At 39.5% G+C, this 69,949-nt stretch overlaps 1 protein-coding gene across 1 annotated transcript; it reads left to right on the top strand.

Annotated features, from left to right (window-relative positions):
- Positions 1 to 16,764: 16,764 nt before the first annotated feature.
- TTK (TTK protein kinase) lies at positions 16,765 to 45,516 on the top strand. Its single transcript, XM_050314259.1, has 22 exons — positions 16,765 to 16,813; positions 21,972 to 22,116; positions 22,362 to 22,587; positions 26,007 to 26,113; positions 29,742 to 29,885; positions 31,285 to 31,390; positions 31,510 to 31,585; positions 31,667 to 31,767; positions 32,198 to 32,297; positions 33,016 to 33,139; positions 34,015 to 34,196; positions 34,297 to 34,433; positions 35,977 to 36,103; positions 37,221 to 37,313; positions 39,062 to 39,219; positions 39,310 to 39,461; positions 40,684 to 40,808; positions 41,108 to 41,188; positions 43,105 to 43,281; positions 44,006 to 44,096; positions 44,286 to 44,383; positions 44,859 to 45,516. Exons 2-22 carry the CDS (start codon positions 21,972 to 21,974, stop codon positions 44,946 to 44,948), a joined length of 2,640 nt encoding a protein of 879 aa, XP_050170216.1. The 5' UTR covers positions 16,765 to 16,813; the 3' UTR covers positions 44,949 to 45,516.
- The last annotated feature ends 24,433 nt before the right edge of the window (positions 45,517 to 69,949 follow it).

The following is a 69,949-nucleotide window of genomic DNA, read 5'->3' as shown; positions in this document are numbered from 1 at the left end:
GACTCATCAGCACCACGTGAAAATAAAATCATGTCTGAGCTCCTATTCACTATAACCACCTGATCCAGCAAAGCATGTCCCTTCATTGGCTCTCTGACCAACTCTGCCAGGAAGTTGAAATCAGTGCACTCCAGAAACCTCCCGGATTGCTTTCTCCCTCTAGGAGGTGTTCTGGTTCAACAACAGAACAGCAAGTTCAACAACAGATGGCCAGCAGTAATCTAGAGATCTGAAGTTCCCATATGTCACCTACTCATCAGTACCTCCCCATGCGTCTATTCTCACCTTGTGGTAAAAGTGAGCTCACTAAGAAGTGATCTATTTACCATGTTCTTTGGAGGTTAAACCAGACAGTAATGCATGGTCACACGGGCAATTATGCTAAATTCAGACTCTACCTTATCCCACAGTAACTGGCTGATACATTCATCTCTTCAGTTTACCTTCGTGGTATTAATATCTGACCACACATGGTTTCTTATGGAAAGACATGTAAGATAAAGATTAGGGCAAACCCAAATCTGATGTTATTTGTTACCCTGCCAGTCTTCTGGCCAGCTAGTATAAGGCAATGTGGTATTTTTAGACATGGGAATTCAGATTCCAATGAAACAATCAACATGGAGTGCAGTGGTTTCATACGTGAGAAAATTTTGCTATGTCTATCTAACGTTAAGTGAGAACTAGGCATATTTTTTTAAAGGTGGTTTGTGGTTTTTTGGTGAAGAAATGCAATAAATCAGGAACTCAGATACCAGGCACTTTCCTTTGTATCACTCATTGATAGGTCAGATTAATTGCTAATTCCAACATATCCCAGTCATTTCCTCTGCACACTTTTCCTCTAGCTCAGTCCTAGATCTCTGCTGTTACCCTGCTGAACACTCAGGCCATCTTCAATGGGTTCAGTACTTTCTAAACATCCACTGGGATTAAAGATATTAATAGCCTAAAGTTTCCAACATAATTCTTCAAAGAGTGTTAAACTTGAAGGGTTCCTGATGGGATTCTCTATTTGGAAGCCCTTGCATTGCTTCTTGGCTTTATGAGATCTTCCTTTTGAAAATCAAGATATTTCATTTTGTCATAATTAAATTCCCTTTTCGCTACTGCAAGTAGGAACAAGCTTTTCAAACTAGTTTTTATGCAGGGTCTACATAAGCATACACTGGGGTACCACAGAGTTACAGCAGCATAAGGAACCTCTTCACCAAGAGCGAGGCTAAGTGTCAATGTCCTACCAAGTGATTACTGTAGTCAATAATCAAGCTTTCCTAGTATGTATGAAATACATACTAGGCATAGGCCCACACAGGTAGGGTCTAAATGTGACTGTACTCCAGCTTTGAAGGATTTAATATCAGCTGTGTTAAGACAATGGTCTTAAGGTCCTCTAAAGTGCCATAATCTTGAATTTCAGCTTCTCAGGGCATAAAGTAATAAACTGGACAACTGTTTCTCCACTAGACAGCATCAGACTTACAGTGCCATGATGATCCCCTTTCCATTACTCTTGTATTTTTCTCCCTGAGGACAAATCCTTTTGTGATGCACTCTAAGTATGGAATAACTGTTTATTCACATGTCTTTGCTTTTAAAAATAAGTTTTGTTTTGTCTTCTTACCTCTGGGTATCTCTTTCATGCACAATGAAAACAAGTGTTGCTGCAAGACTGCCACAAGTAGGTCAGCCCTTACACTGAGCCTGGGGTTACCTTGGCAAGTAAGCACAGGTAACCTCTGGGTAGCATAACCCACTGCCTCCACTGGCCTGGCCACATGTTCACCCACAAAAGGGATGGACAGCAGCAGCATTGGTAAGTACCGCTATGTGGGCTGTCCTCTGGCTAGATCAGTCAACCACAGCGCTGATAATCATAACATCAGCAGCAGTCAGGGTTATACAGTGAATACAAAACACTGGCCCACACTGTACTGCCATGTCTTGACTGCTATGTTACCTCTGCTTACTGGACTAAACCTAACTTGTGCACGCCTATTCATGCTGCTCACACACCCAACGGAAAGCAGGGTGGACAAAGCCTTGTAATAGTTTGTCGGGTTTTTTAATCGGTATTGTGTGTCTGAACATTTGCTAATTGCTAATTTCAAGTCTCATACCTTTGATTAAATCACTCTTGGTGGTTAGTTCCTTTGTGCCAGTAATCTATGGGTTACTTTCTGAGTAACCTCCTTCCTGGAGAAACCTTTGGAGGAGGTGTTGCTGCAGTGAGTTAACACAAGTACTGTTTGCTACTGAAACTATGGTTCCTTTCCTAATCTTCTGCTGCTTTCACATCCCATCAATTAGAGGAGTGTGCAGCTCAGCCTGCAGGATCTGATTCCCAGAAAAATAACCTGATTTTTCATTATCAACCACCTTTCAAACCTGTTGGGACAGAAAAGAGGAACTGGCTCTGTACAAAATTATCATCATCTCTTAAACTAGTCAGATTCTTATGGAGAAAGCAACACCTTCTATCAGGCAGTAGTCTGTACCATGCCATTTATGATAGGTATTCCTTAGAAAAATGCTGTTTGAGTACCAGAAGTGACAGCATGGAGAACCATGCAGGATAGTGCATGGCTTCTCAGCGCAACAGTTCTCAGTATGGAAGCCCGTGTTGTTCTCTGTTGCTGCCCTTGGACTGCTTTCAATAACCAGGTTAGCTCATTTAAGATGAGTTAAATTAAGAGCTCTAACAAGGATGTCCTGAGGTGGATCTTTTGGCACTCACGCTGGTATTTACAGCTGTGATAACAATCAGTTACATATTTATTTCTAGTAATAAGATCTTAAAATGTACCTCATGTTTGGCAGGCTTAGATCCGTTTTTTCTCTTCTAAATATCTCCTGAGGCTCCTTTCTGGGCAATCTGCCTAGTAACAGCTTTCATTCGCTTTGCTTTGCTGTGTCATCTTGAATCACATTTTCAGTGGGACAACATCACCCAGTATCACAATTTTAGCCCTTTTTAATAACTTAGTACGGGGGACTAGACTGTCAGTGCTGCTAAGTCCTTCAGACCATTCCTTTGGAAAGACACCTAGAGACTTGCATTCAGCAGTACATCCTGAGAACTGCATGTCAGACCACAGTCACGTTTTTTTGTCTGAAAGAGATAATTTAAACAATCAGTGACTGAGTAATATTCTGTGGTAAAACTGTGCTCATAGGAGGAAGCTGCATTGCAAATACCATAAATTGTTGCTTTTAACGACAGCAATTATAAGTAAATTTAATCAATTTCATCACTTCAAAGAAGGGACAGATTGAAGAAAGGGACTGAAATGGGCTTCTCCCAGAGCATCACGGAGAAGACTACCCATAGCCCTCTGAAGAAAGGACGATACCTTCATGTTCTTTTACTTAGCATTCAGTCTCTTCTCCCAATTAACAAGTGATAGGACAGTAGGAAACAGTCTCCAGTTGCTCCAGGGGAGGTTTGAACTGGATACTGAGGAAAATTTCTTCACCAAAAGGGTGGTCAGGCATTGCAACAGACTGCCAGGGAAGTGGTGGTGTCACCATCCCTGGAGGTATTTGAAAGGCATGTAGATATGGCACTTAGGGACATGGTTTAATGGGGGACGTAGTAGTGCTGGTAATGGTTGGACTCAATGACTTTAAAGGTCTTTTCCAACCTAAACAATCTATGATTCTATGACTTTTCCCTTCAGCTTCAATCTTGATTTCCTTCATGCTTTACAGAAAAAACATTTAAATCAATTTTGAGTATATTCTAAAACTTCAGTTTGCTTCTCTTTTGCTGAAGTTTAAAAATGTTTTTTAATTCCAGCAATGGAAACAATTCCTGATATTTCAAATCATACCATTCTTCACTGTTTTCATGGTCTCATGAAAACAAAAAAGCTCTTTACTTCTGTTTACTGGAAGGTATCCCAAAAATAGCCAAAGAAATATTCAGTTCCCTTAAATGCTTATCTTCAGTTGACCAAAGTTTTCTTTTTTCATTAAAAAACAAATATGCCTTAATTGAAAACCTACCACATTTTAAAAACTTGCAGAGCAAATATTAGTGATTTTCTTGAAACATTAAAAATCAAACCAGAAAATTCAGCTCAAGGGAATTACTGACTCTTTTGAAGGAAATAAATTGAGGGAAACAACTTCATAGCAGAGAAAATGAAACAAAACAGTCTCTACAGTGTGCATTTTGTGGAGAGTGTTGATGAGATTATTTACCTGTATTGGTAATTAAAAAACTAACTATGTAACTTCAGCTAAAGTAGTATCTACAAGCAGGTATTTTTCTAAGACTGCAACAGACAGTTTGTATCTCAGATTCTATCTTTCTCCCTGGCAAAGTCTGATTAATCCCTATTTCCTATATGATAGGAAAAAACAGGCTTCTCTTTCTCAACAGTACTGATGGATAGTAATTACAATGTACATCCAAACAGTGCTCAAGACAATTAACAACAGGATGCAACACAAAGCTGACCTATCTGTATCGTACTAGAATCTGTTGCTATTGCATGTAATTTTAAATACTGGTTCATCTGAATGTTATGATAAGATACATTCTTACTTCTTGTCTGGCTCCATAAATAAAATTAATTTAATTTTGTCCTTATGAAATTTTTTTACTAACTTCCTACCTTTTAAAATGTTTTTCTAAACTCTTTCCAGTTCATAAATAACTCTGTGATAACATCATAACTGTGATGAGGTGCTGATCAGGAGCTGCCATATGCTTTTGATGCAATCTATCCAGGGCTGCTAAGAAAAAGAAGATCAGAAAATCTGAATGTGATCGCTCTGCTTATTCTGGCAGCAAAGATATTTGAAATCATGTCCCTGCCATCCTGGCTGAAATGTCAGTCTTCTTCGTTAGAAGATCATTAATTTGTTGTATCGTTGTGGTTTGTGCACGCTCATAGTTCATCTACCACAGGAAACTCTCCTGTTGAAATAAGCAGATGAATGCTTTGTGTCCTTGGAGTCTTCCACTAGTGCTGTGTGAGACAAATGCCAAATGCTGCATGTTATTATAATCTGAATTGTTTTCTCATTATTATCAGCAAAAACAGTGAAAACTGTCAAGGTAGAAAATAATTTACCCATTTCCAGGGATAGGAGATGATTTTGAGAGTAACTGGCCTTGAATATTTTGATCATACTTCTGAGAAAAGGGGTGAACCAGTCTGAAATACTCCCTTCATCCCACTTTCCCTGTAGCAGAGTGCATCAAAAGGAACACGTATGTGAGCTGCACTACCTCAGTGGAGCATCCCGCTTTCACTGGGATTAAAGAAGTGCCACTGCATTTTTTATGAAAGTGATGACCACCAACAAAAGAGGGAGAAACCAGGTAAGGGGTGAAAAGCAAGATTCATGAGAACTCTGTCAAAGTTCAATTACTTAAAATGGCCATTGCTTTGGGGGGCAGTTATGACATACTTAGCTCGTTGTGTAACATCACCTATACTTCCCTTGCAGCCTTACTGATTGCCCACTTAGTAGTTCTTTTTGAATGCTTACAGGTTTGGTGGTGGGTTTTTTTTTTTATGTATAATTTTGGTTTCTGTTCTGGTTTTATTTTGTATTCTTCTAAGGTTGTTATACGTTACTTATATTCCAACTCCTCCCATTCACTTACCAATTTCACTAATATTTTATTTACTTCCGTCTTAAAGTCATTAATGAAGATGGGTCAGAAGTGCAATCTCTGTAGCATAATGATACATTGTTTGGATGCATTGATAATTCAGAGGGTGGAGTATTAATGATTGGCTACTTAAATAAATTTTGAACCCTACTTCTTCTAGTCATGAGGTGACACTTTGTTCCAGTACAAATATATTATTATTATATATGCAATAATAACAGTAACTGAATTTACATATTTATAATAGTATATTTCACATGAGGAACTGCAATGCTTACAAATCCATTATGATCATCACTTTTCATAGATAAAGAAGAAGAATAAAAAGAAAAGCTCTAAACCCTAGCTACATGTCAGTAAGACAGTGGAAGACTTACAAAGAAAACACAAGTCTTTTCCCTACTAGCTTTTTGTCAGGTCAGTTTTTATAAAATTGTTGAAAAGGAATGCTAAGAAAAGAAGCAGCTGGCAAGTAACAGGTGGCACAGAAATAGGGTCATAATTACACCCGAGGGGCAGAGCAAATGTTCCTATATGTTGGATTTATTGTCTGAAGGCCCTGTTTAAGCTTGTTGGACCTTCTCAGATGTAGTTATCCTCAAAGACTTTTCAGTTCTCTAATTCTCTAATTCTACTCTTTTCCCCAGTAGAGTATTTCTGAAAAATCAACCCTTCTGTTGGTTTTGTTTGTTTGTTTTAAAATTTTTTCCTGTTACTAAATATCACAGTTGCATTGGCTTATAGAAGCTCCATATGAAACTGGTATGTTAAGAAATTACTTCTTGGCTAAATATTTAGAAGTCACTTCATGGCCTTCTGGATAGTAGTATCATTTAGGTTACCCAAATTTAGATCTTAACATCACTTTTTCAAGACCAAATTCACAATTATATGAAGTATCTTTTCTTGCTTTCACTGGTTGTGGTAGCGTAGTTATCAAAGGAGACTTTTAATAGTTGCAGTGGTCTCAGGAGTTAACAAAGTCTGTGGAGCACCATGACCAACATTTTATACACCTCCCAGCCTTCTAAAGACTCCACACAGTCACACAGACTTAGGAATTAGCAGAAGCAAATCTTTACCCTATTTTCTCTGCAGGGTCATACAATCTGGCAATAAACAAAAGTGGCTTTGTATTAATTGGGTTTTTTTTAGATGCTGAAACAAGAAGTGTCTGATACCATACCATGTAGGTCATATTACAGCTATAATGTTGATTGCTGTTTAGGTGGCTATTACACCTCTTTTGAAAGGTACATGTTAAAATGACTGATACACATTATTGCGTTATGGCCACATGTTCACTGAAATACTCTAATAATGCAGTGAACAATGGTAATATGTTGTAATAATAACTTTAAGCCCTGATCTGGTATGGCAAACAAATGCATCTTTCACCCATGCACATACTTAAATTTACTACTTTGAGCTGCCCAAGTAAAACTACTTTTACTTGGTTCTTTCTGATAGTCTAAGCATTTTATACAAAACTTAACAATAGCAAAGCCTCAAGTCAGTCATTAATGAGGAAAGATGTTAAGAATAGATGTTGAACAAACTCAAGTCTCAGATTTCTTAAACTGGGTGGCATTCACAGATTATATCCCCCTGTCCACACCCCTTATTTTCATTAAATAGCAAATTGCAGGGCTTTCTAAGGGAGAGGCTTAAGGTACAAGTTTCTCTGGCCACGCTTAAACTAGTCACATAGAAAACACACTCAGGTTAAAGGGTGTGCAGAGGAACTCTGTGCACTTTCCAGGCAGGTGTCAGAGGACTCTCCCAGTACAACTGTGCCTTTTCTGAACTGGACTTCTTCCATGTTCAACTGCACCAGAATGTGGGCAGAAAAGATTGCAACTTGTGACTGTCTGATAATTGGCCTAAACTGATTGCTTTTGCCAAAGCTTTAATCACAGTAGTAGTAGTCAGCATTATTGACAGTTTTAGAAGTCAAAACTCAGATTTAAAATTTCACTAAGGAACTGAGTAAAAGCCAGTGTAACAAGCTTAAAAGATTTTATTAATAGTTAATACATACGATCTAACATTTTTAGAAATATTCAAGAATGCACTAATATAAAGTGTAGTGCAGTAGATATGGGAACTGTACTATACTTAATTGCATAAAATGGACTCTCAAAAGGAAATTTCTGACAGATATATATAAAAAATACGTTCTCTTCTGTTCTTTTTATGTGGACATCTAACAGAACCTACGGAGCCAGCATGACCCAAAGCAGTGAACCCGCACAAGTGCCTTTTTACAATTTCTCAACTATGTTCTTTTCTAGTTATCTCCAGCCCACATAAATTTGTAACTCAGTTTGGTCATATATGAAATAAGCTGCTGAACAACACCAGCTGGATCTGATGAAATCAATGTGTACAGCTGGGTATTATCCTCCTACTGGAGGTACCACAACTCACATCTCATCACGGATTTCCTGTGTGGCCTCATACATACATTGTACTGGCTAGATAACAGAAACAAAACACAGGGGAACTCCAGCTGAAAAGTCGTCCACGGCAGATTACTAATTATCCAGTATGCAGGTGAGCAATCATCTACTGTTTGTTGTACTCAGTGCCAATCTGTAGAAGCTGACACTATAATACGTCTACAATTATCACTGCTTGAAGTGGCTATATGTAATAATACACTTTTCCTCAAAGATTAGTGCAGCTATTGAGTGCCAAGGAAATCCTAAAATTAGAAAGTTCTTAGTGTGCTTGAATTGCTGTTGGGATCTCCGGGGTTGATCAAGAGGTGCGTTTTGGGCATCCTGTATGATGTAAGGTGTGCCACTTACTTTCCCATGCCTTAGTTTTCCAATAGAAGATGTGAATAATACTTCTCAGTCTTACATATGTGCCAAATACAAAATTCTCAGATCCTTTCAAGGCATTCTGATGAGATGGCAATGCACAGGAAAGCATCTGAAAATGAGAAGGCACTGATAGGATGAAAATGGTTATCTGGACTGTGTTAGCAATTCATCATTGAGAGGTACAGGCTGCCTTATTACTTCCAAGGGGCGTAAGTTAAAAACCTGGAAAGCAGGTGATCAGCTGAATTAAAGACATTTAGTTTTTAACTTAAAAATGAAATACAGATCCCCCAGTGAAAATGTGTATCCACGAAAGCAGGAATCTAGTAACAAATCTGGTTAGGAGATACAGCAGAGGACAGGATGAGGACAAATGATATTGCCTGTGGAATAAAGCAGTTTAGAAAGAATTCACTTTACCTTTTTTAATTGAGCGCAAGTTACACATTTAAACTAAGATGGCTATAGACATTCTCTTAACTGTCAGCTGAAAGGAAGAAATATACCTCCAGAGAATCCCTCATCTCATCTGAATTTTGAAAGGATGCAAGCTTAGACAATCTCCCCCGTGCTGGCTGCAAAGGGAACATGGATCACTAGCTTTGCCTGGTTATCCACCTTTCAGATAGCTCAGAGGTAAAATTAACCCTACCCTACATTTTTTTTCTTAAGTAACAGCTAGAAGCCTCATGCTAGCAGTTATGACTACCTTGGACATCCAAAGGGCAGACTTTGGCCTGTTTAGGAGCCTGGTTGACAGAGCCCCTTAGGAGCAATCCTGAGGGCAAAGGAGTCCAGGAAGGTTGGACATTCTTCAAGCGGGAACAAATAGGAGCAGGCCATCTCCATGTGCTGAGAGATGAGCCAGCAGAGAAGTCTGGCCTGGCTGAATAGAGAGCTTTGGCTGAAAATCAGTGTAAAAAAGAGACTGTAGCACCTTTGGAAGAAGGTGCAGGCAGTTTAGGAGGACTACAGAGATGTCATGAGGTTATGCAGGGAGAAAATTAGAAGGCCAAAGCCCAACTAGAACTTAATATCGTTACTGACATAAAAGACAATAAAAATGTTTCTATAAATACATCAACAAAAGAATCTCATAGAATCTCACAGAATGGGTAAGGCTGGAAGAGACCACAGTAGATCATCTGGTTCAGCCTCCCTGCCCAAGCAGGGTTGTCCTAGAGCACATTGCACAGGATTGCATCCAGACTGTTCCTGAGTATCTTCTCTGAAGGAGACTCCACAACCTCTCTAGGCAATCTGTTCCAGTGGTGGTCACCTGCGCAGTAATCAAGTTCTTCCTCATGTTCTCCATCCTTTCCTGGATGAGGCGGGAACATAGTGACAAGGGATAAAGAAAAGGCTGAGGTACTTAATGCCTCCTTTGCCTCAGTAAACCAGTTGTTCTCCAGGTACCCAGCCCCACAAGATGGAACATGGGGACTCGGAGCAGAATGAAGCCCCCATAATCCAGGGGGAAACAGCAACTGCTACAGCAATTAGACATGCACAAGTCTATGGGGCCAGCTGGGATCCACACAAGGATACTGAGGGAGCTGGCAGAGGTGCTCAACAAGCCACTTTCCATAATTTCAATTATTTATCATCATGTCTTCTGAAGCTTCGCCCTGTTCTAGTGCAGCCTGGATCAGTCCATGGCAAATGGTAGGGCTGTGTTTCCACTCCTGCGGCAGTCAATTCCAGGTGTACTGGATGTCCCTAAAGTGAAAATTAACTGTGTCCTGCCCTCTGCTGCCAGGGGACTGAGAAAAATGCATTAGCAAGGTCAGTTGGGACACCCCACTTGGCTGCCTTGTACTCCAGTTCACACTGAAGTTCCAGCACATCCAGTATAGCAGCACTCAGTGGTGGTATGACTTCATTCAGGCCACAATAGTCTATTGTCAGTCTCCATTCTCTCTTAGACTTTCACACTGGCCATATGGGGCTATTAAAGGGTGAGTCTTGCTGATCACTCCTTGGCTCTTCAGCTGACAAATCAGCTTACAGATGGGAATCAGGGAGTCTCAGTGAAATATTGCTGCAGATACACTGCAGTGGTAGTGATCAGCACCTGTTGTTCTTCAGCCTTCAGTAACACCACAACAGAAGGGTCCTCCAAGAGACCTGGCAAGGTAGACAGCTGCTTCCTTACCCTCGAACTCCAGACCACTGGACCCATTATCCCAGCATCGGAGCAGCCAGGTGACGATGTGCTCATGTGGATGACAGCTGAAATCTTTTCACTCATGCCACAGATCACTCAGGGATAGGGATCAAGTGGTTACCTCTCATTCTTCCTTTTCCTCCTGTTCTTGTGATAACTCTGCTTTGTCCTTCTTTACTAAGTGAGCTTTCATGTTCATTTCTTCTTGTGTACAGGGGCAGCTGATACCAGCACGAGTTGGTTCTCAGGTTGAGCTGCAGTGCCTGTCACGGGGATTGGATTGGCTGCAGTGTCTGTCATCGGGGTTGGGGTAACCATGGTGCCTGCTGTTTTGTTTTCTGATCCAGAGACTGTCTCTTCCCCTGAAGGGTATTGAACAGTGATGAACAGGGCTTGGTAGGCATGGGCCCTCCGTGAAAGATAAAAGGTTATAATTATTAATAGCTTCCAATAGATGGCTCCCAAAGTACAGTGATGACAGCAATGCTCAGAACAAATACCAGATTAGTTTCAGGACCAGCAATTCTATCATATCATAAGCCAGCATTACAAAGTACAGCAACATAATAACTTTAGCACAGTTCCTACAGGTGATACACTGCAAGTAAGGTACTACAAAATGCAACATTGAGAACAAGCACACCAACTCTGAGAGCAAATAAATCAGTATTGTGACAAGAGACTATTAAACTAACATAACAAAAGCTTATAATGAAATTATTCTCGTGCATTCTAGTCAGATTTGTCATTATCTCAAGACATCATGCCCCATGTTGGGAGCCAAAAAGAACTGTTAAGGACTGTTAGGGTTTAACCCCGATAGCAACTAAGCACCTCACAGCTATTGCTCATCACCACCTCCACCCCACCCCCAGTGGTATGAGTAGGAGAACTGGGGAAAAAATGATAGAACCCATGGGTTGGGACAAGAATAGTTAATTAATTGATATAAAATAAAATAATAATAATAATAGTAATGAAAAAAGGGAGTCAACAATAAAATAAAGAGAAATAAAACCTAAGAGAATGAATTGATGCAAAGTACAGTTGCTCACCACCTGCTGACTAATGCCTGTCTCATCCCTGAGCACCGATCCAGCCCTCCCATCCAACTCCTCCCACTTTATATACTGGGCATGATGCTCTCAGGTATGGAGGATCCCTTTGGCCAGTTCAGGTCAGCTGTCCTGGCCATGCTCCCTCCCAGCTTCTTGTGCACCTGCTCATTGGCAGAGCATTGGAAACTGCAAAGTCCTTGTCTTCAGGTAAACATTACTGAGCAACAACTGAAACATCAGTGTGTTATCAACATGACTCTCCTACTAAATCCAAAACACAGCAAACACATCCAGACCCACAGTACCAGCTACTAAGAAGAGAATTAACTCTATCCCAGCCAAAACCACTACAATGTGGCACTCAGGGACGTGGTTTAGTGGTGAACTTGGCAGTGCAGGGTTACTGGCTGGACTCGATCTTAAAGGTCTTTTCCAACCTAAATGATTCAAAGATCTCTCTTGTGCAACTGCTAGCTGTCTTTTGGCAATAGCAGAGGTTTACATCCAGATTAAGCAATTTGTTTGATAGATTTTGAACATTATTTGAGAGCAGTATTTCTTAAGCCGCAAAGAGAAAGAGAAGAACAAAGAACAGAAAATGTGAAAACAAGAAATAGAGTTATACAAGGGGTAAGAAGATCCTAAGAAGATTCTGATTCCCCAGGAAGAAGGTGTTGTGAAGAAACTTTGTGAGACCCATACATTTCAACTGATAAAGAAGACTGATCAATTCTTGAACACCAGAGATACATCTCTCGTGAGTGTCACGAATTCCAGAGTTCAAGGTAGAAACACACCAAAACCATCAAGCCCACCAAAAATGTGCATATGTAAGGAGTAAGGCAATGCTGAAAAAATATATCATGCAACCTCAGATGAAAGTAAGAATTACTCTAGGCTTAGTATAGAAACACATCGCATTGTATGGGATCCTCTATTACATTCTAAACTAGGTGTTTGGACTGAATTTCTCTGTTGAAATGTCTCTTTTTGTTGACTGTAGAGTGAGCTTATATCACTAGATTAGACAAGATACTTAAATCTAGATGAATAAAGAGGAATAAGATAAATTTTGGTTCAATACCAGTGTAGGTATCACACTATCAATACGTCGTATGTGGTGCCTGTGGAAAGCTAATGATAACAACCAATTGAATTAATAAAGCATAAACACACATTTCATTAGTTTTTATAATGTACTGTCAATCTTGAAAATATTATAAGCATAATCTTGAAAATATTATAAGCATAATCTTGAAAATACTGTAAGCATCAGAGGACCCATGTGAAGAACACAATAATTATTGCATACAGCCAAGAATTCAAACCAGAGAGGCCGAACTGTTCTACTTAGTGCGTTTGCATTACTATAATCCAAGAAGAACGGGACAGGTCAGAGAAGCAGCTCCGCTTTTAGCAGCCTTAGGCACACCGCAGATGGGGGATCGGCTTAGGAAGGATCCCTCGGAGGGAGAGGCGGAGACGTCACCTCAAGGAGCTGGTCAGGACACACAGCCCCGCTGTTCTGTTACACATAAACCAAGCTTCAAAATATAACCTGCCGTGGCTAACAGAGGAAAGCTTTCTCAGACACACAGTTTAATAAGTTCTCGCTAACCCCTTCCCGCGCGCTTTGCACCCACAGCCCGTTCGACCCCACCGCGCCTGCGCACGAACCTCTCCCGCTCGGACCCCACAAGGAGCCGGAGTTGGGGGGGGGGGCTGGCGCGCGGCCGCTCTCCTCCAATGGGCGGGCGTGTTTCCCTCCTGCGGCCAATCAGCGCTCGCTTCCCCCACCCTGACCAATGGGAAGGGCGCTCTCGGGGCGGCGGTCCCATTCGAACGGGGAGCGGCGCGCGCAGCCCCTCGGCCGCGGTGAGGGAGGGACGGGCTGGGCCGGGCCCGGGGGGGGAGAGCGGCCGAGCTGAACCGGGCAGGGCCGGGCAGCGCAGGGTAGAGGGAGGTAAGAGCGGCCGGGCAGGGTAGAGGGGGCGAAGAGCGGCCGGGCGGGGCCGGGCAGCGGGAGGGAGAGCGGCCGGGCGGGAGAGCGCAGCTCGGGGCTGAGGGCGGCCAGGCCGGAGGACAGGACGGTGCCGGTGTAGCGGTGAGGCTGCAGAGGCGCCGGGCCGGGCCGGGCTGGGCCGGGCTCCTCGGCCCTTCGGGGGCTGCGGCCCCGCGGGCAAGGAAACCTGGTGCAAACTCTGTTCTGCTCCCGCACCGCCTCTGCCCGCGGCCTTTGTTTGTACCGCGGGGCATCACTTGCGGCGCTGCTGCCAAGGCTCTCCCTGACAAGCCTGTTTTGCATCTTCGAGTTTTACGTTTTCCGTGTCCAACGTTAGAATTTACTGCTTTCTTATTTCTTTTCACAGGTAGTATTGCTAATTTTTTAAAATCGATGGTGGTTTTTCTTGGCGTTGGGCGGCTTTGTTTTTCTTTCAAGAAAATCCTGATTTAGGACTTGCAAAGAAAATCAAAGATAGACTATACACTTGTGTAGGGTTTTTTGTAAAGCCTGAGTAAATGCTTCAGAAACACCATGATTCTATATATTTTGGGAAATAGTTGCTGGATAAAGGAGAGGCTTCTTGTTGTGGTTGCAACAGAAGTGAGTTATCAACTCTGTCTAGGTAGGGAGCTAATTAATAATCTTTTAGAATCCAGTCTTGGGATCAGGGTGTCATATGTGGTATGAGGTAAGCTGAAGTTGGAGAGAATTTGGAGGGCTTTACCTCTCGTTTGAAGTCATGTTTTGATGACTGCTTATGGAAGAATTTAGCTTGTCTCTTTCTTATAACCAATTTTTTTAACATGTTTCTGAAGCAAGGAAAAGTTGAAGGATTTCTTTCATATGCTTACCATTGAAGTTTGCTCTTTAGAATTTAGCCTAAAAACTTGCATGGTTTAACAACGTCTTCAGCTTTTGTGACTTCCCGTGGGTTTTTAAAGAAACAGCAGTGTAAAAACTGTTATCTGCTCCTTCACGTCATTAAAAAGTACTGGCTTCTGATGTAATATCCACAGAACGCTAATTGATAATTGGATGGATGCCATGTGTTTCTGGAGATGGTTGTGTGTTGTTACAGCGTGTTCCCATTCTTGCTTTGAACCAAGGGGACAAGATCCTGGAGGCAGGAGCTTCTGAACACTGAAATGTCCATGTAATAGAGCCTGATGTTCAGGAAGGGTCCTTGGTAATACTGAAGTGTGTTTATGTGGCGTTGATGTAATTGCACTTGGAGATAGTTCTACTTCCTCTAACAGACAAGATTTCCTGTACTACATGCAAGAATATGTATCTTTCCTTAAGTGGTGAGCACTAGTAAATGATTACTGGAATATGCAAACAGAATAATGGAAATACTGTAAAAAAAGGTGGACACAGTGAGTTTTCTGCCCTTGTTTGTTTGTGATAGGAAGGGAAGGACAGTATGTGGGAGGGGGTGTCAGAAACATATGCATGGCTAAAGTTCTTGATTTTGAGGGATAGGTGTCATTTCACCTCTTCTACAGAGAGGACTTACTTGAAGTTCTTTATTGTGTAGTATCTTGACAGTAGTAGATGCCTTAATCAGGCCATAGGAAGCGAAACAAATACTTAAGGTAACAGGGTAGCTACAGTGGTGTGGACATATAAGGAAAATGGTCTTAAGCTCTGCCAGGGAAGGTTTAGGTCAGATATTAGGAAGAAATTCTTTACAGAGAGGGTAATCAGGCACTGGAATGGGCTTCCCAGGGAGGTGGTGGATTCTCTGTCCCTGGAGGTTTTTAAGATGAGGCTGGATGTGGCACTGAGTGCCATGATCTAGTACCACAGTGGTGTTTGATCAAGGGTTGGACTTGGTGATCTCAGAGGTCCTTTCCAACCTGGCTGATTCTATGAAAATGTAGGTAATAGGATAATGTTAATTTCCTTTACTGGGCTGATCAGTTCATTTGGAGGATAAAAGCCAGCTAAACTCTTGGGCACTTAGTTAAAATTCTTACTGCCCTCTGTACTTCCTTGGGTAGACAAATGCAAAATATCAGTAGATTCCAGGGGTGAGAACAGTGTACCTTTTTGTTCAGTAACTAAAAAGTGTTTTCATGGTTTCTTAAAATTTGCATTTGGGGAGAAACTGCATCTGGCTTCATTTGGAAACTGAGCAAATAGTGAAAGTATTTCAAGACTGGATGATATTACTTCTTTTTTATGAATAAATATCTTTGAGTGGATTACACATGAAATCATGTGGCTGACCTGTACTGCCACTTCATCCAGTTGCAATGTATACTGATTTTTAGTATGTCCTTTGGCTCCTTGTTTAGTGGGTCTGTGTGAGGGGTTGGAACTACTACACTGTATTTAGAGGTAGTGCTGTATTTTCCTGATCTTTACATGCATGTTCTCCGTTTCTTGGTTCCCTGTCCCTAACTTTGTCTCCTGCAGGGATTTCTAGATCTCCGTTGTGCTGCAGTGTAGTTGTTGCAGTTGGAAGCTCAGTTCCTGGTGTGTGTGTGTAACAGTGTGTGGCTGCTTTAGGTCTTTGCTGTCTTTCAGATTTTGAACACGTAGCCCAGTGAAATTGATGGCAAATGCTTTCTTTAAAGGTAATCATGCAGCAGATTAAGAAAAAAGGAAAGTCTGAATACTTGCTTATGGTTGAACTTTGGCATGAGTAGAAGGACTATTGGCAAATCATGACAATACATAGACAAATATGCCATTAGTGTATTTTTTTTTTTTTTTCAGTTTCCAAACGTCCTATCAAGCTGACTGGTTTGGAAGTGATTGCCTACATTCACAAAGTAATCTTCGAGCTATTTTGTCCTGTTTTTATTACTATATAGGAATAATTTTATTGATTTAATGAAAACTGTGTTTCTGGGATATCACAAGCATGAGGCAAGATTACAGGGTATGCTGATTCATTTACTTTTCAATGTCTAACCATTCAATTTCTGATACACAGGCACTTCTTCAGGACTGGAGAGCTGCATTTTTTTCCTTGGGGCTCATGGGATCATCTGAGGTAGTCTGACTGTCATCCACCTTCCCTTTTTGACAAGGCATATCCATTCTTCAGGAAAGATTTTCTCCACAGTAGTACACATTGAACCTTGAGCAGTTAAGCAGCACACCGGAAATGTAAGTTTGATGTGTACTGTTGAGACTTTAAATCAAATTTATGCAGAAATTTATTTTTCTTTTTGTCTATTGCATTTGGCAAGCTGTCACTGCAAGAAGAATAATGAACCTTTGATATTGGTGAGGAAAATATGAATACTATGTTTAAAAAAACCAAAATTCATCTGGGAATTGTTAGCAATTACAGTTGTAATGAGAGATTGAGATATTTCTGAACACGAGGTAACTTTCTTTTGGTTATCTTGGTGCTTCAGATTTTGGAGAATCTGACTTCACCTATACTTCAAGGGAATGGGTAGAGCTCAAGGACAGATCTCTAAGGATATTCTCACCCACAAAGAGGAGATTGGAGTATCTGATTCCCTGTAGTCCTTTCTACTGTGTTTTTAAAAGGCAAAACTGCAGTGTGTACCAAAATTTTCCTTATGAAATGAATAATTGTCATCTTTAGTCTTTGCTATAGTAATCACTTATGTAATCTTTAGCAACATGATCTCCAGAAGATGAGGCAGTTTATAGACCCACTCAGCCTAAACTGACTCTTAGGGAGAAAAATATATTAAAGGAAGTTCCAAACAAGCATTGAAAATTAAATTACTACTTAATTATTAATTATTCAATGTATCTTTTTGAAGATAAATGAGGAGGGTTCTTTTTTTTTTTTTTTGTCTTAGCTCAGGGGAATAAAAATTGTATTTCAGATACTACTAATTTAGCACATAGTCTCTAACTTTCATAATTATTTTTTTCTGTACAGGTCTTACTTCCAGGTATATTTGGGGGGATGCTTACTTCTACTTTACTTAGACCACTGAAAATATTTAATTTTGTGAAGGAAGGGACCATTTTCAGAACTTAGTGCATTTTTTGCTTTTCTGCAAAGATATTCAAGTTAGGTCTTAAATGTCTCTCCAGACTCTAAGGTGCTAAGACCTCTTCATAGTGGTAATGTAGATAGGGCTTGTGCCAGACTAAGTCTTGGAGTTTATACAGAGAAACTGTGCTTTGAACCTACAAAACTTCCATATAGGCAAGAGCAGGCTTAATATTCTTGGTGTGCTATTTCTAGTACAGGATGAACATGAAATATGGCTACTATTGCTTGATAAGCAAGCTCTGTAAGCGTAATAATCTTTCTGATTTATGGTCGCTGCTTGTGGAAAGCTGGTACTCTTAAAGTAATGCCAACCTGTAGTGACTAATGCTCTAGAAATTAATTATAAGACTTCCTGAGAGTGGTGCCTTGTTTATTTTTTAGATAGTGGGGTCAGAGGTGAATGAACTTAATTTATCCCATTCAATTCCTTCTCTATCAGTAATTCCTCTGAAAATAGATCTAATGTTTCTGAGCCTTCCAGCAACTTTGCACTGACCTCTTATACCTCAGTACCAAAGGAACAATGACCAACAATTCACTGTAAAACTAAACTTAGTCTTTCTTTGAACCTATTTAGTCTGTCCAAAGTGCATTACTTTCCCTGTTTCTGGACCTAGCTTCACAGTAATTAGAAAGTCAAATCCCCTGGATATGCACTTAATTCACCACAGTTTTTAATATCACAATTCTCATGTTCATTAGAGGCATGGAACATTGATGTGGGAAAGGCTGTGATCAGTGTAAAAGATTTTAATTGTAGCCAAAAAATGAAGTAACTAGATCCCTGTAATAGATTGCCAGATGTGCATAGATGGTAAGGAATGTAGAGACTTATGTTAATGATTTTTAGAATATAATTAGGTTATTGTGAATGGGAGGGGATGTAAACTGGGAAGGTGTTTGAATTGTGAAAATGCTTGGTTGTGCTGCATCTATTTAAATATCTGAACTTTTTTTTTCTCTTTCACTAACTGTGCAGAAAAAAACTGCAAGCTTTCTGTGTATCCCCAACAGCTGTTTTTTATAACAGTGGTTTTCAGCAGTTGTTTATTGGTGAAGCTCTCAAGTCTTTTAATGAAGTGTTGGATAATTTTAATTTCAGTATAGTTTAATTTGCTGTGTCTTTACTAGTCTGTGTTGATCTGAAAGTTACACCCTTATAGTCAACAGATCCCTCTTGAGTACCACTTTACCATGATACATTGAGACTTGAGAGTGAAGAGCTTAACACTTTTTACATTTATTTAGACATGTTACAAACTGCAAATCTAGATTTAAATTACTGTATGATAGCTAAGTTACTCTTATAAAAGACTCAGAAAAAATCTTCTAGCTTTTCCAAAATACCAAGTTCAATGATACTCACTTTTACCTTAATTTGTTTTTACATCTTTTTACCAACATTCTTTCTTTTTCAGTGTGCTCTAAAAAAACTGTGTGCACCCTGCCCTGATTTGTAATTAGGTAGGAACTTCTAAGGCCTTACCTAGTTTATTCTTTAGAAAGAATCCTGTGTCTGGCAGACTCTTCTGTCATAATATCTTTTCACACTTCTACCTGTCTGTTAAACTTGCAAGATTGTGACTCTCCATCCTTGTGGTGAGACAATCCCTAGGTCCTCTTATCAGTCACAAACTGTGCAAACTAAGGCTGTAGATGGATGGACTGTGTATCTTTCAAGATATGTATTTATTTCTCCTGAAATCTCTTCAGGCAGAGATGCATAGTTCATCCCTGCCTCATCACAACCTTAATGAATAATTCTGAGTAAGCCTAAGCAGACTTGTTTCCTTTACTTCATATGTAAAAGCAGTGGGAACTTTGAAATATTTGTCTTCACTGCTAACCATGAGAGCAGACATTTAGAGTTGAGTATTCATCTGTGACTTTGCCCATTTCCAGCCAATTTTGTTCACACTGCTCCAACACAGTTTTAGCTGCACTGAAGCTTTGTAAGTTATTTTTCAGATTAACTATAGTGAATAAATTTGGGAGTCAAAAGTAGACATACAGAGAGGTTTGTGTAGCATACCTATGAGTGAGGAAAACGATCTTTTTTTGTCAGCAAGCTGCCACCCATGTCAGTGATACTATTGTGACTTTTGAAAATGTAATATGACTTGTTCTTTTGAAAATATGCACAAGAGTGCCCTTCCTGAACAGAGTTTATAGGAAGGTTGACCATACATAGTTTTATCTTAATGTTTTTAATATTTCCTTTTGTAAGCCTCAAATTACTCCAATTACATGTACACACTTTATAGTAGTTGACAAAGTACATGTTTACCTTGGGGTTCTCCCAACCTGCACATATGTCTACCTGCACAGGCTTTTCACAGGCTTTTTATATCTTTGTTTTGTAGAATCATAGAATGGTTTGAGGTGGAAGGAGGGATGCCTTGGGTAGGAACACCTTCCGCTAGACCAGGTTGCTCAGAGCCCAATCCCACCCAGCCTTGAACACTTCCAGGGGTGGGGCATCCACAACATGTGGATGAGCAACATGTTCTAGTGCCTCACCGCTCTTACAGCAAAGAATTTCTTCCTAATATCTAATCTAAACTACCATCTCTGTTTGAAGCCATACCCCTTGATCCTGCCACTACAGGCTCCTCAAGCTTTCTTGTAGGCCCTTTTGGGTACTGGAAGGCTGCTGTAAGGTCTCTCCAGAGACTTCTGTTCTCCAGGCTGAACAACCCAGCTCTCTGTACTGTTTTCATAGCAGAGGTGCTCCAGCCCTCTGATCATAGTGTGCTCTGACCAAAAGTATTCTCAGATCATAGTGTGGCCTGGGAGGGAGGGATGCACCACCACATCATCTTCATTGCCCTCCTCTGGACCTGCTCCCGTAAGTTTATGTCCTTATGCTGGGGTCCCAGAGCTGGCCACAGTATTCCAGGTGGGGGGCTCACAAGAGCAGAATAGAGGGAGAGAATCGCCTGCCAACCAAACTTCTGGTGACGCAGCCCAGCGTACAGTTGACTTTCTGGGCTGCAAGTGCACCCTGCTGGGTCACATTGAGCGTTTCGCCCACCAACATCCCCAAGTCCTTTTCTTCAGGGCTGATCTCAACCCATTCTCCACCAAACTTTTCTCATCTTCTGATTACCGTCTTCTGGCTAGCTCTCCCTCCATCATCAGTTTTAGTTTCTGAGTGGATTATATTCCTTAATATAAAGCAGACATTTCAACCAGGAATTAATAAAAAAGTTGAATATTATTTATTACAAGCAATGTGGTATAGTAATTTGTTATATATCCCTACTGGTTCACTTGTTTTCAGTGGTTTGTCTTTATTTTGTGTAATCTCTTGGAATGAATCATTTTGGGATAGACATCTAGGTGGTAAAATTTTGCAACAGCAAAAGAGGACTAGGACGAGGAACTATTTAGAAATGCTTGATTTAGAAGCTAAGTGGCATAAATAAGTGTACCACATGTCAATAAGTGCTGCTTTAGACATGGATAATTTTAAAATTGAGACATAACAAGAATGAATTGATATTCTTTATATCAGTTATACATTTATTATGTTAAATAAAAAATATCATGTTTGTTACTGAGAGAAAGTAATGCTAAAATGACTGGCTATGAAACATGCTTGTTTAAGTGAGGGGTGTGTGTGTGAGAGGTGACACATCTAAGGTACTCTAAGCCAGCCTTTTGGATGTCACCAAATGAAAGTCTGTCCTTCCTCCCTTTCCTTTTTTTTTTGTCTGTATGCTGACACAGGGGAGAAAGCAGAAGAAATATCAAGCAAAATGGTAAAAGCTCTTCCTGCTTTATGTGTAGTTTTCTGCTGGGATTTGTCCCTGAGCCAGGTCACTGTGAAGCCTGACAAGTGCTCTCGTTTCATTGCAGTTTATTCAAGTGAGGCAGTAAGAGGGCACAGCTGGGAGGAGGACTGTCTCTTAACCAGCCTAAGGTACAGATTCAGGATGTGCTTCAATGCAATAGACTCAGAGCTATTTCAGGCAACTCATCCTACCCCCCAGTTTATTCAAACACTGAATGCACCTTGCTGGAAAGGGCTACTGTGTAGCATGGACTAGGATTTGGGTGGATCAGTTAAGTGCCAATTCTTTTTGTTCATCGAAGTTGTCCTCTGTGAAGAGGTTTATTCGTTTGACTACCATGACAAAAGGCTTAATAGAATATTTGTTACATAATGTACTTGAGTCTCAAGCTGCAAATTATGCAGGAGAGGCTTTCCCATGGTAATTCCAGTGAAGGTGAGCTACAGCAGGGTAACTTCCCTGTGTTTTAACCTTGTGTCTGCAGATGGAGGAGACGGACCTAAGTGAAAGAGGATTGCCACAAATTGCATCAATCATGAATAGAGTCAGAAACTTGAAAAACAAATACAGAAATGAAGACAATATCACAGATGAGCTTAACTGTACTAAAATCTCAGCGGATACAACAGGTATTTGGCTTTAATATTCTTTGTCACTTGTGCAATGGATCTTAACCTAGACTGAGTAAAAGGATTTAGCATTTCTTCAGTATTAAGGACCACAAAGTAAATTTTGTTCCTCTTTGTTTCTTAAGGTTGCTCTGATCTTGTTTAAAAAGTAAAATCAGTAATTGTCTTGCGAGATAGCTTGTAAGAAGTATTTTCTTCCGTGCATGTTTGCATTTTTAATCAATCATTTTTTGTTTTTCTGTCAGATAACTCTGGAACTGTTAATCAAATAATGTTGACAGCAAATAATCCAGAAGATTGGCTATGTTTTTTGCTTAGACTAGAGAAAAAGGGTACTCCTCAGATGGATGTTAGCCTACTGAATAGACTCATTGGTCGTTACAGTCAAGCGGTGACTGCATTGCCTGCAGAAAAGTACAGTCAAGATGAGAGCTATGCTCGCATCCTTGTGAGATTTGCTGAGTTGAAAGCGTAAGTATAAATTTTCAATATAAGAACTCATCATTCTGTGCTTGAATTATGATAAAAATACCTTGTTTTGTAAGTGGTTTCTGCAACAAATTATTATTGAGTGTGTATGTTTTCCTATTGTCTGTTTGAAACTGAGCAGCTTTGGTAAGTCAGTTTATCAGTTGTCTCTACAGTCCTTGCATTTTTCGTATATGCTAATAAGCATATGCAAAGATTGTTTAGAGCTGTTTGATTTAGAGATGTTAACACCTTTTTCTTGACTCTATATGTAAGGTATATGTAAAAAGCAGGAGACTGTTTTTTCAGTTTTATACTACTATGCTTTCTCCCTTGCTAGGACTCAGAACAGTTAAATTACCTGCCTTAGGATAGGAAGAATGTCTCAGAACATTGTTCTTTACTTCCATACTTTGAAAATTAATTTTGGTTGTAGTCATTAATTGCTTTATTCAGTCCAGATGGATCAACAGTGTGGTTGATCAGGGCAGGGTCATAATTTGAATTTTTCATAAAGACTTCTTCTGAAGTATCTTGAAATATCATTACAACAAATATTTTGATGAAGAGCTGTAGTTGAATATTGCAGCAATATAACAATTAGAGCTGAGCAGGTGGTCTTCCAGTGAACATGACTAGTCTTTTTCTTGTGTGTCCTTCCTCCATTTGACTCTTTGGCATGTGGCTTCATCTTGCAGTATAATTGTCTACTCTTTGTACTGTCATTTTCATGGATCTCTCTGCATCACTGTTTACTAAAAGCATACAATGGAAGTAATCTGTTGAATCCCCTGTTGAGAAATGAACAGGAGTGAATAGTTACCTTCTTGTGAATCCATAGTATCTTGAAGAAGTAAGGTGTTCATGTATAACTGGAATAAAGAATGCCTTCCAGAAAGACTCTAGAGATACTGAGAGATAGCATTCTTGTTTAAAGGTTAGTTCCTCAGAACAGAAACTGTGTAACATAGGCTTCTGGATGATACTTTGTGGAATTTCTTTCCAGAATAGCAATTGGATGCTCTTATCCAGTCACATCTTTTATCTCGTTATAGGAGAGTTTAAGTTGAGAAAAATTGTTTCCCTAGTCACTTGGACCTGTTTCCACTTGATTTTTAGAACATGGTTTGAAAAACAGATCTTCTAAGGTATATGTACGAGTTCAGTATCTGTGTGTTGTATTTCAGAAAGTAAAACCGAAGGTGCTGTCAGTTAATGTGTTAATATTATGACCAGTTTTAGATACGATGTCTCACTGAAATGTTTTTAGTTGTTTCACTTCTACAGCCTTTAGGGACCTTCTTGGGAGAGTAGTCTGTCTCATTGCACTATGAAAATGCACTTCACAGCTATACTAAAATATCTTGTGCTTTGATAGCCAGCACTACTGTAGAATCTACCTGTTTCACTGGCTAGTTCAGATCTGCTCTTTTTGTTTTCTGCTGAATATTTTTAATTGGCATATACCATCAGTCATATGTTTCCTTACTTGTCTAATGAAAATTTCTTTTTAACTCCAAATGCCTTTTAAAAAATGTACCCACCAAAAATCTGGTGTAGCATCAATCTCAATGGAACTCTACTGTAACCATCCCCCTAAATGATGGTTCCTCATTTGAAAATTACTTTCAGATATTAGCCAGTTCTTAATCATCTATTATAAGCTAATACTTTCTTGTCCAGAGTGGCATCTAATATCAATTATTTATATAAAACGACATTTATGAACTGTATGTGTAATCACACCAGCAATGATTTTGATTGCTTTTAACTAATGGGACCTAAAAACTACTAAGGTTGTTTGTCTGTATTTTTTGGAGATTAATCTTAAGTTAATCAGTGAGTGGTTGTTTGGATCTTCTGTGTTTGGCATTTTAGTCATTGCTCATAATTTTTTCTCATTGCTTATAATTTTTTTGTTTGAAATTTCTCTGGTGTTCCACTCTGGGTTTCTCAGTTCCTGTGTGTCAGTTTGTCTAGTACTATGTATTTTGTCTCTGGTTGGTGTTAGCTCCTATTAAAGAAAATCCTGTCATTTCGTGACTTCCTAGAGTGCTTCTGGTTGATTTTTTTAGCTATTGCGAATAAAGCAACACTGATGGGTGCTCTGATTATACTACCTCTGAGGGGATGAGAAATATGCTTTTCAGGAGCGTTCTGTTTGCTATGAGGTCTCCATGCAACCTTCTCTTCTCCAGGCTGAACAGCCCCAGTGTTCTCAGCCTCTCTTGAGAGGAGAGGTGCTCCAGCTGCTTAGTCATCTTTGTGGCCCTTGTCTGGACTCTTGCCAACAAATCCATATCCTTCTTATGCAGGGGTCCTGGAGCTGAACATGTGTTTAAGGTGGGGTCTCTAGAGTGGAGTAGATGGGGAGAATCACCTCCTTCGACCTGCTTTTGATGCAGCCCAGGATACATTTGGCTTTCTGGGCTGTGAGTGAACATTGCCAGGTCATGTTGAGTTTTTCATCAACCATCACCCCCAAATCTTTCTCCACCCAGTGAGTAGGTTTGAAACTGGATTATTCCATTCTTGGCACTGGACCTTTATTGTCCTGGTATCTTCTCTAGCTGCATTCTGTTGTGCCAATACTTTCTGACCAATTATGATACTGAGGTTGTCTGAAGAACCTTTGAATGTACTCTGAAATAGTCAAAGGCAAACAGTGCATCTGTGTCTGATGATCTGTGTTGTACATTAACCATGCCAGGCCTGCTCTCATGTAATGCTTCTGACTATAGCACAGTGCCACCAAGTGTGTGGCATTTGATGCCTGTTGCTAGTGCGTTGGGTCTTGTTCTTTCTATTGCTATCCAAGATACTCCTGCTTTCTATTGGAGCTTAAAATTTAATAAACTCTTGGAAAGTGAACTTAATTCATGTTAGAGTCTTCTTTCTTTTGCTCAGACTTTGCCTGCAGGTGGGTTATTTCATGCCTGTCCTATTGCTTTGGGTAATCAGAGATGAGTTCAGTAAATCTACTAGAGTCTAATAACATGCTTAAACTATGATCGATTATCTCATCCTGCTTGTATAGGAGTGGTTGTGTCTACCAGAATGGTGATGTTTCTCTGGAAGGGCTGCAGGTGGGTGTTCTGTACTGTTTAGTGAGTGCTCAGAGGGAAAATATCGGCATATTTTGAGGCATAATATGAGCAGCGACAAGGAAGGAGTCCTTCAACTTTCTCTTCTGATTTGAGTACTTTTTGGATTTTTGGAAAGGTTCAACTTTATATATTTCAATTATTAGCTTTCTAAGGTTTGTTGTGTATTTGTAGTACACTGATTGCTCGAAGGGAGAGGAAAATCTTTAGCTATAGATGGGTTGCTTTTCCAGAGTTATCTAAAGCCATTATCCAGCACATGGAACTTGTTTCTCAAGCTCTTCACCTTTTGTAACTCTTAATGTGCTGTCTTTACAGTCTTCAGGATCCAGAGGAGGCACGGGACCAATTTCATCTGGCCAGACTGAACTGCAAGAAATTTGCTTTTGTGCACGTGGCTTTTGCACAGTTTGAGCTATCACAAGGTGTGTAAAAAAACTTGTTTGGTGTTGCTGTTCTATGTTGTTCTAGGTTTTGCTACATTATTTGCAAGGAAAGTGATAAGTATTAAATCTGAAAAAAAAAAGCTGGATTTTTTTTTTTAAACAAAATTTACTGAGAATGTGGGTTCATTTTTGAATGAAAACATGCACACTGTTCATGATAGTTTTCTTCCTTTTTAGAAATAATTTTCAAACAGAATGAAAATCCATTGATGAAACTCATTGATGAAGCAAGATGAAACTATTTTCTATTTTTTTTTGTCTTAGATCTTGCAGTGGAAGGTTTTTGTTTAAGGCTCTCGCTGCACTGAGTGAAGCTCAAATTTGGGTGGTGATTTCCCTTTAGATACTTTGCTTGTGGAACAAATACTGTCTTCTTTGAAACAGCAACTGTAGTTTCTTGGTATGTTTTTTATTAAACCGAGATACACTATCAATGTGTAATTTGGTTGCCTGGTACTTGGTAGCAAGGCTGGGTTGCTGCCTGTGGGTATTTTTGGGTATCTCTTCCTTCCATGAGTGATTTGAGCAGTGATCGTCACCCTGTTTATTTCTTCCTTTAATGTCTTGCTCTGTACAGAAAGACAACCACATCCCATTAAAGCTGTTTTCTTATTTGAAAACAAAAGGCTTGGTGGATATATCTTGATTTTTTTGTGATTTATTTTTCTTTGTATTTGTTCTTTTTTTTTGGTATCATTCAAGCTGTTTGCTGCCTGGTATAAGAAATGCTTCCCAAACTTAGCTACAATAAATAATTAAATGAAATTAATCTGCCTATTCTACTCTCTGGATTCTGAATACATTTTACATTTTTATTTCTCTTCATTTACTTCTGTTTATTTTCCACTTGTAGTGGTTTTCTCTAAAAATTTTTCACTCCAGTATTACTTCTTAACTGTATTTTAGGATACAGTTTAGATGTTCAAAGAGTGTCCCATGATGCAGAGCTGTTTTATTAAAATCAATAATAGATACTTACTTATCCTCTCACATTTTCCAGTTTTTCTTAACTGATAGGTTTATTTGTAACGGAGCAGGAAAGGCTGTGGAAATCCCCCTCAAATACATGCTATGTAAAATAATTGATGGAGGAAGTTTTTACTGAATATGATTCTACAGGATGGGGAGAAGACAAAAATTTGCCTGTTGTGACTTGAAATTACACAGTCTTTCTGTTTCACATAAATCAGTTATCTGACCACTCTTGCTCTAATATAATCTTGTGGTATTGAACTTCTAAACAGTAGTAAATAGTAGTTAATAATTTGCTTAGTGAGCACTGTATGTTTATTGAAGCAGATAATAAGACACTAATTCTGCAATAATAAAGATATTGTTAAATAAGTGTAATAAAACCTATTGTGTAATTTAAGTGTAGAAATGTTGCTACAGGTTACCAGTGACTAAATTCATCCTGTAGCTGTGGGATGTGTTCATGCAATAGTTTATCTTACTTTGACAGCAAGTAGTTAACATAAAATGAAGTCCTAATCCCAAAGGAAATAAACCAGTTATGATTGGCTTTGTATCTCCAGTGTGCTCTCTGATTTGTATCTGTTACCCTTGAGCTGATCTAGGTGTCATTTGGAAATGTGTATGGAGCTGTAGTGTCCCTGCTGCTTAAAAGAGGATTAATGAACATGTGATTTGTATAGTGTTACTTAAGAGTGCTGTTCCTTTTCCACTGAGTGTGTCCAGCTTAGGCCAGAGGGAAAGGAGGAGTGTAGTGCTTTGTTGCCTCCTCATACCAGTGATTTGAGCAGTGCTTTGGAACACCTGTCAGTATGTCCCTTTGCATTAAGAACAAAAAGTTCATTGTATATTCGCTTCTTTAACTCACAGTTTTGCTCAAGATAAAGCTCAAGTTGAAATTATGAAATCAGAGTTGGCAAATTGATGCTGATTTCTTAATAATTGAATATTATTGGCCTGAAAATGGAGTGACACAGTAAAAGTGCCAATTTAATTTTTTTTTTTTTTACTTAAAAACTAACTACAATTTCATGTAAATAGGTCAGATGAGGGTCTGTCTTGTCCTTACTTGGGTGCCTTGGTTAGTGTACTTGAAGCAAGATTTGCTGTGAATTGGTCAGAACTCATAAGCATAGATAAAACTCTACTTTTGGCTATATAAAGTGTTATGCTGAGGTGGATGATTCAGGCTTGTGGTATGTGACAAAGTGGACAGATTGAAACTCAGAAATACTTCTGACTTTACTTTTGTGCTTTGGATCCTCATCTGTTAAGGGGGATGAAGCAGTTAATTTTTCACATGGGTGTTTTGGTGTCATGCTTTTTCTTACTCAATGAGACACATAACACTAGGAGGAATTACTTTCGAGTAGCAGGTCTTGTTGAAGCAAGGTGTGGTTACTAAATATAGCCAAAGATAGAACCACAGAATGCTGGTTAAGGATTCTTAAAGCCTATGCACCTGCTAATGATTTGAGAGAAAAAAGCAGTGTTTGACCAAATGGTTAAAAACCAAGCTACAACAAATAAGCACAACACAGATTTAAATGAAAACATAGCCAATCTAATTTTGATGTTTCTTTGTTTCAGTGTCTGACATCACCCATTTAATATTCTTAAAATAGGTTACTTAAAGCATGAGTTCCTAATGCATACATGGCAGTATCCCCAGCCTGAACTGCAGGCAGCATTGACATCCAACTTGAGTTACTGGTGGGGTTTTGAGTGCTGGAGATGTGCTCTTAAATGTGCTACTATACATTATTAGAAATACTTAAGTATAAATGTATGTGGTACCTGTAAGAACAAAGTAGTTGTTGTTCTGCCGCTTTGGAATTGAGGAAGAAAGGCATTTGAGATTTCAGGGGCATTGACAACTGTAACAAAACATTGCATCATTTTACACTGATGCTCTAAAAACCAGGGAAGATATTATGGTTGCAGTACTCTTGTTTCCTTATATGATTTATACTTTTTTTAATAGCTGTATGACTACATGCTTACATATGTAAATTGACTGCTTCCAGTATGGTTTGTTAAAACACTTCCTTTTCCCTCCCAGCTCTCTTCAGTGTTATCTGCTTATGGCATTTAGTCATGTCTAAAATTGTAATGAAACCATATCCTTGCTTTTCACTCCTCTTTTCTTAACTGTAGCGCTGCCTGGAGTAGTGATGTTTTATTTAATAGCTGCTTTTAAATTTGATTTCTTTTAAGTGCATTAAAGATGTTTTATAGTATATATGTAATAAAATTTTTGTTGGTCGGATCTAAATAGAAGCTCACAAAAGTTGTATTACCTTGGTGATGCTACAGAAAAAGTGGATTTTAGAATATTTTGTATTTCCTTGCAGTTCCTATAACACTGAGAAATACTGAGAATGCATATTTTGTGACTTGGTGTTCAACTTAATGTGAAAAATTGACTTCTATGATCCACTTTTAACTTGTTCCAGGCAGTGTCCTTAAAGTAAATATTTAAGGGAGAAGTGCCTAATGAACAATGGCTTTATAGAATGATGTGAAGTGAATATAAGATAGCATGAATGTAACCAGCTCATTCAAAAGCAGCATTGCCCTGGTGTAATTGTTTTTCACTTATTTGATTCCTAACGCTGTGTTTCTTACTACTTAGAAAATGAGAAGAAGTGTAAGCAGATCCTTCAGAAAGCTGTGGAGTACTCTGCTGTTCCACTAGAAATGCTGGAAACTGCTCTGCAAAACTTTCATTTGAAAAAAAAGCAGTTACTTTCAGATGAGGACAAGGAGAACTTAGCAGGTAATTGCAGTTTCTGAAAATATTGGTTGAGTTTATACTTGTTGTAATACTAGATTGGAAAAAAATCAGTGGTGTTTTTCCCTTCCAGATAAGAACTCAGAATCTGCTCTTGTCTAATAAACAGACATATTTATTTATATTTTCAATCTTACTCCATCAGTACTCTTTATCTTCAGTGCAGAGAGTGTAGTTCACATGAGCCATGGGATGGTGGGTTCTGTAGTTCTGCAGAGGGTGTTCCTCTGACTGTCATTATGTATTTGTAGTTTGTAATAGAGGCTTTCAGCTGGAAGTGGGAAATAAGAGCTGCTGTTGATAGAGAAGAGATAGAACTGAGGCATACAGACTAAACCATACAGATAGAGTACTTGGAGGTGTATCTTCTGACACACTGAGGAAGTGCTGGTGGTCATTTCAGTGAAGTCAAAGCTGGGAAAAATAACCCATTTCAACTTTGTTTTATGTATGGATAAAGCCCATGTGTTTATCAGTACTAAAGTGCTTGGCTATATCATAAAACATAACTGATCCTGGTTGATGGGTATATAACTTCAATAAGGGAATAGTTATCTCTTGAAGTTTTCAGGAGATAAATTTGTTGGGAGTGGAATTGAGCAAATCACATGGTTTGACTTAAACACTGAAGTGTGTGTAGCTAACTCTCTCAAGAGTGTTGTCAAGCACTTCCATGTTTTTGCATTGCATAAGGACAGAATGTAATTTCCTTAGGGATATATTTTCACAAGTGTGGTTTGAGATTTGCTTGGCTCCTATTTAACCAACCTTTGAGTGAAGTGCTAGTTGGGTGTGGGGAGGAACTCAAACATTTAGGAACAGTTGTAATATTCAGTTATGAGTTTTTAATGCATTTTATTTTCTGTCCTGTTCCGTTTCAGCTGAGGGAATGCCTCTGAGAGAGCACATGGCAAAACCCTATGTGCCAATTAGGAAGCAGTGAACTTTGGGGAAAGTGTAGGCTTATTTAGTTTTTCATCTCCATGAGCTTGTAACATTAGGTATTTGAAAAATGCTAAATAGTAGCTGAATTATTTAGAGATAAAAGTTTAATATATATTTTATTTTCACAAAACTCAGTATTAATGTAAGCAGGAGTTGAATTGACACTTCATTATAAGATTCATGTAGCTTTTGCCAGAACTTAAGTAATCAAGGAAGATTTTCTGCTGGATTAACATGGGGCTTGTGAATGAGCTGAGTGCTTGATATTCCCTGACCTCACACAGCTCATAAGACCACTCAAATTTGCTATCAATGAAATCAACTGATTTAATTTAACCCAATTAATTGCTTAGAATAATTCAGTTGAGTTTACCTGATATGAATTATGGATTATTCTGAAGTGTCTTAATCTGAATGATTCTAACTATTTTCCTTACAGTATCAAGTACACAGGAGTCTGGGCTTCAGAACATACTTGGAAATCACAGAAGCATAAAAAGGAATGATTCTGGTGAAAATTCTACTCTAAACAAACTTTTTTCTGGGTAATGTCTTGATTTCTTATTTAATTTCTTAATGTAATTTAAACCAAACATGGACACTACAGTATTGTTTGTTTGGTTTTGTGTTTATTTTGTATGTTTCTTTGTTTTTTTTTCTTCAGGGAAGAAAAGTCACAGGAACTTGGTGCTCTGGTTGATTATCAAAACCCACTGAGACCACTAAACAAATCTAACCAGGTAGAACATGTAACGTTTTCTTAAAAATCTTAAACTCTTCATTCTGCTTTACGCACCTGATAGCATTTAATTCGCTCTTAGACTTGCCCATTTGGGAGGGTTCCTGTTAAACTACTGTCTGATGATGGTGATGATGTGGAGAATCCAGGTGTCGTCCCACTTACGGCCAGTGTTATGAAGAGGTATGGTTATTTGGTTTACTACAGCACAACACATTTTAATACTCCTTTTCAAGAGTGGTTTTATTGGCTAGTGGAAATGTCCAATGCTAAGAAGGTTAAAATTGACCTGAAGATTATAGTCAAATAGTCATTATAGCTGCAAGAAGTATTACAGTAATCTACTTCTGATCTTACTACACAGATTCCTTGTATGAAAGCATACAAAGATAAATTACTTGTTCTGACTAATCAGCAGGGTCAAAAGAAAGGGAGATTCAGGCAAAAATAAATTTTGTTCAAAATATCTTCATGTTTGCGTATTCCAGTTTTTAAAATTAGATAAAAGATAAGCTTGTAGACAAAAGTCTTCACACAACTACCTTTTTTATCTAGTTCACAAAAAAACCATTGTACATTGAGTATGTTGTAATTAACAATATTACTTCAATAGGCAGACATCCAGTTCCAAGTGTACAGCTTTCGTTGCACCATTCCCACCATCAGAACCAAAATCTAATGGGTGTGATACATATGATCTGGGAGACTTACAGGTAACTTAAATATCTTTAAAATACATACAAGGAACTCACTCTGGCTATCCTATGGTATTAGAATTAAAGATATATCACCACCTTTTTCAATTCAAGAAAGAAAGAAGGTATAATTTCCCTTTGTTAAGTAATCAGTAGTAGATAGAAACCTTCACTGTGGCTTTTAAATTTGAAAACTATTATACCTAATCAGGCATTAAGAAAGAGCTTTCTAGAAACAATACATCTGATGGGAGCAACAGGGGTAGTGTTAGAAATCATTATATGATTTGTGACGCGGGGATAAGCAGATTTCAACTTGACTAAGGGAGCTCTTTCAGATGTTGTCACAAGTTTTAGCATGAGAAGTACTCTATTTAATGAATTCCATTGAACTGAGTTTTAAGTGCTCTATGGAGCTGTAAATTATGGCTTTTGATAGAGGTTAGTTTTCAGCTATGCCTTGCATTTTCATGTCCCATGTCCTCATTTCCCAGAAGAAAATTCCAGAATACAAAGCATTTGGGTCTTTATTACAGGAACTGGATTATGGAAAGTCAGAGTTGATTTATTTAAAAATAGCATTAGTAATACTTGTCTGTGTAACCTGCACTGTTTTCTGAAGCATAGTTGAAGATGCTTTGTGGTGCATCTCTCATTTAATTACCGTAAGGAAATGTCTTTTGGATACTACTCTTGAGTTCTTTGATTCTTTTAAGATGCTTTTTATGTTCCTTAGTCCTTACAAGAAAAAGCTTCGTTACAGTTGCAGATGTTGAATGAGGACAGCTTAGAAACGGCTAATAATTCAACTGTAACTCTCAAACCTGAAGTGGATACAAGTCTTGTGAGGAAAAGAGAAGGTAACTATTAATGCGATGTTTGAGTAGTTTGAAATAGAATAAGCATTGAGAATATGCTGTCCTGTATTTTTTAAAAAAATTCTAAATAAAATTAATAAATAAATTGCTAAATAAAATGTTTTTCAAAAAGGAGAAGTTGGTCTGATCGGGATTGGATTATTTAATTAAAATTTGGCTTTTGCATGGTGTCTGTGATAGTTGTGGGAAAAATATAACCCCAAAACCCAAAGAAATTCCAACTGTGACACTGTCCAAAACTGGAGTGCTGGGCTTGATGTAAAATGCCAATGTATAGTGCTAATTCATTATGTCCTTACCTCTTGCAATGCATATAAGAAATAAGCATCAAAATAGCAACAGTGCAAGGTTTCATCTTAAAATTTGATAACCTCAGAGTAGAAAAATATTGCCAGTGTCAGATAACAGTGCTAATCTATACCACAAAATAAAAAGGTAGAAAAATTCAAATGAAGGACTAAAATTCCTGAAAGGTCTGTTTAGTTTTTAGTGTGTTTTATAGTGGTTTGCTTTTCCTGTGACTTTTCTTGAGTATGCTCCTAGTTTACCCTATAGATGCCATAGATCTAACTTGGCTTGTTGAAACTTAATCATGAGATGGTTTTGGCTAAAGTAAGCTTAAAAGGTTGAGAGATTGCCTTTCACTTAAAAGGTGCAAAACTCCTACAATTCTCTCTGAATGCAGAAAAGCTGAAATGCAGTTGCTTTCAACACTCATCTGTTTTTTTATTCTGATCTAGAAAATAGGGTAAAATTATTCTAGAAACTGTGGGATAAATCTGTTAGAAACTGTTTCAAGTATGAAATATATAGTCTTTTTAATAATCTACTGTGTTGTTTGTTTTTTTTTTTTCCAGAAAATAAAGTTCAGCATCAGGAGCTGAAGATACCAGAGTCCAAGAGACTGGAAAGTCAGCAGCAAGAATCTAGTTTTGGTGAAAGCTATAGAAAGCAGTTGGATCAGATGAAACTAAACTGTGCTAGTGCCAGAAAAAATTGTCCAGTTCAAGAAGTGTCACAGAAAAGCTTCCCTAGAGAGGTAAAGTAACAGGAATATGTAGAACATGTAGCAGCAGCCTTTGCATGTCAAAGAAATTAAAAAAATAAAAGAAATTAAAAACTTGTTTTGTTCTTTGTAGAGAAAACCAATGAACCTTGAACAGTCTGGTCATCCCATTTTAAAAGGATTCTCACCACCAGATCCTGTTTCTAAGAGAAATGATCCATCATGTGTTTGGGGAACACCAAGCACCACATCTAATGACTATATGGCCTGGTAAGCCACATCTCTGAGCTGCATGCTCATGAAGGGTAGGTGGTCTCTGGAAAGATTTATGCAGGTTGTAATGGTTAAGTTTCTCTGTTCAGGTAGCAAACGTTCCATGTGCTTCTGTGAAATGCCTGACTTTGAGATTCAGATCATGTTTAGGGACCTCTGCCTTCTCTGTCAGCTTCTCAGCATTTGTAGGTACACCATCACACCCATGAGTAGAGCATTTACCTTTCTCTGACCCCTGCTATGTGACACTTCCTTTTAGATGACTTTTTTTGTGACTGACAGGCCTTCTAGATTGATAACTCTGTATCAGTCTAGTTCCCATGATGCAAGTGTCTGAGGGTTTTTAAAAATACTGTAAGGAATCTAGAGGCTTGCAGAATTAAGCACTTAAACAAATGCTGGTATTTCCTAACTTATCCGTGCGATCTTAAAAGAGGCATAAACCCCTATGCCTATGTTGGCAAATCTTTATAATTATACGATTACTTACTATTTTCGTAAGTCCCTGGGATGAATCATTTAGGTCAAGGTTGTACGCTGAGTAAGCACTGTTCTTGTTGGTAGGACCTGTCTCTAAAGCTATAGAATTTAGAATATATGTAGGGAATGAAGTACATCATCTCATGAAGGAACTTGATAAAAGTAACCCTTGAATAGATTGGTTTTGCTTCTTTCAAACTTTGATAATACAGAAATTTTCAAAATTCTCATTACTTGCATATATACATGTGTATATATGTATACACATATATACTAATATGCAGAATGACTGAGTGCTTCTGTGTTCGTTGAGAACCATCCTTTTGACTGGTTTTTAACTTCTTAATTAATTAACTGACTTAATCAACTGACTTAATTTTAACTTCTGGAATTTTACTCTACAAAAAAATTCTAGGCATATATGTTCTTTTCCACTTCTGTTCTTGGCATCAGTTTCAGTAAATACTGTGGGGAAAATTAAAGTTTGTTTGGTAATATAAGTAAATAGATGTAAGACACATCAAGGGAACAAATGAAAAACACATAGGATTTCTTGTGATCTTTCATTTTCTTAAATACATAATCTTTCTGCTCATATGCAGTATGAGCTAAAGCTCTCAAGGAAATCATGTGAGGATTTTTGAGGTTGTCTGTCTCAATATGCTTACCTAAAAAAAAGATAATCTAAAAAGGTTTTAAATAAACAACAGTAAGCTGGAGAAAACTAAGTGTGGCTCAAACTGTCTTGTGGTCAGCTCTTCTAGCTTTATAGTGCTTTCACTTTTCAGTTGCTGGGAAGTGGAAGTGCCAGTAGTGTCTGAAGATGCGGATTTAGTTATTGTTTTAAAAAATATTTTCTCAGTATGTTGTAGTTTCAGTGTACTTCTAAAGAACTTCTTGATTTAGAAGTTGATGCTAATTATTGAATGTAGTGGAGGCTTGGGCTCTTGCTAGTCAATAGGGTTTAACTTGCAAGAAGCACTGAAGATTTCAACTTTGTTGTTAAAATAATCTTTAAAAAATACAACTAAGTGCAGATATTGTTCATAATTTTCTTTAGTTTCAGCACACCAGTTGTAAAGAACAAGTTTCTACCAGGAAGTCAAATTTCAACTCCCTACAACCAGTTCCCATATTATCTACCACATACTCCAGCAACTCCGTTTCAAAATCAAGCTGGCTTGCAGGTAACAATTTTAAGCTGTCTTCTGTCATTTTTCAGTACATATTTTCCATGGTGACTTCTGTAGGTAAAATAAATGTATGTATATATTTTCTTAATCTAAAATTACTACCCGTCTTTCTGGATGAGTAATGGAAAGTAATCTGTATTATTTATTCTCAAAATAACTGTTTCTTCATGTGTATGTCTGAATCTGGATGAAATAAGTCAGCTTTTGAAAAACTCAGTTGTGTCAAAATCCTGGGACCTTTATGTCTGCAACCTAAGCCTTTTCAGATCCTACTTAATGACAGAGTCAAGAACTAGAGTCACTATTTTTGTTCTGCTGTGCTTTTGTAGTGCTACTGCCCGCTACAGTGGAGTACCAATAAAGAGAAGCAATGTGTGTTGAAAACCATGAGTCTGAGGGAGGTAAAAAACCCGAAGGCTTGCATTTCACCTCCATTTTGTTAGATTTCATAAATTTGGGTGCATTTGTTGTGGCCTGAGATCATGTAAAAATAGGTTACTTTACTGCACATTCAGGTAGGAATCTTTCCAATTCTAGGTAAAACTAGGGGATAGGTTGAAGCTTCCTACTAGAGGATAAGTATTAATACATCAATAAACAAAACTTGAGGCCTTTCTATGGCTTGGTGTAGCAGATGTGGGCAAGACACAAGGCTGTTTCTGCTTCATAGCACTGAAATCTTCTGGCTAGTAGTTAGGTTCAAATCAAATAGTAGATGGTTTGAATACATCTCTCAAGCATGCTGGGACTGAAAGTCTCTTAGATAATCCAGTTTCTGACAATATATGTGAAGAGGGAGGTGTCTCTAATGGTCTGGGAAGCCTTGTTGAAGAACACCCTTTCCTTGATTTCCAGTGTGAAGAGCATTGGTATCTTTTGCAAGAGTTCAGTGGTGTTATGTTCAAAGAGATGACCATTATATAAATACTTTTGTTGCAGGGATCTTTTAGCTTTCATTTAAAGCTTAGCTTTACTGCTCGCAAGCAGTTTTATCCTGTTCATAGAGACCAAGACAACTTAAAGCATTTTAACTTAATAAAAAAGTAGAGCTCTACCAAGTTCTGTTGCATTATACCAGTAGTTATTTCTAACCTTTTCTGTACTTACACAGGTTCCAGCTTCTATACCTTCGCACGAATGTCTTGCCATCAATGGAAAAGTTTATACAGTATTAAAGCAGATAGGTAGTGGAGGCTCAAGTAAGGTAAGATGCTCCTTTATCCTTTTAGGTAATCACTTATTTACACTGTAGTAGTTATATTGTAAACTCACTAGATGAGTGCCTAGTACTAACATGTACAAAGTGTTTGACCCAGAGAGTCTAGAAATTTGCTGTTTTCTTTAGACTTTTTGCTCTTGAAGATAATTTCAACAGTAGAGTGAACATTAAAATTCCTAACAAAATCAGCTCTTCTGTTGTAAGAGATGTGCTGCATTATGTAGATCCCAATGTGAGGGGCTGTAACTCAGGGCAGTGTGTTTATGTTGCTGGGAGATGAATGACTTGTAAGGTTGATTGAGAGTTCCTGAAGTGAAAAGATCATCTCTTACCACTTGTGTAACTTGTGTGAGAAGCAGAGTGTAGCTGTGTCTGAAGTGGTGAGTGAGCAGCCTTTTATAAGGAAATCTGGGGTCGTGAGATCTTGGGAAATAATTTTGCCAAGATCTCTTGGTTTTGTTATAATTCTTTATTTTCTAAACAACATAAGCAATTTTGCTGTGGGGGACTGTGTCCAAGGGTTTACAGAAGTCCAGATAGATGGCATCTTTAGCTCTTCCCTAGTCCACTGTTGTAGTCCTTCTGTTACAGAAGGCCACTGAGCTGGTCAGGCAGGACTTGCCCTGGATAAAGCTGTATTACCTTTTTCAAATCACCTCCCTGTCCTCCATGTGCCTTAGCAGAGCTTCTGGGAGGATCTGTTCCAAAATTATCAAATTAGTTAGAGGTCTTTCCCTTTGTGAACCCATGTTGACTGTGCCTGATCATTGTATTGTCCTTTAAATACCTTTAAGTAGTACCCAGGATGAAATTCTCTGCAACTTTTCCAGTAACTGAAGTTAGGCTAACAGGTCTGTACTTTCCTGGGTCTTCCCTCATGCCCTTCTTGTAAACTGGAATACTATTAGCCAGCTTCCAGTCAGCAGAGTCCTCTAGAAAGAGGAGCTTCCTACGTCAGCAGTGTACACGTGTAGAATGGGGTAGGACAGCAGTGTCACTTTGTCTAATAGTCTGCTTAAAGCAAGGCCAAAACAGAGCAGGCTGCTCATCACACAAACTTTGTTGGACCTCAGGTTTTTGCATTTAAGTTTTGAGTATTGCTTAGGATGAAGATTTCACAGCCTCTCTGGACAAGCTGTTTTCCTCTTGGACTACATGGTGGTGAAAAAAATTTCCAGATATCTAACTGTAATGTTTCTTGTTAGCTATGTCTGTTGCATCTCATACTTCAATAATTGCTGAGGAGTCTTTTTCATACCTTCCCTTTAAATAGCTGAAGACAGCAGTAAGATTCCTTGTACCCTTCTCATCCTAAGACTGAACAGATTTGGTGCTCACAGCCTCTTATGTACTATGTGGTCTAACCTGTAAATGATCTTGGCATGACAAAATGAATGTGCTGTGGCAGATCAAACCCATATCTCTACAAAGTGTAATTTTGTAATCTTCACATTAGGAACGCTTCAGACTTGTGATGTACTACACCTAGTGAAATACAATGTGGCACCAAGATGGTTTATGGTAGAGGGTTGTTTCTGCTGTAAGTGGTGCCTTCTTTATGGATTTTTTAAAATATTTTCCCTTTCTGCTGACTTCTGTGAACTGCTTTGCCTTGTTTCTTCCTTTTGAAAAGGTACACTTTTTCTTTTGATATTCTTACTGTGCTGAGATGAAGGACCATAGTAAATCAGAACTAGGAATGTATGAAGTTATTAACTGATACTGTTTTTCAGGTGTTTCAAGTTCTGAATGACAAGAAGCAGCTGTATGCTGTCAAATATGTGAATCTAGAGGAAGCTGATCAACAGACTGTTCAGAGCTATAAGAATGAAATTGCTCATTTGAGTAAACTGCAGCAACATAGTGATAAGATCATTCGCCTTTATGGCTAGTGAGTAAACACTAGTTTTATTTAACCAGCGTCTCTATATAAAAAGATATTTCCTTAACTTTTAACATAAGTATATGTATGTGTTTTTAGTGAAATTACTGATCAACATATCTACATGGTAATGGAGTGTGGAAATATCGATCTCAATAGCTGGCTTAAGAAGAAAAAAAACATTGATCCGTTGGAACGAAAGAGCTATTGGAAAAATATGCTGGAAGCTGTTCACACAATCCATGAATATGGTATTCTTAAATAATTCTCAGTATTTATACGGTTATATGGCAGAAAATATGAATGTGTTCTAATTTTGGAAGTGGTATCATTCTTAATGTTGGTGTAAGGTTAGTGATCTTCAAAGATGGATGTTTACTGTATTGTGGAAAAAAATTCAGTGAAACAAAAGACAATGGTAAATCTTGATGCTATGCAGACTTCGCTAACTCAAGGGGATCTGCAAAGAGCACCATTAGTGTAATGCTTTCTGTTTTCTTACTATAGCCAAGAAAATATTTTCTGAATTTGACTACAGTGTATACTCCCAATTGTACTTGGGAGTATACTCCATTAGACTCAAATTCTAGCCACTCAGTCTCTCCAAAAGAAGCTTTGACGTTAATGATAGATATTAGGAGCACTGTCATCTTTTCTTTGACAGTGTTTCAGCTTCTTCTTGGAGTTTTTCAGTCCTTCCTTTCGTCTTTACCTATGTAATCAAAGTGTTTGCATCTGTATTCTGTTTGGCTGTATAACATAAAGGAGAGGGCAGATTTGGATCCTTTTGCTATTTAAGAAAAAAGTGAAGACTAGTGCATATAGCAGAGATCATCACTTCTTTTCAGCACTAGAACATTCAATGGTGTGGCAAACAGCAAAATCTACTAAAATTCAGGCTACATACATACCTGTGATGTCTTTGAAACAAACAGTTTTGTAAAATATCAAGATGGAAGGGTTGATTATGTAGATAATAAACAAAATTCTTAGTCATGTAAGTTGGTCATTTGAGAAGTCAGTCATGTGTACTCTTTAGTGAATGGTAAGACTAAGCAATAATATTCTTTTCTTTTAAGTACCTACTTAGGTAATTATATAAGAGAAAGCCGCAGGCCTGGACAGGCCACTGAATTGCTCCAGAGCAGAATTTCAGTGCAGCAATGTGCACATAGAGCTGGAGGGCCTGTCCTGAGCTCAGGGACAGGCAACTCAAATCTCTTGGAGCTGTTTTGGAGTGCCTGCAGTTTTGAATAAGTAATAATTCAAACTGTAAACTCATAGAAGTCATAACTGTTTAAAAAGAAATGGAAGCATTTTTATGGAATCTGCAGAGAATAATTTGGGTTTGAGTGGTTAAAGCTGATTTGCACCTTCTCTCTGTTCAAGGGTTATGGGAATTCAGAATAGAAAACCCCATTTTAGTAGCTTGGATTGACTAAACCTGGATTTACTTTTAACTCTGTTTTACAGGCATTATTCACAGTGATCTGAAACCAGCAAACTTTCTGATAGTTGATGGGATGTTAAAACTAATTGACTTTGGCATTGCAAACCAAATGCAGCCAGATGTGACAAGCATCATTAAAGATTCTCAGGTGAAATACTTCTGAAAAATGCACTTGCACTTTTCTGTAAAATGCTGTGGTACCTACTAATAATTTTGATTATTGTAATAACTTCAATTAATATTGAAATTTTATGCTGAATGGTTTTATATGTGTATACAAATATTCATGTATATGGATTTTTACATGTTTTTATTGAACAGAATAACAATGACCTTCAACTGTAATAGAAAAAGAATTTCAATATGCTCTTCAGTGTTTTGGGACAAAAATCCAAGTTTTTATTAAGTGCTTCACTTAAAGGAATGTCTTTACATTTTTGTGGCTAGGTTGGGACAATGAATTATATGCCACCCGAAGCAATAAAAGATATGTCTTCCTATGGAGAAAATGGGAAGTCTCGTTCTAAGGTAACATGGTCTCTTTTCTCCTATTCCCTCCATGTTAAGAAGAAAGTAATTCAGTCATGTATCTTAACACTTGGCTTTCTCAAAATATTCCATTGAAACTTGAACACAAGAAAATTCATTCTGCTATGATGATGGTGGACAGAGATTGAAGGCTAAGGCTAAACTTCCCAACTACTTAACATTTTGCAGATAGAGTTTAGAAAAATGTAAGTGCTCGATGAATAGGTAAAATTGAAAGTAAAACAGATGCACAGTCTTGGGCATTAGAGGAGCTAATAATAAAATGATAGTATCTAAACTGACAATAAGCACAAATATTTTAAAATCAATTTTTATGGAGAAATATGAGAGTTCCACTATGTTATCAGTGTGAATAGCTCTGAATAGTAATATACAGTGAAATACATGAGCCTTTCACACACCAGAGGTTGTACTCATAACTCCAGTTACAAATGTCTTTTGAGCATCTTAAGGGCCCACCATGCTGTGCACCTCTGAAATCACCCCAGGCTGAAGTTTTCAGAGTGTATTTCTGGGAGGATCTTCCATGGAGTCGTGAGAGAATCATTCCTCAATTACTTCTTGGTTGCCTGTTGTGCTGCTTATGCCCTTTTGTTTTAGCTTTATTCTGCCAAGAACTGGCGATGCTCTTATGGTGCTGCTCACTGCTACACAGCTACATTTCAGGATTCTGCATCAATAGCCTTGGCTTAGAAAATTCCTTCTGAAAGCAAGAAAATATGCTTTCTGATATAGACCATTGTTGGTATGTTTGCTTAAACAAGTTATGGATGATGCTTGTGTCATTGTCATATTTTTTAGTTCTTTTAAGTGAGGGGCAGGTCTTGCAAGTAGTGAATAATACCTAATAAACTCTTTCAAAAGATGATGCAAGGAGGGCTAATATTTTAGGGCCACACGTACAAGTTCTGTGTATCCTATGAAGTTTTCTATGCTACAGAATACTGTGTATTGTAGAAATTTTCATAACATGACAATGGAATGTGAATGATGAGGAAAGTACTGAAGGAAAGCATTGTTACACTGGCAGTCAAAGGGATACATAATTGAGTGAAAAACTATTTTAAAAAAAGAGAAATCCATATGTATGTGCTTGTACACAAAGACTAACTTTTTAAAACAGTTGAATGGAATTAGTATTACATAGTGAAATGCAATTTTGTCTTTCTGAACTCAGAACAGAATATTTTGTAAATGGATTTTCTTTAAAAATGATACTTTTTAACCTTTCTTACAATTTTAAAAATTGCATGCAAAGTGCAGACTTGTTCTGGAACTCAGCTTATCTAAGCAAAAATGTAACCACTCTGCTGGCAGTCAGGTTCTCTGTGGTTTCCCCATGTCTTTCCTCTCCCCCACTCTGTACGCTTTTCTTAAAGTACTTCAGCTTCAACAGGAGAAGTGGAGAGTCATCCTGCAAAGAAACAGCCTGGGTGTGGTGGTCAAAATATTGATCTGAATCCTTGAAACCCCAAGGAACTGAACTGTGGCTTTCAACTTTGGGGACATAGCTGTGGTGTCTCAATGTTTTCTGGATTGAATTAATTTAGTATACTTTTACTTGTTTGTTTATAAATCTACAATTAAAATTCTGCTGCTCAACTTGTTAAGGACTAACTTTAATTGTATTTTAAGTTAGTTCTTTGAGTAAGTTGATTTTCAAAAGTAATAAGAACAGCTTTCTTATGGAATATCAGTGAATAAAGTCACATCACTGTCTTAGTAAATAATGGCATGCTGCCTTGGTGATTTTGTGTGATAGTTACTGAGATGTGTTATCCAGTTGAAAATGGATATGCTGTTAAATGAAATGACTGCACAGTTACAGGATAAACTGACTGAAGGGGCAATGTCTTAAGTGAGAAATAATCTTTAATTCTTTTTTTTAATATTAGATAAGTCCCAAAAGTGATGTGTGGTCATTGGGATGCATTTTGTACTGTATGACGTATGGGAGGACTCCATTTCAACACATAACAAGTCCAATAAATAAACTGCATGCTATTGTTGATCCTAGTTATGAAATAGAATTCCCAGATATTCCTGAGAAGGATCTTCAAGATGTGCTAAAGGTAACTTTTCCTTAAAATTAATTTTAATTTAAATAATGGCAATATATTTGTTTAAAGCATATTTTCTAAAACTGAAGGAGTTGTGCTTGAGAGACTTTTTTCACAAATAAATTCTCACTGCTACTTGTAGTAACAGATCTTATTCCAAAAGAAGATTTAATTAAGCTAGAGTTACTTCATATAGTTTCCATATTAAAGTCTATTTTCAGCTCAGTACCAAGTAAGCAAATACTTAAAGCAGTCTGACTTAACTCCTTTGGTTCAAAGTAAATACAGTAGTTTTTGTACTTGCCATCCCTTTCACTCACCCTGTGTATTTGCCTTCTTTTTGCATATTTGCCTGTGCTTTTACTTACCCTATTTGTGTTGCTCAGCGGGTCACAAATTGAAATCCAGAAACACTTATCGCCTTAACTTTTAAATTTCATTGTCATTTTGTGTCATTCAGACTGAAGTGATGTTGTAGGTTCTGATCTTCAAATCTTCTGACATTGTTGCTAGAGTTAAACAAGATACCAAACTTTATTGTGAAGTTACTGGCAAATGAAGGCAATTATGTTAACCTATTATTGTATCGTGACTTGAGTCTTTTTGAGTATGTAGTTTGGCAGTAAGGAATTTTGACATGCATCCATGGGATCTTTTAAATATCCTGACTGTAAATTCCTAAGAAAATTCTTAATTTATAGATAAAGCAGTCTTCCTTTTTTTTTTTCATTTCCAGCGCTGTTTAATAAGAAATCCTAAACAAAGGATATCTGTTTCGGAGTTGCTGGTACATCCCTATGTTCAAATTCAAAGTCATTGTCAAACAGGTACATTTATTTTAAAATGCATTTTATTGAATAATATTTATGTCTGCTTAAAAAAGGCTTTACTTTTATACATACTTTACACTTGCCTATGTCTGCTTCAGAAAAGACTTCAGTATATTAATTCTTAAACCTCTTAAAAACTGCACTGGTAATGTATACAACTTCAACATAATTATAAATTAACTGCAGATGTCCCAAGTGCAAAAGGAACAACAGAGGAAATGAAACGCATCCTTGGCCAGCTTGTTGGCTTGAATTCTCCCAACTCTATTTCTAGAGCTGCAAGGGTAAGTAAATTTTTTTCTTTTTTTTTTTAAATACGAGGGTGAAGTTGTTATCCTTTTAACAATATCATGATGTAGCTATGATTGTGGCCACTGATTTTCATATCATATAAAGCTTGCCTGCCTTGAGTAAACAAATGCCTCTCCTTCCATGCTGGTGTTTCCATATCAGAGACAAGTAATGGCGTAAACTTGATTTTAAATCTCTACAACTGGTTGGTTCTCTGCTGACTTGTGAAGCTCTGTAACTCTGCTCACACTGCTAAGTTAGCACATCTATCTTCTTTTAGGCATTGTGTTGCATTACAACTGCTACAACTGAGCTGTCTTAAAACTGTATTTTTATTTTCTGGAGAAATTCTGGTGTGGAATACCTTAGTATGTGATTTATATCAAGTGATAATATTTGTTATATAGTTTAAATCATGTGCAATACAACTGCGTTCACCCGAATACTTGTGTGTTTATTAACTTTCAGACTTTATATGAACAGTGCAACAGTGGTAAAAGTCTTGATGTATCAGCATTTGCAGAACTTGGGAGTCAAAAAACACGGACAACAAAATGATGTACTACAGTTCAGGATGCAACAGATGTCTGGTCTGTTCAAAAAGTATTTTGTGCTGCTAGCTTTTAAAAGGACACTCAGCATGAAGTTTGCATTTTTATATGTTCTTTGTGTTCTTCTGATAAAGCTTGCAGGTCAGTAAAAAGAATTTAATTGAATGATTTTCACCATGGACTCTTTCACTCCTTGCATACTACTTGGGCTGAACAAAGACAATGGCTACTTGGTGATTATAGTCTGTTCCTTACAAAGCACTACAGTGTCTGGAGTACAAAAAACTTGTATGAGAATCTGAGTTCTCTTATCCCTGTGAAGCTAAAATAAAAAGTTCCAAAAATTCCAGTTGATGTACACAAAAAAACATGCAAATATCTCTTGAGATATCTCCTACTTCATGAACAGAGTGTTAAGCTTTTCTGTCCTTTGCCAAGAAATACCTTGTGTCCAGTTTGGACTAGAACTAAGAAAATAAGCACATTGTTTGTATAAGCCATCACTTATAATGCTGAGAGATACATCAATGAGAGATGTAAATGTCACCCAGTTTTTGAGCTGTTCCTGTGGTTAAGTGGTGTGATGGAAACATCAATGCTGTTCTGAATTTATATGAATAAAATGGCTTTTGTTCTATTAAAACTGCTACTGTAAATCGACTATGCTTTTCCAATTCAAAAATAATAGAAAACCTTTCAAGATTCATGATGGTCAGAAATCACTAATTTGGATTTTTAAAAGTTTTAATACTAAGCACTCTCTAAATTGCACTGAACATAGCAGAACTGTGTTTTGCTGTGATTCTTATTGGATTCATCGAGGTTTGTTTTAATTCACTTACATCCGGTGAAAATGTACCAACTTCAGATTTTTTTAAATAATTCAAAGATGTTAAAATAATGACCAATAATTTTAAATTTTAACAAGGACTTCAGTTTCATGACAGTTACCATGTTGTCCCAAGCGTTGGAGTGCAAGCCAAAGGCCTGGAAATTCTTTCTGCCTCTGTGGTGGAGGTGCATGTTCATAGCAGTTCCGTCATCCATAGACTGCCTGGCAGGTCAGTTGTCTGGGGCTGGGAGAGACTCATCATTCTGGCTGCTGGAATTTTCCTTTAGCCAACACATTTGCTGCCTTGGGAAAATATGGATGGACTTTAGAGAATTCTAATAATCTACTTTGAGCATCACAAAATACCAAGTGGTAGTTTGATCTTCTAGGGATATGGAAATTGTTCTTGAAAACTTTCGGTTTGACCCTATAAAAGGGGAACTGCTACAGCCACTGCTGTGTGTATTAGTAGGGCTGAGAAATTTTTGTCTAGGTAAGATTATCTTATACCTATAGGAATAGGCATATTTTGCTGCATGCTCTGCTCTATTTGCCATTAGTGTTTATAGGGAATCACTATTGTCAACATCTGTTAAATAAAATGCATTACTTTTTATACTGGAATGCAGCTCTTGCTGCACTAATCCAGATACAGAATGGCAACTGTGCTTTGTATGATTCTTCAGCTCACAGCGTAACCATTTTCCATGCTTTTGCATACTGAGCAGTAATAGTTTATTAGAATCACTCAGAGCCCTATCACAATGTCTAGATCTGGAGTTAATAACAAAGAAAAGAGATTTTTACAATTCACTACCTGGAGAACAATACTGGAAGAAAGACTTGATTTCAATGTGTTCTTGCTATCTTTCCTGCCACGGATTTGTCACTATTGGATGATTTTATGGCCCTGTAAGAACTGAAGAATGAGAGAGAAGAATAGCACAACATGAAACTCATAAGAACTGTGTTTTTTCCCCCAAACATTAGTAGCTTTGGTTTTTAAATGAGGTTTTCAGAGCTTGCTAATATATTAAAAGCACCACTTGATAGATGGTAAACTTTGTTCTTAATTCTTTTATACTGAAAAGAGCATAACTATTTGAAGAAGTAGTCTTTAAAAAATCTTTAATGAAGAATTGTATATCTGAAATTTTATCAGACCTCCACTTCATGTCTGTTTCAAAACTCTATGCCCTTACCACCTTTATAGGCCAGTTAGGCCTATCCTCCTATGATGGAGCAAATGCTTGTAAAAGAGCTTTATTCTGGGGTGTGGTGGTCCTGTGTCTGTTCAGCACCTGCCCTCCCTTGTTTCAGGTTAGCAGTCATTTTCCAGGGAATGTGATGAAGGGTGGGATTATTCCTGATAGCAGGCTGGTCTGGGAGGAGGGCTGAAGCAGGGGACACAAGGAATGTGTGCTCACTCCAGTGCTGGAGCACAGGTAGGAACAGCAAATCTCCCTTGTAAGGGCAAACTTGGAATGATAAACTTAACTTTGTTGTTAATCTCACTGTCACTATACGAAACAGAGTGTGGAATCTCAGTTAGTCATCAGTGGGGGTAGGTGATAGTTATTCCATATTTCTAGGGAAAAAGAATTTTTCCCTTTAATGGTCTCATTCTTTCTGATTTTTATTTTTATTTTTTTAAATCCCAGATTATAGTGCATAATGAGTACAAATGCTAGTGATACTTCAGTTATCTGTTCAATATTTATATAAGTTCTCAAGCTTGCAGCTAATGAGGACAAATGTTATTGTTCTGCACATTTCATATTCTAAACTGTTTGGAAGACTACTTATGGTGTGGGAGCTGAAACACTATTTCTGGCATTCTCAGGAGAGGGGAGAGAGTATCAGTCTCTTCAGGGAAAACCTTGTGAAGAAAATCTTTGCAGAAACATATTTTCAAGGACTTGTTACTGAAATGTTTCCCAGCTACTTGTCTAGGTTACAGATCTTGAAAAATTTCTGCATAATTATTCTAATGTTGTAATTGTTATCCTTGCTGGTTTTGCTTCTCTAGTTCGTGTTGACTATTGAAAAGCAGTGCTGCATGCCTTATTCTCTGCTGTAATGTATGATTTATCAAACCTTTCTTTCATTCCATGACTGCTAAAGAACCCACAGGAAATATAACTGGCACGAGAGGGAGCTTATGAAAAAGGCCTGGGGCTGATGAGAGGCAGGGGTTGTTATCAGTCATCCCTTTTAAATAAATTTCTTCCATTGCAAATGGGTAATTGATTTATACTCCTTCCCCACATCAGTGATATGCCACAAGATGTCTGTCTACCTTGGCAGCTGCCACTCACCAGTCTTCAATCTATTCCAGGTTTATTTTCTGCTTTCCAAACATCCAACTCCCTTCTCAGATTCTGCTGGATCTGAAAAGGAAGTACAGAGTAGCTATGTGTGATTAGCTTTAAAGAACAGAAAATAGCAGAACTACTATCTTAAATGCTGAGTAACAGGTAGCCGTCTGAAGCTTTCTCAAGGTTACAAAATGCCCATTGTTCATTACTGTCACCCTCAAGGCCACATTTCAGGACATCTTGTTTGTATAAAATGAGGAGTGAAGATGGTTGACTAAACCAGAGTATGTCTCTCTGTATATAATACTGTATCAGCTAATACTGAGTTACCACAGCTACATGAAGACTAGAAAAGTAAGTCAGCTGACACTACAAAAACCTAACTGCAGAAGAGTGACTTGCTTTTTTATTTATGGATGGGTGTAGCACAACTCAGTCTCCAGCTTCCTCATGAAGGGAAGGGGAGGGGCAGGCACTGATCCCCTCTCTCTCGTGACCAGTGACAGGACCTGAGGACATGGCCTGAAGCCGGGTCAGGGGAGGTTTAGGTTGGATATTAGGATAAGGTTCTTCACCCAGAGGGGGTTTGAGCGCTGGAACAGGATCCCCAGGGAAGCAGTCATGGCACCAAGCCTGAGTTCAAGTTGCATTTGGGCAAAGTTCTCAGGCACATGGTGATCCTTGGGGTGGTCTGTGCAGGGACAGGAGTTGGACTTTGATTCTTGTTGGTCCCTTTCAACACAGGACATTTTATGATTCCATGATTCTGTGATTCAGCCTGACCAGCTGTATGATTAGTTGGAATTCAAACACTAAATGGAGTTTAAGTTTTGAAGGCTCTGCTCTTATAGTCTGTCTTGGTGGGACAACACCCAGAATTGAGTCATTGAAAAGTATCAGAAAAGGAGGATGCTTGCTTGCTGCCTCTTCCAGGACACTTGACCAAGGAGTAAGAAAAATCTATGCACAAATCTATCCTCCTGGTGCTGGAGGAGTCAGACTGCTGCTTATCTAGCCTTCTGAAAGGCACTCTAAGGTCCTACTGCTGAACATGTGCCTGGGCAGGAAGGAAGTGGTTAAATCCCAAACAGTAGAAAGTGCAGAGCAGTGTATGAGTTAGTCTGAAGGAAAGTGGTCAAATCTGTTGCTCTGTTCTGTTCGCTCCTGCGAGTTTCTGTTCTTTCTTTAAGCACTTGATATTGGTTTCATGCTACACAGTTAACTGATTCTGGGAATAGTGATAGAATATTAAATTAAAAAATAAACAGTTGAAGTAAACTTGAGTTCTAGTCCACACCTGAAGTCTAGGTTACTCCCGAGCTCCTCAGCAAGCATCACTGGCTAATCCTTGCAGATGCCAGTTATGACAACTAAGTGCTAAAAACTGCTTGCTTCTCCCTTCTGGTTGTCTATGCTCTTATTGCCTTGCTGGTCCCTCAGTTTTGTGTGAGTTCTCAGCAGCAAGGATAAAACAGATACTACTTTATCAGATTTCTCTCTTTGACACTCTTATGTTTAAGATACATCCTGTTTCATCTAATAGAAAAGTATTCCCTTCCTGCTGGATTCATATATCTCCTCCCAGCTTGGTTATCTGTGCCCACCTGCCAAGAGCATGAAGCCTGTCAGGAAGCTGATGTAGTGTGCCTTTGTTTGCTTACTGCCTCACATAAAGTAATTAAGAGAGAAATCTTGCAAGATAAAGGCCATAAAGAATGGAGAAGGCAATGCAGTGTGATTTACTCATAGGAGACAGAGGTGTACACCTGTATGGGCACAGAAGGAGTCTTTGTACAGCCTGCCCATACACTTTCATGGGAGTTGCTGAAATGAAACCTGAGATAAAAATCTGACTTCTCACCTCAATTCCTCCCCTTGGCAAGTAGAAATATCCACAGCTAAACATGATGCAATTCCAACATGCTGGCTCTAATCAGATGAATTGCTAAAATCCAGGCAGCTTTTGCAATGAAAGATATGACTAATTTAATGTGGAATAGTGGTACTACTATTCTGAACCCTGAATAAACATAAGGAATAGGTCAGTTATTAAACAGTATCAGTCCATTAGTCTTGTTACTAATAACCTGATTGTTACATGCTCTGTCTATGTCCCAAGTTTTTTCTCTATTTTACAGAGCTGTTGAAAACCAATTAGAAAACAATGAAGCAACTCTGTTTAAGGAGTTAGGTTGATTCTTGCTTCCTGTGTAATCTTGGATAGGATCATTTAGGACCTTTAAGATCAAGTCTAATTTGAGCCTAGCTCTGCCAAATCTGCCAAAATATTTTTGAGTCTTTATCTCTTTACATTTCTTGCCTCATCTGTTTAGAATTTGGCAGAAAGCTGTTCAGTGCCATGAACCTGTGCAGTGCTGCTTGTGTTCAGTGACACTGTGGGGGATAAAGCTCTTGATGCTGCTATTGCAGAGGGGCATCGTACTTTGAAGTACTCTTAACAGGCATAAAATTTGCCATCCACATGGTGTTTGGATGTTCCTGCAATGGGCATGATATGCAGACACACAGTTCTGTGCAGCAGAAGGCGCTGAAGTCTCCTCCATGGTGGCTGAGGAACGCTGGGCACTGCAGCAGCTGCTGTGCTATGGAGGGACTCCTGAGCCATCCACTAGGAAGCACTGACCAGAATTTCAGGAAGGAATCTCAGTAACAAGACAAGCAGGAGTCTTGTGTCTTCAGCAGGACTCAGGTACCTGATTCAAAGGTGAGTGATTGCCTGAATTTTTTAGTCTATTCTCGGGACCTAGCAGAGGTCCACCACTGCAAATATAAAGACATTTCCTAACTTCAGCGGTGTGTGCTGGGCAATGCAAATGTGAACAAGGAATTGGTTTTAAGGAGAGCAGATGAACATCCAAAGAAATCCTGGAGTTTGGCATGTATTTTGCCTGGAGTTAGAGGATGCTTCTGTTACTGCTCTAGCTTCTTCTCTGGGAAGAGAAGATTGACAGAAAAACCAAGTTACCTTCATCAATGTTCACAGCTGAGGAACTCAGAAGTTTTCATTTAAGAACCGTGCTCTGTTAAAGGAACAACTTGAAATTGATGTGCAGCTTTTTAGGACAGTTGCTAAAGCTCTCTGGGCCCAGGTGATATTGACTAAGGAAGTTTAAAGGAGTTTCCAGTAGATGTTCTAGATGTCCTGTGGGATTTTTAAATTAGCCTTAGGAACCCAGAAATGGAAGGTAGTAAATGTGATACTGGTCTTCAAGCGTGTTGGAGCTTGTAAATTAGACTACCAAATATGCCTTCCATAATAGGTAAAGCCTATGTTGACAGAACATGAAGAAATTCACATGGGAGGAATGTATCACATATACATATAACACAAGGGGCTTTGGAGTGGTATTTAGGGAAGGTTCTTGTGCATTATACATAGTTCTCTGAAAATGTCTGCCAAACCCTTGTACTGAAGGACCCAATTAGGATATTAATTAATGGGAAAGGAAGAGAACACAACAAATTATTGGTGTAGTGCTATATAATGCATTTGGTTTGAATGTTGTCTGCAGTCACTGAAAAGGATCTAATAAAGCTAGAGAATATTGAGAGGTCCAGTGAGAGGGTCCAAAGAGATGGAAATTACTTCCATACAAGACTGAAGGCTGCATGACTTCCTTAGGAAGCTATCACTCTGGCCAAGGTGGAAGAGGATAGGATAGGAGGAATCAGCATTGCGTAGGGATAGGACCTGATGAAATGATCAGTCTGACTTTTAGAAATGGATGCAAGGAAGATACCAGAGTTCAGTATGCAAAATGTAAGTGCATCTGGAATTAGACTAGTGGGGGATATTGAGGAAGCCAAAAGTATCAGCATGTTCAGAAAGAGATTGGATACATTCAGGGAGGTTAGGATGATCCTTGGCACTGGTTGTAATGGTGAGATGTAATCTCTGGCTTGGGAATTCCTTCTAAACCTCTGATCCCAAGCACCTGGAACGTTTCGACAGAAATGGAATCGCCTACCTTCCTGAAAGGATTCATGTTGGAAAAGGATATCAGACCACACTGCCTTGTGCTCTGACCCACTGTGACAACAGATTCCTTAACTGGAGCCCTATGGCTGGGTTTCCTTGGGTACCAGATACTTGATTTCAATCTCCGTGCCTGTCAACATGACAGTTTTCGCAAGCGGCGTTCAAATGAATTTGAATGGATACATCAGTGTCAACTGAGAAGCAGTCATGTTTTAGCAGGCATCTTGTGCGCTGGCAACGGCTCAGCCATATCTGTACAGCATTATCTCGCTTCCCACTCCCCTTCTTCCTGAGCCACTGCCTCAAGTAGTCATGCAGGTTTTGTAACTTTGCTGTAACTTCCTTGCTGAGATTGTGTGCCATACCTCAGAAGGGCACCTGGAAGCTAGGATCATGGCAAAGGCTTTTGCCTGGATGTCAGCTTGCAGCAAAGCTGCAGGAGAGCAAGTAGCAGGGTGGTCAACTACAGCACTCTGCAGTAGGAGCAGGGTTCAGGTCTGCTTGTCAGAGGTTTTGCCTTCGATGCACTTTTAGGTTCTGTGTACACACTATCGCTTTCTCTACTCATCTTGTAACCCGTACTGACCTAGTTGGCACTAGGTCACACTTCACACGCTGCCTGCTGATAATGCTGGCAGCAATTCCTGCCAGCAGCTTAGGTCGGTGCAGGTCGTGATGTTTCAATAGTCACTTTGGCACTCTGGTGGGTTTTTTGGTACATGGGTGGGTCTACAACCAGTCCTGCAAAACTTGTTTAACTAGCCCTTCCTTTGCACAGTTCCCTGTGTGCTCAGCCTTCCCACACCACCTTGCCTCACACTTTGCTATATGCATGTCCTTACACCCTGTTTCAGGGCAATAGCTGGATGCTTTCCAGTGGTGGTTTCATGGGGAAATGCCAGTTCAAGGAGTTCACGGTGTTTCTTTCAGATTCTTCTGGGTTTCACTTTAGAGTGGTGCCCGGTATCATTTGGGAAGACTCTTGCCGTAATTCCAAACATAAGGCCTCTATGTCCTGAGTTTAGGTCCTTTCAGGATCTGGAGTAAGCCTGCTGGAAAAAAAAAGGAGCCCAGATCATTTGCTGTTAACTTTGTGGCCTGTCATACTGGAGTGTTAAATCTTGTCCCTTCAACCACTAGTCAAGGATGTGTTTGAATTCAGAGGGGTTCTAGTTCATGGAATACTAGTGAAAAAGTAAACTTTCCTGCATATCAGACATCCTGGTTTTGATTATGTTTGCAAACCTGCATGTTCCCATAAGGGATGTGCATAAAGACTGGCTTGTAGTGAGTCAGTCCATAAACATTACCAATGCATGAGTTGTGCATCCAAAGCTGGTGCGTCCAAGCACATTTTCCATAAAAGCTTATTCATCGTACCTCCTTACAGTAAACAGGAGTCACTACAAGTGCAGGCTTGCTTATTTTATTTACTGAAATATATCTGTCTTAATTTTGTAATTATAATAATAACTTGAAGTCTATGTTGTTGAGATAAGGTATCACAGAGGTTCATTGATTTTCATCTTAAGCATCTCTTAGAACATCACACCCTAATAATGAAGAATTTTCCTAAGACAGGCCAAGTATAAAAGAAAGATGATGGTAATGAACGCAAGACTAGATGAAGCATCCACTTCCTTCTAAAGCAAAACCATGTTGTAGTTCCTGGTATTAATGGACCAAAGCAAAAACTCCCCCAAAAAACCTGAGCACACAACAAAGCAAAAAGCCTAACCAGAAACAGGGAGGCGCTGCATCTCCAGTGTTCTGTCTGGTGAGCTGTTGTGAGCCTCTGGGAAGGTGCCTGTCTATTCTCCTGCTTTCCCCCAGCCTTTCTTCTTCTCTGAGTGAGTCAAGCTTTTTGTAGAGCATTTTTCTGACCCACCTACTAACCTCTCTTTGCCCTTTTGCATATCCTGACTGACCACATTCAAAGAAGATGAATTGAAAATTGAATTATTTCAGAATTCTCACCAGATACCTTTTTAGAAGGAAATATTAACACTACTTTATCTTTTCAGGGAATACTTAACTGAGCACAATCCCCAGGGTGCATCATTGTTGTTGTCTCAAGCAGCTGTTATTCATCAGTGATAAAAGAAATGACTAATGAAGAACTCCTTTTCCACCCTTCCTTTTTCACTTCCAACTGCTAAGCTCTCAGCACACAGGTGAAATGCTTTACTTTTGTTTCCAGATGCTTGGCCTGGTCTGTGTATGATAGAGTTTACTGCAACCTCTTTTTACCTCTACCCATGAAGATCACCACCTAGATTTGAATTACTGATCCTGAACTGAGGATGATAAAGGTAGAGGGAATGATAAATTTATTTAGAATACTGGTTTTGTCATTAATGAAAATATTGTCTGCGATCCTTAAGCTTTGAAGGAGTCTCATGAGCCTCTTTTCAGCCTACTGGATCTGGTCTTGCTTTGCACCAAGCTCCTCAGGCTTCTGATTTCTTTCTGACCAGCATGATGACATCCAAATATCCATGACTAGCAACAGTGTTAGTACCATATATTGTTGTCTGTCTTAATGGTTCACTTTTCCCCATTGCAACCAGTAATTGTTTTGCCTGAAGATGCGTGTGAAGATATATGCAATGCCTCCTGATCTGCTGACTGTCATGAGGAAAGATTCTTTAGTAGGGTCTGATTTATTATTTAATAAACCCAAGCTGTATTTTGGGTCACTTTCTACATTATTACCATTACATGCTTTTAAATTTAGTCACACATTTGAGATCAGGCTGGTTAGTCTTGCATAAATCAGCACATTTTTGTCTTTTATTAGTCTCTGTGATCTTCAAACACGTTACATGCACTGTAAAATAAATCCACCTAACCTGCAATTTCATGTTCCAATCCTTTCAAAGTTACTGAAGAGCAGCTTATTGCGGCCAGAATTAAGGTCCCTATTGCCTGTCTCTGGCCAATACTGGATGCTAAGGAAAGAGTGGCCTGGGGCAGGTGTGCAGGGATGCTTCCGAGCTGGTGATGAGCACCTTCCCTTGGGTGCAAACACAGTTGCCCTTCCAGTTACAAAATGTGTTTGTGCAACGCCATGCTTCGCTTCAGTGGCCATTCTGCCTTTGCTCCATGAAGACCTTGTGCTTCTCATTGAAAACTGAGGCAGAGAATTGGCTGGTTTTGAGGTTATATATGAATTTAGTTATACGTATATTTCCTCATTTTTCCCTGTTGGCTTTTAGGTATGAGAATATCCTGTTTGACCTTGCAAAGGATATCAAAAGAAGATGGTGGAAGGCACTGCCATGGAAAGGGACCCTGGGGGTCCTTGTTGATGGCAAGTTGAATATGAGTCAGCAGTGCCCTGGCAGCCAGGAGGGCCAACTGTGTCCTGGGGGGCATCAGGCAAGGCGAGCGAGGAAGGGGACTGTCCCGCTCCACTCTGCTCTGCACTGGTGGTGGTGGTGTGGTCTCACCTTGAAGATTGTGTGCAGTTTTGGCACTGCAATATAAGAAAGATCTTAAGCTCTGGGAGAGCATCCAAAGAAGGGCAACAAAAATGGTGGGAAGAGCCTTGAGGGGAAGCGATATGAGGAGTGGCTGAGGTCACTTGGTGTGTTCAGTCTGGAGAAGAGGAGACTGAGGGGAGACCTCACTGCAGTTACAACTTCCTTGTGAGGGGAAGAGGAGGGGCAGGCACTGATCTCTTCTCTGTGGTGACCAATGGCAGGATACGAGGGAATGGCCTGAAGTTGTGTCAGGAGAGGTTAAGTTCGAATATTAGAAAAAGGTTCTTCACCCAGAGGGTGGTTTGGTGCTGGAACAGGCTCCCCAGAGAAGTGGTCACAGCACCAAGCCTGATAGAGTTCAAAAAGTGTTTGGATGATACTCTCAGGCACATGATGTGACTCTTGGATGTGAAGGGCCAGGAATTGGACTGGATAATCCTGCTGGGGGTGCTTTCAACTCTGCATATTCTGTGAGTCTGTAATCTTGGCTTACCTTTTAGATGAAAAAAATTTTTGAAAAGTTAACCTTTTTTTTTTAAAAAAAAACCCATCAAATTTTATGCCTGAAACTTATGCTTTTTCAGTTTTTAAAAATCAAAAGCTATATTCCTAGATCCACATTTGTTTGTTTGTCCTGCCACTTTATTTGACTCTGTGATCATTTGTTATTTCTAGAAGAGACTCTTGCAATCCTTCTATCCTCTTTGCTTAACAAAATGAAACCAACTGGCTTTTGGTCTTAAAGATTTAGGAGCTACTTGCTAAAGAGAAATGTCCCTCCCTAGGTTGTGTCTTGAATGTTTGGGGGTTTTTTGAAGCTGCCAGCCTCCCAAGGGGTATAACAGGTGGCAATATGTAGTCTGTGGTTCTACTTTCCTGTAGGCAGGGCTGCTGCCCAGCATGGCAGAGATGGATGTCACCTGCTGGTCAGAAAAGAATCACAAACCTGAGGAGCTTGGTCTGAGGCAAGACCATAAATCAGTGATGCCCTCATGCTGCTGGTATGATGTGGCCACAGATCTGCCCTGGGAAGTTCATTTCAAGTCAGGTCAGGACTTGAGCACTAAGGACTAGAAGAGACTTCTTCAGCAGAAGGATGTTCTCCTGCGTCTTCTACGCTCTGAGCTCAACTACTTGCCCTGATTGTAACATTGCCTTTTAATTGCTTAATGTTGCATTTCTGCTGTAACTGCTGCTTCCGGTTGCCCTTGTGTTAATTATGGTCAGCTTTTAATGTGAATTGTGACTGTATTCAAATCAGATCTGTACCAGAGGCAGCCAGAGTACAACTTTGCAGCTTTGCTTTCTTCATCTTTCTGCGCAGCGTCATGGTCAGAACAGTGCCGAAGTGTGGGGTGGGTTTCTTTTCATGCTGTTGTTGGTGCTGTCCTGAGAGGTTATCAGTGATGATGTTTCAGAGCAATATATCACTGTCCAGTCAGTGTCCAATTGATACTGGCTTTGGCATAAGAGCTGGTAGGGTAATGTCGGCAGTCCCTTCTGTTCTCTGTGCAGGCCTGTATATTTGGCATAGAACTGGTAGGTGTTGAATGTCCTCAGTCCACCTATTAATTTCAAGCTAATATGAAATGTCTTTTAACCTTGGATCTCTCTCTCTCTAAAAAAATATATTAGTCAGAGTCTAGATGCCTTTAAACAGGTTTCTACCTGTACTGACAGTTTCCTCATATGTCAGTAAGAGATTATGAACAATCTTTTGTATTCATAGCTCTACTTTTTTTCGTAGGGTTTTGATTTACAGGTCTTGTAATGGTTGTCTGAGTTGTACAATACCGACACGCCACTGGCTACGGACTGTATTTTAGCTCAGTTCTGATGGATCCTCTGGTAAAAATTTCTGTATTCACCAACTCTCTCCCAGGTTGGCATTTGATTTGTAGGTTACCTATGCTGACTTCAAGCACACAGAGCTTTTTGGTGATGTCTGAAAGGTGTGTTTCTTGAGGCTGTTAATGGCAAATGCTTTTTGTCCAGAGTCAGACAGCACTGGTCTGCCAGCAGTGGGCGTAAAACTGCCTGTGACTATAGACTTTGAGCAAACCCGCTGTTCCTGCTTAAACAGCTGTCAAGTTTTGCATCATCAACCATGATTCAAGTTCTCTTCAGCAGTAGCACGACATGCCCTGTGACTTCTGAGCAGTAAGCTCAGCCAGGGTCGTTGTGTAGTCTCAAAAATTAGGGATTTTTTTCTTTTCAATTATGTGAGCTGGGTGTCAGGATGTTTTTATTTCCATTCCAGCCTCTCAGAATCTTCCCTGTCTTCTTTCAGGGTGTCTGTTGGAGCCTGCCCTGCCCCTACATCTTTCTGATATGACAAAAAGCACAGTATGTGGAAACATGGGGAAGAAGAAGCCATATATGAGACCTGTGTCTGAGTATGATGTTAATCTATATGTCCATTTCACTGCTGACTGTGGTAATGTCTGTATTACTGCTTTCTGTTCGTCTTCTGCTATGACAATGACATTACTGTGAAGAGCAGTGAGTGGCATCTGTTTCCAGTTAGATGTTGCAGTGTCTCTTGATGACTAGCAGCACGCCTGGCTCAAGACTCATGATCGTTTCACAGATTTGCTTCATGCAGTGCCCAGACTGCACCTTCCCCCTCATGCGACACAGACCTCCCAGAGGAGCATCCTTCCCTCTGCCTCAGTGGCTGTGTCTGTTCTGGTAGATAGACAAGGGCCTCCTCCCTGTTGCAGCTGTGTGGCTCACACCCATACACCTGAACTCACTTCTGTCCCAGACTATGGTTCTTCTCACCCAAAATGCCTCTCCTGAGCTTGTGCCTGTCCCTTGACTCTTCTGGGAAGGAAGCAGTTGGCTCTGGCAAAACTTCAGGTGTGTAGTTTGCCACCAGTGAAGCAGCAGGTGGCAAAACGGGGTATTTCACATCTGCTGGCACAGTGAGGTGACTGGATGGCATCAGTAAGGGCTGGTGTCAGGCAATTCAGCATCAGCTGCCAATTCTCAGAGGAAGGCCAACAGTACTGCATCTGGGAAAGGGAAACAAGCTCAATGGCATTTGGTCTGTGGTTAGACCCCAAACCATTTTTCTGGTTACCCCTTGTAAATATCAGGAGAGTAGTGCTGCAACCAAGCTGCCTTTATTATTATTATTATTATCCCTCTAAATCAATTTCTTGAAAAACAAATTTCTCTTAAGTGAGAAACTTTGGTCTGTCAGTCTTAAGGTCAAAGCACGTTTATTCCTTTGGTATTGCAAAGGGCTCTTGGGGTGCTCTGTTTGCATCCCGAGGTTGCAAACCAGGGAGCAGGGACCACACTCAGAAGGATGCAGTGTAGCACGTTTCTGAGTGTTTTGCATCCACTTGAGGGCACCACAGTATTGCCGGTAGCAGAGTTTTTGTTAACTGCATGGGAGACTGTACACTGCACTTTAAAAGAATCTTTTAGGAAAAAAAGCAACTGCATAATTTATTTAAAGCCACCAGCACCCTATAAGAATGTGTATTTCTGCTCTGTTTTATCTTCCACAGGATTATGGGCATCTTGCCCTAGCACACAAGACTCTCTGTTTTGGTATACATATTATACCGAGCCCTTTCACTGACTGCAAAGAGCGAGGGGTGCTTTGTGGGTGAACAGACTGAAATGGGGAAAAAACATGGAAAAATTTAGTTCTTAGCTCTTGTGAGACACCAGATTTTCTGAAAGCCAGGGCAGTGACAAATCATTTAGTTGAGAAGGGCCTGAGAGCCAAAGGCAGACAGTGTGAGCAGCATTAGGAGTGGGCTGGGCATGCAGCCCCCTCTGCACCATCACCTCCAGCAGGAAAAGCCTCTGTCACTGAGATGCTGAACCTCTTCTCCCTTCCTTTTTACATCCTATGTCTGCTTCCCATCCTTTCTTTCTCTTCAAGCATGGCTTTTAAATTTCACCTCTGACGTTTCCATCCACAACCCGCCTAATGCAGTCATGTTTGTTATTGCCCTCTGCACCATCCCCTGCAGGCACAGGAAAAGTCCAGGTTTGAGTGCAGCTGCATTTCCTCAGCAAAGTGAGTTCCTTTAAACAATAAAGTCACCTGCATTGACTGAGCAGGTCCCCCCTGTATTGCACAGCTTCTGAGAGAAGCAGAGGCTGAACAAGCCCCAGGATAAAAGCGGCCTTGGGTCACCCTGCATCCCCTCAGAGTTACAGCATCTTGACTCGGTTGCTTGAAGGAGTGTGATGCTGGTGATGGATGTTTTCTTGATGGTTTTAGGGGGGTTTCTGCATTTTCATAGAATCATTAAAGTTGATAAAGACCTCTAAGATCATTGAGTCCAACTCTTAACCCAGCCCTGCAAAGTCTGCCACTAAACCATGTCCCTGAGTGCCATATCTGCAGGCCTGTTGAACACTTCCCGGGATAGTGATTCTACCACTTCCCTGGGCAGCCTATTCCAGTGCCTGATCACTCTTTCAGTGAGGCAATTTTTCTTAATATCTAATCTCACTCCCCATCGCCAGCACAACTTAAAGCCATTTCCTTTCATCTTATCACTTGTTACCTGGGAGAAGAGACTGATCTCTACCTGGCTACAACCTCTTTTCAAGTAGTTGTAGAGAGTGAGGAGGTCTCTCCCAGCCCTCCTTTCTCCAGGCTAAACAACCCCACCTCCCCCAACTGCTCATTATAAAACTTGTGTTCCAGACCATTCCCCACCTCTCTTGCCCTTTTCTGGACACGCTCCAGCACCTCAATGTCTTTCTTGTGGTGAGGGGCCCAGAACTGGACACAGCACTCGATGTGTGGCCTCACCAGAGCTGAGTATAGGTGGACAATCAGGGCTCTGGTCCTGCTGGCCATGCTATTGCTGACACAGGCCAGGATGCCCTTGGCCTTCTTGGCCACCTGGGCACACTGCTGGCTCATATTCATCTGCCATAGACCAGCAGTCCCAGGCCCTCTTCTGCTGGGCATCTTTCCAGCCGCTCTTGGCCTGACCTGCAGCGCTGCATGGGGTGGTTGTGACCCAAGGGCAGGACCTGGCATTTGGCCTTGTTGAACCTCATACAGCTGGCCTCGGCTCATTGATCCAGCCTGTCTAGATCCCTCTGCAGAGCCCTTTTGGCAGAGAGGGTTGACTGAGGGTCTGACTGAACCAGAAAGAACAAACAGGTAGTCTCTTCCTGCTGGGGCCAATTGCTAACTGGTCAGGAGTCTGGTAAAGCACTGCAGAGAGGTGCCTGGGGAAACCTCCCAAGGGGTACTTTGAATTCAAGCTTATTACCTCAGAGGAATAAAAATGAGGAGGTGTGTGCTGCTCTGGCAAGTGCTGCAGGCCTTGGAGTTGTGCCCCAAAGTGTTTCTGTTTGTATTTCAGAGGCTGGGCGACCTCAGGCTTGTCAGCACAAGAATGGGCTCCCAAATGCATAAAGTTTCAGTAGGAGAGATCTGTCCTACAAAGTGAGAAAGAGTGTGAATAGATTTAATTTGTGGCTCAGCCCAAGACTCCAAAGGGCCCTGGCTGGAAGGGCACCAGGCAAATAAACAGGAAAAATGGTTTTGAGTCTCAAATCTACCACCAGGTTGTGTGAAAAACTGCGTGACCTCTCTGAGCCTCAGCTTCACTAGCTGCACACTGCACTTCATTATGCTCACATTCAATAGCCTAAAATGTAAGGGTGACATTGCTGTCTAGATTGGCTTTTGTTATTTATGGCCTCATTGAGAACCTTATCTTTCTCAGTGACTCATCCCTTCCAGAGCTCCTTTACAACAGATGAAATTTCACCCGATAAAAGGCTTTAGGCAGGCTGGTGTTGGTATAAAAGGGTGGGAAAGACGAATGCCTCTTGTCAGTGGGTCAGCTGCTTCCTTGCCAACTATTATCTCTCTTAGTTTTGCTGAATGAAGTTGGTGATCAGGCTGTGAGATTTGGGACCGACAGTCATTCTGGTGATCCTGTGCCAGCCAGGGGTGAGGTGCAGCCTGCACTCCCCACAGAGGCTGAAAATCAGACACCACCTGATTTTTACGAACTGTTTGGAGAAGAAACATTGATAGAAATAAATCCCTGGCTTTCCGTGGTAAGAACCCAGAAGTCTCCCCAACCCAGAGTTGTTGCACTGAGTGAGCTGCGTGACACCCTCCCACTGTCCCGGTCAGTCAATGGTGCTGGGTCTGTTTCCTGCACCTTCTCACACTGTACTCCTGAGTCAAAGTGCATCTGAAAGCCCAGGGATCAACTCCACAAGTCACTGTGTCTCCTTCCTCTGCCAGACCAGCTAACCAATCAATTTTCTGTAAAGAAATCAGAATTATGTTCTGTGAATGTTGACTCCAACAATGTTTCTTTCATCCCTTTTAAGCAGCTTGCTGTAGGTGTCAGAAGAGAATGGTTCCTAAGAAACGACTATTTAGTAGGCACCTGCACAGTTCAAAAGGGCATTGAGAATTAGGCTGGAATTAATGCTTTTGTAAGGTGTCTCCAGCACCTCTGGAGGCTTCTCTGGTTGTCTGTGAACTCTGCACTCTCCCTTTGAGGCACGGAGTTCAGCTGTGCTTCTCAGTCTTCACCTGCTTTCCCTTTCTGCCCAACTGGTCCATCCATGCTGTGAGGAGTGGCTGCATGCAAATCCCTCTCGCTCCTTGTTTTCTTTCATGTAAATCCATTAACTTGGCAGCTTTTAGTACCTTTGACACCTGCCACAGTTTCACCCCAGCCAGCAGCCAAGCCCCATACAGCCGCTCACTCACGCCTCACCAGTGGGGTCAGGGAGAGAATTAGAAGGGTAAAAGCCAGAAAGCTCATGGGTTGAGGTAAAGACAGTTTAATGGGAGAAATAAAAGCCAAACACATAAGCAAAGCAAACCAAGGAATTAATTTGCTGCTTCCCATGGTTAGGCAGGTGTTCTACCATCCCCAGGAGAGCAGGGCCCCATCACACATAGTAGTGACTTGGTAAGACAAACACCATCACTCCAACTGCCCCTCACCCTCCCTTCCCCTTCCCCCTTCTCCCCTCTACTTTATGTACTGAGCATGATGTCATATATTCTGGAATATGGTCAGTTGGGGCCATCTGTCCCAGCCCCTCCCAACCTCCCAAGCACTCCCAGCCCCCTTGCCAGCATGGAAGTATGAAGAGCAGAAAAGGCCTTGGTTCTGTGTAAGCCCTGCTCAACAATACCAAAAACATCTCTATATTATTGTATTCAGCACAAATCCAAAACATATCCCCATACCAGCCACTGTGGAAAAAATTGACTGTACCCCAGCCAAAACCTGCACAACATCACATCTTCCCCAGTGTATGTTTTTCTTACCAGTTCTTCCTTTATCTCAGGTGATCCTCCTGGTCACTGGCTCTGATGCCAGTGAGATACAGATTCCACCTAAGTCTCCACAGAGTGATTATTACAAACATGTTTTGTGTTTCTAGCTCTGTCTTGTGCTGCATCACTTCCCAAAATAAGCTTTGCACACCCTCTTTTTTGTTTCATGTGAAAATCTTCTTCAAACTGAAATATCTACAAGCAGTGAAACAAAGGGCTGAAAGTATGAAGGATTTTGTCAATAAATTTAAATAGGTTTACACAGCTTGCTCCTTTTTTTTTCCCCCCCTGCCCTGTGTCTCCTGTGAATGTAAATGGGAAATTAGCCTTAGGATTATATATTGCTGAAGAGAAATACAGCAAGAAGGGATCAGTCACGGGTGATGTTAGCTGGGAAAAGCTTCCTCTGGGCTTTCTCCTGGTTGGCTCTAAAACATAGAAAAGCATATGCAAAAACCTGATTGAAGAGGCCTGCTTGTGTTTAAATACATGTGTGTTTAAACGATTATTTAAAAAACCCTTTACAAAATTGACATTAAAGCACTGTTTTCTCAGTGTAAAGTAAAGGCAAAACCAAAGCAGTCTTACTTGAAACTTGTTGTCAAATGGTACTCACTGAACTATGGCTTTATAGCATAGACATGGTCATATTAGACCAGAGATAAACATTTTCCATTAATTTAACTTGTTGCATAAACAAGATGAGATTATGTGTACTTTTTGCTTTTGAAACAGCATATTTAGCAAGTACATGCTGCTGCTGGATCCCCATTAAAGGTTAACTGAAGTGAGCTGTCATATTGGTCTCTTATCAGTTGTTTTCTTCCTGTGAAGTCAACCTGCATATAATTCTCTGTCCTTGGATTTTGCAATTACATCTGGGTAGTTTGGGTTACCTTTAAGATGGTCAGAGTGAAAATAAATAATAAACTCGTGGAGGTGGTTGTCAGATCAAGAGTCACTGGTTTCTTGCAGAAAAGTAGCAGCTGTGTTGTCATCACCCTTTTTGTAGCTAATCCACCTACACATTCAGAGGCTCAGGAGAGTACCTGGATTTGGAGTGAGAAAAGAAAAGTCTAGGAAATAGGGTGGCACAACAAAGCTTCATAATACTCTATAAACAGGGAAGTATTTTTCTATCACTCCTGCTCTTATTTGTATTATCATAAATAGCACCTGTTACATGTTATAAGCATACATGAGGCTATATCCCAGCAACTCTCTTAGAACAAATGATATATGGTTATCAGGGTCGATCTGCCTTCCATCTTTACTTTCACATTTATAAATGTTCTGGGCTTTGAGACCAATGAGCTAGGATGCACCTGTAAGTTACTAGAGCACATTTATTTCTCGTATTAATTTGTTTTGTGATGACTCCGAAGAAGGTCGAGGTCCAGCTGTTTTGCCTGCTCAAACATCCAGTGACAAACTGGCACACAAAACAGAAAGCATGAAAGAAAGGGCTAGCAGAAAACATTTGTTTATAAAGTAAGTTAATGCCCATTTTGATGTGTCTTCACATGCCATTTTTTCGTTTGCCAGTTCTGAGTCATAGTATCAGATCTGTGCAGCTAAGGCACATCCACACACGACCACTTATGTGGTTTCTTGTGGACATCAGTGGCAGAAATGCTTTATATGCATGACAAAAATATTTTGGTGTTAGAAAATTAAAGGAGAAAAAAATCTTCCCACATTCCTCTTCTTTTTATCTCCTTTGAGATTAAAACTTCTGTGGTAAGCTCCTGGCTCAGGCAGTGACATTTCAATTTCTTAATAATAACGGTGAAAATCAGTAACCAGTAATAATATTTTTTCCCAATAATTTTATTTGCTTGACGGTTTTTTTCCCCAGTTATTCTCTTCTTCTAAATGCCTCCATCTGTTGAGACTTCAGTGTTTGGATTTAATATGTAACAAAATGCACCAAGACCTTTTTCTTAATCTCATCCCTATCCTTTTCAGCACCAAAGTGGCTGCATGACCATGTGGCATCTGAATCATTTTCATGGGTTTACTGCAAAGGCAGAGATGTAATAAAACAGGAACTGGAGCACTTCAGTCCTGCTGCAACAGTGAAGTGCCATTCACTCTGATGACATCAATAGTTGTGCACCTACACTTTTGTCAAAATGTTCCCAGTGGCATTTTTCACAAGGTTTGATCTTCCAGAGATCTCCTCCTCTCCTGTTATGACGATTATTTGGTGGGATTTTCTATCATCCATTGATTTTTTTCCTGTTGCTGCCTGAAGTGACATTTTGGGTCTAGATGTGTGTTTTCTGATGCTGTATTAACAATCTGCTGATCCTCCATGCAAACTGGAACACAAACTCACACAGAAGGTGAGGAAAGACCAGCTAATGAAACAGCTAAACCTTTGCTTGCTGTTTTTTTCAAACCACAGTGCTTGCTACGGACACATGAATTGGAGTTGCAGGGTCTTCTTCCAAAAGTAAATGTTTTTAGCTGTTCTGTGTGTCATTTTTAATATATTCTATATTAGTTGTTTTAACTTTAGATGTGTTCAAAGTGACGTCTTTTTTTGACATTTCAGATAAAAACAGAATTACTTTTTCACTGATTTGTTTTCACTTCATTTTTGCTCCAGATTTTTGGGGTTTAAAGGTGACACTTGAAGTCACAATAAACCAAACACCTCATGTTCATAGCTGATGAAGGGAAAATGTGTGTGAAATTAAAATTGTCACCAGTTTGTTTTCTACTGGGTGTTCCATTCTTATATTTGTTCTGAAAAAGAAATCTATTCTTTTCCATGGTTCTCTGCTTCTTGGTAATGTTAGCACGGATGACAGCAGATCAAAGGTAAATGCTGTCTTTCCAAATTTGGCTTGCAAAAGTGTGCAGGACTGAGCAGGAGCACAGGGATCTGAAGGGCTGACCTTCTGCCATGGGATGGGAGCTGTTGGGTCAGCTTAGTACATTTTGTCCCAGAAGCCTCTCCAAACTGAGCTGAGAACTGGGTTGAGGTACTCTCCACAATACTGACACCTCCATGTGTGGTTGCCATCAACTCTAATCTCAAATAAGATCAAGTAATGAGCTGTGCCATTTGTTCACACTTTTGAGATTGTTGAACACATGATGAGCAGGGTATTTGATGTGGGTACAGAGTAGGAGTTCTGATATGAAACACTTATATCCTGGGATTTGGACATTTCCCATCTCACTTCTACTTCACCATGAGCTGAAAGCTTGGTAAGTCTTGGCTCATTATGGGAATCACTGTGACCTGTCTGAGCAAGGAGAAACCCTCCAGCCCTGCCCAAAGGAGAGCCACATCTCCACAGCAGATGGTATCAAGGACTGACTTAATGGGAGGAAGTGCTAGAGACCCTTTCCTGCTGGACCTAAAGAACAAGAAGCATATGAGGCAGGAGGAGGGAGAAAAAGAGGGAGGGATTTGGGCTAGAATGATGTATGATCCCCACTGTTGGATCTGAGCTATAAAGAGAAGCAAGTCCTGGAAGTATAAAAGCTTCAGTCTATCTGAGATTGTATGTGACCTCCCACAGGACTGTTGTAAATCTCTTACTGTCCTGTCATAGGAACTGGGGATGGTGAAAGGACTCTTGAGTACCAACCTAAACACTGCACACATGTGGTTCTTTTGATTTTTAGTTTCTTTTTACATTTTCACAGAAGCCTCACAGTTAAACTGATCTGGACTTGTGGTCTTCAAATCTTCCCTTTATGAACACAATTTCAAGTACATGGCTGGACCCTAAGGGGTCTATTCTCTTCAAGGAGGGAATTTCAGGTACCAGACACACTCCTGAGGTCAATGCTCCTCATACATGTGTTTACCAGGGTAGCTAAGGGAGAAAAGGGTATGTCTCTGCTTAATTTCAAAGGCTAGTTTGAGAGGTGACAATGGATGCATCTCTGAAAGAAAAATGCCTCCCAGTAGCTCTGCACGTTAGGAGCAGTCACTGGCCTATGGCGCGATAAAATCACTCTGGAACTGTGGGTTCCGAGAACATTACACTGAGTCTAGAGAACACACCTGACCTCTTGCCCAGTTTTATAATGTGTTTGAAATCAGTACCTTGGATACATTTTAATTTCCACTGCTCTAATGAGCTGATGATTTACTGAAACACTTTAATGGAGTTTCCAGTGACCTTAAAATAATAGTATTTTTTAAAAAAGTGCTTAAGTGCAGACTTTTATGAGACAAACAGAGCCAGACTTCTCTTTCAAAAATATGATTTTTGCAAATGTACTTGGTTCTAAAAAATCTCAGAGCTGTTTTTCAGAGCGACAGAAATAAGATAAATGCCAGAGTAAGCAGCACATCGCTGAAGTTTCAACACTAAATGAGCAAAGCATTTACTGCATACAGAAGCAGGTCCAGAAGAAGGTCTGAATGTCTTTCAAACCACCTGTGAACAGCATGGAAGTGCTTCTGTCTTGTGGCTACGTTTGACTTCATGGGCAATGCACATGTTTATAGGAATATTTGCAAATAGCATTTATCCTGTCATAATCTGCACTTATGAAATATGCTCAGGCTTATCTTTTCCTCCTTTCTCTCTCTTCTGTACCACTTAAAACTTTCAGGATCTTCTACTCTTTCAGCATCCTAACTCTTTCTACACGGAGACACTGTGACTACTTTACTTAGGGGTTGAGCACTTGAAATTCATTTCCTTAGCCCTAATTTCCCAAGCCTGTTTGCTCAAAACCATACTGCTCTTTGGCAAGGTTTTCAGTTTTTCTTCTTCACTTCTGCAAGTTATCAGAAAGCTAGCTCTTTCCCCAAGTATCTTGACAGCAGAACCTCAGAGACAGAAGCATTTTGTTTACAATTTACAATATGTATATATGACTCAACATCTTTTCTTCCTCCCCACTTTTGTCAGACCAACCTACTCCTAAGGAAATAATTGCCTGAAGATTGGCAGACTCCTGCATTTACTGGTTTTCAGTGGTGCCTGTTAGGTAAATGTTTGACAGATTGACTATCAGTTATATTTAATACCAGAGAATTTTTAAAAATCTGAAGTAATTCAAGCTCAAGCAATTGAAGATTTTCTTAGACTTGGATGTACAGCTTTTACAAAGATGTTTAAGTTCCAAAAATAGAATGTGTTTTGTTATTCCTCTCAGGTCCAGGGACTTCCTGATGTCCTAGTTCCCAGATGTGGTAGTTTGTGAACTGCTCTGTCCTTGCCCCTTTGGGAAACAGTAAGAAATAGTAAGGGAATAGATCTGCAATAAGATCCTACCACAGGTGTGTCTGAACTCTTCCCAGCCTTACTTCGGATCAGAAAGGAACCAGATGTGAGAGAATGGAGCAGGGTTATGGTAGAACAAATCACAGGAATCACAGGTCAAAGACAGATAGAAGAAATGGGGCTCTTTTGTGTAAACTGTGGTGAGGAGATATTTAATGAAGAATCTCTCTGGGATTGGGTGAATACTTTGAGATTTGTATATAGCAGGCTCCATGGATCATAATCAATAACCAAATATGAAGAATCAAACCCAAACAATGTAGATTTTTTTCTATCAGTTTTTAAATACCCTGAGCTTTTAGAAAATCCAGATTTCTCTTTCTTTCTTTCTTTCTCTCTTTCTCTTTCTTTCTTTCCTTCTTTCTTTCTTTCTTTCTTTCTTTCTTTCTTTCTTTCTTTCTTTTTCTTTCTTTCTTTCTTTTTCTTTCTTTCTTTCTTTCTTTTCTTTCTTTCTTTCTTTCTTTCTTTCTTTCTTTCTTTCTTTCTTTCTTTCTCTCTCTCTCTCTCTCTCTTTCTTTTTCCCTTTCTCCCTCCCTTCCTTCCTTCCTTTCCTTTCTTTCCCCAGTCTGAATGCATAGATATTTAATTCAAGAATTATTGATAGAGGAGTTATCCTATGGCAAATAGTGAGGGAAGTTTGGGCATGTTAACTTTGTAACAGGAAAACCTCAATTAATTAGTTCTATACTTCTATCAGAACTTATTATCTTTTTGCCCTTTATATATTTCAAAGTAAAATGTTTCATATCTTGTGTTGGTATTTAGTTTTGGTATTTAGTTTTTTGCACTACAGATTACTTGTTAAGACCTTGCTCATTTATCATAAGTAAAATGTGTAAAGGTAAGTCTGAAGGTATACACCACATATCTAATCTGCCATCTAACCTTCACTCGCTAATCTGTGGTATTTATAGAATGCTAATCACTAGATTAGGCATTTATCTTCAATGATATAAGGCAGATTTAGCTTTAACATTACAGTGGGCTCTATACTGTGTTAAAAGTTTTATCGTCTCAATCACTCTTCTCAGCAGGGGAGGGGGCTGAAGGGAGGAGTTGCCTTTTCAGTGACACTCTGGAGATGACATTACTAGCCAGGAGCATTTTCTAACTTTGCTTTTAAAAACTGTGGTCGTATTGGACCTTGTTTTGCAGCACTTTCCACTTGCTGAGCAATAATAAGTGGTGTATCTATCTACATTTAAAATGACAGATGGTGCCTGTCCCAGTGCTGATAAGGGTGACTGTACAAACACCATCTCCTTGATGGGGGAGCTGCAGAAAAATGGCACAATCTGGTATGAAGTCACTTCTGGTTTGTTTTATAATCTCTACATCCCACCCTCCAAGGTGTGCCCTTATAAAAATTTGCCAATTTACTCTTATAAAAACCCATCAGTTTTTCTAGTATGAAGAAAGCAAAAAATCAGTGTTGGGCAGCTTAAAACCTACTCATGTCTCCAGATTCATACCCCTTTCCACACACTACTTTAACCAATCCCTTACCTTTAACCAAGGGAGAAATGGGCCAGTAGCGAGAGATGGATGCTTGGGTTTACAGAGGAAGAAGGCTCTGACTCCATGTTACTGAGAGGCAGGTTGGAGCTGTAAAAAAATCAGAGAAAGAGTTTATTTATCCAGATATTTGTTTGGGTTTTTTCTTGCTTGGTGTTTGTTTTGTTTGTTTGCTTAAACAGCATAAAGAACTCTTTTGGGTTTATTTATGCACATTCATCCACGGAAATCTATTGCTGCTTTAGATTTATAAGAAGCTGAAGAGTTAAGAAATATGTTCCTCTG

The sequence above is a fragment of the Myiozetetes cayanensis genome, unplaced genomic scaffold (genome assembly GCF_022539395.1).
Source record: "Myiozetetes cayanensis isolate MyiCay16 unplaced genomic scaffold, myiCay2020 scf2-11, whole genome shotgun sequence".
In the NCBI taxonomy this organism is placed as follows: Eukaryota; Metazoa; Chordata; class Aves; order Passeriformes; family Tyrannidae; genus Myiozetetes; species Myiozetetes cayanensis.
Note: the sequence above shows the minus strand (reverse complement) of the source record. Positions and strands in the feature narration are given on the sequence as shown.

What these genes read in the sequence shown, in the direction of transcription:
- TTK (XM_050314259.1), top strand. Translation starts at nt 21,972, where the DNA reads ATGGAGGAGACGGACCTAAGTGAAAGAGGATTGCCACAAATTGCATCA. An exon ending in GGACAAGGAGAACTTAGCAG is followed by an intron (nt 29,886 to 31,284) that starts GTAATTGCAGTT and finishes TTTTCCTTACAG; the next exon opens with TATCAAGTACACAGGAGTCT. An exon ending in CTATTTCTAGAGCTGCAAGG is followed by an intron (nt 44,384 to 44,858) that starts GTAAGTAAATTT and finishes ATTAACTTTCAG; the next exon opens with ACTTTATATGAACAGTGCAA.